At 38.0% G+C, this 57520-nt stretch overlaps 1 protein-coding gene across 2 annotated transcripts; it reads left to right on the forward strand.

Moving 5' to 3' along the window:
• The first annotated feature begins 7950 nt into the window (after positions 1-7950).
• Positions 7951-56545, forward strand: ESRP2 (epithelial splicing regulatory protein 2). 2 transcript variants are annotated; one of them, XM_072872532.1, is made up of 17 exons: positions 7951-8078; positions 9936-10088; positions 11022-11150; positions 30335-30448; positions 32427-32541; positions 33310-33408; positions 33529-33583; positions 34412-34522; positions 35363-35495; positions 35696-35738; positions 36258-36559; positions 38791-39012; positions 40323-40521; positions 41739-41931; positions 42951-43128; positions 52241-52352; positions 55308-55410. In XM_072872532.1, exons 2-16 carry the CDS (start codon positions 9954-9956, stop codon positions 52328-52330), a joined length of 2118 nt encoding a protein of 705 aa, XP_072728633.1. In that variant the 5' UTR covers positions 7951-8078; positions 9936-9953; the 3' UTR covers positions 52331-52352; positions 55308-55410. The 2 variants fall into 2 exon arrangements, with proteins under 2 accessions (XP_072728633.1, XP_072728634.1); XM_072872533.1 differs by lacking the exon at positions 52241-52352 and having other exon boundaries at positions 55308-56545.
• The last annotated feature ends 975 nt before the right edge of the window (positions 56546-57520 follow it).

The following is a 57520-nucleotide window of genomic DNA, read 5'->3' on the forward strand; positions in this document are numbered from 1 at the left end:
CTTCCCCAAAACCTTGTGTGAACTATTTAACAAAAGCACAAAGACAGGTGACATGCACTGGCTTTGCCAGCCAGCCAAGATCTTAAGATCTAGCTGTTTATGCTTTTTTACCTCCAGTTATCTCTCTGGAGTATAGGAGACTGCTCTTAAGGCTGCGCTGTGCAGGAAGTGCTAAGTATGTTCAAAAAGGTGTGGCTTAGCTCCCTAGCAATTCCATGGTAACAGGGGTGTAGTAAACTAGCCTTAAGTAAAACAAACAGGCTTTGTGGAAATCAGAAGTTGAGAATCACGCTGTTCACATCCCTTTGATTAAAGCAGCTAACCTTTGATTGACGGTGGTAGGCTCCACCTTGCTCCCCTACACCCAAAAGGTTCACAAGGGTTGGATAGATTAAGTCTTGTGCTTTCAATACCAATACAAAGGAATGCTTTTTAGTCATTTTTGCAAGATGTGTTGTGAGAAAAAGATATTAAATTTATATGTTATTTTATCACAAACATAATGTTAAATAAGGGGAAAAGCCCTGTATCATTTATTAAAAATCTCATCACCCTGTACAGAATGGCTCATCTTACACTGAGACGTACAGAGCAGAACCCATAATACTGAAAAAAATCCCCACCCTTTGTTACTGAGTCCTTTTGCCTTGTCCTCCCCAAGGGAAATTATGTGTTCTTACCAGGAGTTGACCAGCACAAGTTCAACTCTTACACAAGGTGAAGCAGATTGCTGGTACTTTCATCTGGCTAGCAAGAATTTAATTTATAGACAGTGTTTCCTTCTACACGGTAACAGGAATCTACACGGCAAAAGCACGCTTTTTTCCTACTGTAGATACACCCTCAGGCAGGGATTCCTGCATAGATAGAAAGTAATCCAGACATCTGAAGAGGCAAGAAGACCCGATCTTCACAAAGTAGGTGTGAAATCCTACCCAAGATGACTCATCTGTAACAGTGATAGCCAACCTGGCTGCCTTTAGTGACAGCTGCAGGTGTTCAGTAGTAACTAGCCATAGAAAACCTTGATGTGCCCTGAAGCCATGGATTCATGATACTGTAAAGCAGCAGTACCCTTCATGTTTTCCCACTCCCATGAGTCACGGTCTTGTTTTTTGCCAGGATAACTGTTTGTGGGACCAACTTCTACCAAAATGAGGTGACGTGGTGTTCTGTTTGGTTTCAACTGAATCAGATCCAGCTTTCTGAAACTGAATCAATATTTCAAAGCTGATTCACAGTGTAGCGCCACAAATAGTAGTGCTGAAGAATCAGAGGGGACAATGAGCCAAGGGTGGGATGAGAAGGAATAACTGAGGCTGGATGAAAAGGTATGCCTGAAATTTATATTTATGTCAAATATATTTTATTATGAAACCTACAACTTAAGAGCGCAGTTTGTCATATGTGGCAGGCCCAACGAACTCCTAACTATTCCCATTTCTTCGGTGGGGGCATGTTTGCTTATAGTGCATACTAGGATTTTATCTATCTGAAAAATAACGGAGTAGATCGGACTCCTCCGCCTCCCTGCTCACACAAAGCAAAGCACTAGAGAATGGAAAGGAGTGGTTGAAAGTTGTAAGTTAAAGTTAGGTCCTAGACATCTACTTCACCCAGAGCATTATCAGTATGTTTACTCTACTCACTGTGCAGCCACTCCCAGGATGCGCCAGGCAACTTTCTCTTGTGTATGCCCCAGGGCTCTTTTCTTCACCACCATATATTTGAGTGTAGAAAAGGCAAAATCTTAATGTATGTTAACTGTGTCACACTATGATTGAAGTAGTTGAGAAAACCAAGGAATGACTGAACGCAAGGTGACATTTCCTGTCAAACAAGGGTGTGCCACATTAGCAGAGGGCTGTGGAAAGGAGGTGTGGTAGTACTGGCACTTATAAAACAGCTCTGTCACGGTACATTATCACAACTCCAACTTATTGGGAAGGGAAAGGGCAGAACTCATTGCACCTGCTTGCCATGTGCTTAGTTATATCTGTGTTTATAAAGCAATTCTGTGGCTATTAAGTGATAAAATGCACTGAATTGCATCATACAGCATCTTAAATTTAAAATTTCTGCAGTATGCCAAAGGGAAGAATCTAGGTAGAGCTGTCTTTTTTTGTTGTTGTTATTTTTGTTTTTTACTTGAATACATTTACTGACTGTACAATATGTTTCTTTGAGAACATTTCTTCTCAGGAATTCATATCACTCTCTAGTATCAGCCAGATGTATCAGTAAGAACACTACTTCTGTCTTACTTCCACTATATATTCCACAGCATATAAAATACACCATCAGGCCAAAGGAAGAAGGGTATTTGCTCAACCATGCTCAGAAGTTAAGGTGAAGAGAGGATTTGTTGAATAGAAACAATGAAATTTATTTGAGTGAGAATCTGATGGCTCTACTGACATAACTGTAACTATATAATACAGTTTAGTGTAAACTAGAGTCTTCCATGCAAGCAATTGCATCTAGAGGTGCTGCAGAAAAAACAAGATAGTTTTGCAAAAACTGTAGTTGTCCTATCAAGTTGAAAATGGTAGAGTAGAAAATAAACTCATCTAATCTTCCTAGAAATTGGCATATTAGTTCTGCTAGAGTCTGGTAGTAACAAGTCAGACAAGACTTAACTTTTTAAAGACCATATACTTTCAGGACAAAGATGGTAAAAACAAAAACACAGAAGCTCTATCAGAGGCCTGATTCTTTGGGGAAATTGTTCCATTGTTGTAATTGGATAGAATAGGACATAGAGCATGTTTGAAATCCCCCTGTGAGATCCTAAGTATGTAATAATTGGTGGTGGAAGTGGAGTAAAATGAAAATAATCAAGATGAAAGAACAAGAAACCATTGAATGATAGGTCTCCTATCATGTCTATTTTGGATGCACATAATTGCATTCATCAGTTTATTATACAAAATACTTCGATTAAATGTTTTTAAAGCCTAAATACTTTGACAGGTGGTTAAGTTTTGCTTACATTTTGCATTTATATTTTATTTGTATTTATACTGTGGTGAGAAAAAGATGTGTATTAGCATATCTGTATGTGGAATAATTTTAATTAAATTGTAATGAAGAAACAGGTTAAATATCAGAGCAGCTAAATCAAATGGGAATGAAATATTATAGGAACACACCCTCATTTTTTATCAGGGTTTTAAAGTCAGCTGAGAGCTTGTGGTACAATCTGAATAAAAAGCCAGAGCTTAGTAATCTCTGCCAAGATAATCTAATGAGGCCAGTGTCAGCCAGTTGTCAGTAAAGCTTGAGAAAATGTAACTTGCATAAATTCATCATTAATTGTGTAATTCGTACAGTTGTTTTTCATTGAACAATTTGGACTCCCAGTATACAATCTTTTGTATACTTGATGATCAGTTCTTTCATCACTGCTATATTGCAGAATTGATTATCAACTCTCAGTAAGTGAGAGTAGTGTATAGCATGGAGATCTTTTAAGGTAGATAGTGACATTTACATTTCTTATGTTGTCTAATTGTTTTTTATGTTTGCATGCAAGGTGACTGGAGTTGGGTATCCAAAGTTCCAGATGGCTTTGGCTGTCTCACTTTCAAACATCAGTGATTTTGTGTTTCAATGAACTTCTGAGAACTTTCTAGATCTACAGTGTGAATGCATTTATGTGTGGGAATATGGTGGGCTGAATATCATCAATTCATTGAAGGAGTGAATACAAAAATTCTTTTGTAAAAAGTTAAAGGACTACTGGATTTCCTGTCTTGCTATTCCTATGACTGGAAGTCTCTGAATTGGTCTGTTAAATATAAAGTATAAAATGGCCCAAACCAAATGCTGCATGTAGACATCAGGTCATTCTCTTTTTCTGTTATGAGGAGTTAACCACTTGATCTTTTCACAAGAGGATATAAAGTTTATCCTGTTGAACTTTAAACGTGCAAAGTATTTTTAAATTTTGTTGTTTATAAATTAATAAGATTATTCTATTTAATGGCATTTAAATAGTAGTGAATTAAAGCCAGCATTTTGGCTTTTAGCTATTGCAGTGAATTGTGTTATCAATTAATGTATTTACTCTTTTTGCTAAAGTGTTATAGTGATGGTAGCAAGGATGGTGGTAGTGGTAGTTTTTTTCCTTTATAGCTGATGTAACAAACAACTCATTATATTAAACCTCATCACTAAAAAGCAAATTTTTTACTGTTGGATATGCAGTCACACTGACTAGACTTGTGAACTGTCCATCCTTTCAATGGTCAAAGAGAGGATGAGTTAGTAACAGAAGTGTTTTAATCTAAGGCTGAACATCAATTTGCTTAAAAACGTGCCACAGAAATAATATTTTCCATTGAATTTCCATTTTCATGTTATACCTGAGACTAGTAAAAAAGTGAGCAATTGCATTGCAAATTTATTTAGGCAGATTCTAGGAGCAATAAAGCTTCACACACAGTGAATTTTCAATCACAGGTAAGGTAGATTGAAAGGTTCAGGAAGTACTTGCATATTCATCTCATTAGGTAACAGAAATCATATCACATGGCTTGTCTAACTTACCGCAGCTTAAAGATCCTGTCTCAACTAGTTGCAGTGAATTATTTAAAAATTTAGCAGCAAGTTCAGATTGGCCACTAGGAAAAAGTTTCTCATCAGCAGTGTAGTGCAGCATTGGAACAGGTCATCCACGGAGGTTTGGAATCTGCCCTTGCAGGTTTTCAAGACACAGCTAGACAAAGCATTGGCTGGTTCAGTCTAGTGTTGGCAGTGGCAGTTGTGACAGTTGTCAGTCCAGCTGTGGGCACAATGTTGGACAAGAGGACTTCCAGATGTCCCCACCAGCTAACATTTCAATGATTCTAATTCCAGAAAACTTTGGTAAATTATTCGAAGGAAAGCATTATTTCCAATGAGAGAAAAATCTAAATTCACTGTGTAGTTGTTGTAAACTGTTCACTTTAATGTAAATCTATAACAATATTAATGAAAGACACTACTATGCATGCATGTTTGATCTGTCCATCAATTTGATATAAAAGTAAATACTTAGATCTTCAAAAGCCTGATACCTGTAATCTGGAGAAATTTGGCTAAACAGCATACACCTATACTCTAGTGGGAGCTGAGCATGTATAAAACCTTTGTAGGATTAAGACACCGGATTGATTGTCATCCCATAAAGGAGAGAAGCTATGTAAAATAATAGGGAAAGTAATTTCATTTTTATTTATCTAGCCTAGTCACCAATTTTATGTTGTAATTTACCTTTGAGTAAATAGAAATTAAATTCCAACTGATGCAGGATTCTAAGTGAATGCTTTCAGTATGTCTTGATGGAGTTAGTATCTGCAGGGTAACAATCCATTGGAAACCACCTTTCTGAAGCACTTTTGCATATTGCTGGGCTTTTGTGAATATCCCAATGGAAATTATTTCAAGGCTTCTACACTGCATTGTAATCATAACAGACCTGCCTGGCAGACCAAAAAATCAGATGTCTCCAAAAATCTGGACAGCAGTCAAAGAACACTGTTAAGCAGTTGTTCCCATGCCCTTTCCCACTCATTTGCTGTTAAAGAAAGGATGCCAGAAAATTCTTTATATATAGGTTTATGTTTCAGGAGTTACAGTAAGCTCCTCCTTCAGAAAATATTGCTACAGCTGCTTATAATCCCACCAGGAGCCAAGGACTGAATGGGTATGAAATCTAAATGTCTTTTCACAATTACTTCTAGATCACTTATAGCTCTTTTACTTCCTGTGCCAGTTCAATTTGGAGATGCTTAGGCACACAGAGAATTTACTACTATCCCTATTGTGCAGATAAACACAAAGGCTCCATACTTATTTAATTTAGCATCTCTGTTTCTCAGAACCACAGAATAATTTTGGAGGTCATTTAGTCCAACCTCCCTGCCCCACCAGCATGGCCAATTTTGAAGTTAGACCCAACTTCAAAGTTAGTTCACTTTTCTCAGGGCATTTCAAACTGTTTTACAAGGTTAAACATCATCATCATCATTGTCTTCCTTTTAACTGATGAGTAAAGTATTAATAAGGAAGACAAATAACTTTACAATATCATACAAGTTTGGAACAGAAGATTGACTTTTAGCTTCCCTGAAAGGTAATTGAAGTATTGCTGTAGATCTGAATGTGACCAAGATACTACTCCAGATCTCATGTCTCCAAGTTTCATACTCCTTTTATTATGCTATAACAAAAGAACTTCAGTGATCAGGACATTCAGTCCATGGGGGTTTTTAATAATAATGTAGTAAAGGTAAAAGGGGATGGCAGTGTTTTCTTTTCTGGTTTTTTTGTGTCTTTGTCTTGATTCATGAAACTGTATAGTGTGTATAGTAAGAATGAAATTGTCACTACAAGTTCTTCCATTGCAAGCACAATGCATTTAATGAGCTTCTTCAGTGTTCTCATGTGATCTAACTGTAAAACCATTCTATTTTCCAGTTTTGTTTGTTTGATTAAACAAAGAAAAAAACAAAATAATCACAATACTGAACTTGCATAACAATGAATGTCCATCTTTAAAACATTTATTTTCCACCCAGTGACATTTATGAGACATTATCCTTGTATGGAGCCTACAAACAAGAACCTCTATAAATATGCCTGCCAGGATTAAAACTAAAGGTGAGCAATAACTCTTTATTTCAGCAAGATCTTGGTTACAAATTAACTTCGCTAGTGCTCAGTGTACAAGGGCTTGTCCCACATGTTGTTTCAGGAAGTGGATCCTGTTGCTGTTCTGTGGAGACATGCGATGTCATTCCTTTAATTTTTTTAGATCAATAACATTGCAGAGACTGGTATAAGTAAAGGTTGCATGCAGAGAGATGGAGGGTTGTGGATAGAAGGTGAATGGGAAAACAATTGCATAATCTGATACTTGAAAATGTCTGAAATCCCAGGAAGGCCAGTGTTAAATTTAAATTTTTCTTCTAAACATTTTAGAACATGTTTGAAGTCAATTTAGCTAGGATAGTTTAGATAAGTTAGTAACAGCAGAAATACATGAGTCAAGATAGTCTAACAGTAGAAACCAGATGAGTTTTCTAGGAAGCAATACTACATTTTATCAGATGAGCTAATACAATTGTGAAAAGCATACAAGCTTTTGGGCTCACTAGCCTTTGATACTATGTGTAGATTTCAAATAAATTTTCAAGGGTCTTTGGCATTGATATAAGTAGGACTTCTTTAATTTGACATGTTGCTATAAGTGAATTACAATACTTTTTTCTTTCACATGAAATCCTAAAAGACAATTACATAGGTATTGGCATTCTCTGTGCCAGTTCACTGAAGCCTGTGAGCATGTATGTCAAGCTGGCCAAGAATATATCGTGTGTATGATCTTCTATAGAAATCTGCTGGTTATAATCCCATTTTGTATGAAGTAGTCACATATTAGGCCTATGAAACAGCACCCTCATGAAGGCAGCTAAACTGTAGCAAACTGGTACTTTTTTTCTGTGAACGTAGCTACAGGTAAAATCTGTGTTTACATTTATGTGTACAGACACTGCCTCCCCCCAAACACCACTATGATATATGTGTATTTGGGAGAGGAGGAATAGGTTGGGATAAGAGGAACAGTTCTCACACTTGAAGTCAATGTATTTAATGGTTCATATTACAGACTTAAGTGATAAGAATCATCCCATACACAATGAACAGGCTGTTACACTGCTTCATTACCACCACATCCAAAGGATATAACTAACCAAAAGGAATATGAATGGGTTTTCATTCTATCAAGGACTTCTAGACATGTATTGACAGAGGAAAATATAGCTGTTGCGTAAATTCAGCAATGCCAGAAAATACACTGCTGAAAACATTTTGAGTATGTAAATACATATATGTTACAGATTAAAGTTTTCATCTTGGAGTGTTTGGGAATTTGCCCTTTCTATAATGATGGTCTGTCTTCAGGACTGCTTTTCAGGCAACTGCACCTGTGAGCAGCAGAGACAACAGCTGAGAGGCATTTAACAACCATCTTGTAGTGTTCAGTGAGATACACCTGTGCACTGCAAAGTTCTCTGCATGGCCTCTGCCAGGTAAGTACTTGCAATACGTGAATCCTAAGATAATTCACATGGGACAGCATCCTTGAGCTGTAGTTTACTTTCATTGAAATAAATGGAAATGGTGATGGTGGTAGCATGTGAATTGGTGTTTGCCGAAGGAGGTCCATAATAACTGCTATAATTAACCAATTATAAAATTAGCATGTTAAAAGAAGAGAAAATGTGATGTTAATATTTAAAACCATCAGATAATCACTGTTAAATGTCCAGCTCTGCATTTGCCCATGATAGACATCAGTAGCTAAATAGCAGCACCATTTTACATTCAGTGAAAATTGTATTTCAACACAACACTAATATTGAAGTACAAACAGGAGATTTAATTAAGCAAAAGAAAAATTATGACTAGTCTAAGTTGCAGCATTTGGCCTTTAAAAATCATTAGTGATGGCAATAGGAAAAACAATAATATGGTCAAAATAGTTTAGAGGCTTTTTGATTTTCATTTTTGCTTTAAAATAAATTTGAGTTTGACAATGTCTCCAAAAATTGTCTCAGTCCCCTATGTTACAAATCTTACTACTGCTCCCATCGAGTAGGAACGCTTAGAGGAGTATTTTTGTAGTAGCTAAACTAGGTGGTGTTTTCCCATTGTAGAGTCTCACCTGTGAAACAGAAAAGAGATATAGAGAAAAACTGCCAATCTTGGACTGCAGTTAATGCCCAGGAGATAGTTCTTTATTGAGCAGTTATAGGGTAGGAAATACAGGGCTTTATATTTCTATTTTGCAAAACATCCTAGATACACCCTTTCTCAAAACAAAAATTCCTTTACTAGGACCCACCTTTACAAACCATACACAGAAGGGGGCCTAAAATGCGAAGTAGTTTCTGCCTGTAATATCCCTTAAAAATTCCTGTGTAATACTACACTTTTATTATGTATACATATACATACATATTATGTATATGTATATTATTTATGTATATCATACATTAACGTTGGCATTGGTGGCTCAATACATACACAGCAACGTGCACAAAAGGCAATTAATTAGGAGCAGGTGAAGACTTTTGTGCATTTCAAAGCTAAGTCATAGATTGTGTTTTAGCAACCGTACGTGTATATTCTTCAGATTTCAAAAAAAATGGGACTGGGTCTACTTGCACAGACCCCAAATTCCCCCCGTACGCCGGGCGAGGGGCCGCGGGCGGCCGCGTCTCTCCGCGGGCGCGCAGCCGAAGCGCGCTTTGCCCGCGCCCAGCGCCGGACGGGATCCCGCAAAACTGAAAGCAGGTAGAGGCACTTCCTGCAGGCAGAATTAAAGAGAGAGAAAGGGAGTTTTCCTCTGATCTCCCTCAAAAACCAATCAGGCCAGATCAGACAGGCGTTGATTCTCCCTCCGTCCCTCCTACACCTTTTCCAAAGGCCCAATGGCCTTGTCCCTCTGGGAGATTGACTAGAGTCACATGAGCTGCACCAAGGGCAGGTAACTCAGGAGAGGGGAAGGGGAAGGGGGAAGGAAAAAAAAAAAAAAAGAGAAAAAAAAAAAAGCTCAAGCCCAGGCTGGGCTTCTGCCATGATGTCAGAGGGAAAGAAACCCACAGCTTGCTAATTTCACCTCCCAATCAGCCCCGGGAAGAAGGAGATCACCGGGAACAGGTAGAGATGCAAGCTTTCTCCATTTTTTTGTCTCAAACACCCTTACCTACTAAATAGCTCTTTCTCTCCTCTTGATACTGTGACTCCTCGTTCGCCTCTTTCCCCCTTGATCACTTGGAGGTAGGGGGTGAGCCTTGTGGGATTTTTTTGTTCTTTGTTTGTTTGTGTGTCTCTTTTTTTCTTTTTTTTTCTCTCTTTTTTTTGACCTCTGCTTTTGATTGTAGTTGTTTCCCCCTGTGGTCATGACGGCTTCGCACAGTGACTCTTTGGTGGTGTTGTTTGGGGCAACAGCTGGTGCATATGGGGCTAAACTGGGTTCGGATGAGAGGGAACTAATTCTCTTGGTGTGGCAAGTTGTGGATCTACACAGCAAGAAGGTATGGCTTCGACACCCGGTCCGAGGGCGCGTTCCCCGGGCGCAGGGCGAGCAGGCTCGCCCGGCCGCTCGCCGCCTCCCCGGAGCCGTTTGTTCATTTCACAAATGCACCGAGGGGAGGGGAGGGAGCGGGGCCCCCGTGCCCGGGGGTCATTCACTCATCGGGTTAGTCACTCAAGAAGGTCCTTTTTGTTCCGTTTTAAGGAAAGAAGTGACTTTTAAAGAAAGTTTGGCCGCTTCCACCCCCCTGCCCCGTCCCCCGTAAAACATTTGTAGCTTCAAATTCGAAGATGTCTACGGCCTTTTGAAGCCTTGAAACAAAAAGCTGCCCTCAGTAGGCTCCAGACGTGCATGCTTTCATGGGAGCTGTCTCAGGGTAACCGTTGGACCCTTTGCGGCCTGCTGCGGGAGACTTCTTTTTTTTTTTCCGTTTTTAACCAATGTTTGGGTAACCTTTAAGAGAATATTGACTTCTTTTAATTTTTAGGCTAATCTGAAAATATGCTTTAATTTTTTTTTCCAAAAGTCTTATCATAAACAAGAACCCCCCTAGAGATGAAGGGCTTTGATAAAACAAACATGACTATCAATTTCATGAACAGATTCAGGAAACTGCCTTAACATTATTGTGTGATCTCCCATTTGCAACTAACAACTCCCGCAAAAATCGGTGCTAACTGCGGAAGGCGTCACATGAAAACCGGCTCCGATTCACCGAAGCAGAGAGCGTGGCTCTCCTGGGTGGGAGGGAAGGAAGGAAACCGAGGCGAAAGGTTTCGATTTGTGAAATCGACAAATGCTTTTGCTCATTGTGATTGTTATCGGGAACGTGACACTGCACCTTTCTGATTTTTCCGCAGTCTGAACACGTTGTTAAAAAAGAGCTAATTCGATTGTTCCTCACTCTTGCCCATCATTTCTTAAATGTTTTTAGGTAGGGACACTACACAAATCCCTGGTGAAAGCAGACAATTTGGACTTAAGTGACCAGTGTCGGGAAGTGAGTGGCTTAACACCAGAGGGACTGGGCAAAGCTGAGCCACTGGACCGGGTTCTTCAACAGGTGAGGTGCTGCTCTTGGGAGCAGGGGCTATTCAGGGTGAAACCTGGGACAAGATTCAATGGATTTGATAAAAGAAATAGCCTTCAATTCTGCTTTTCACTTCGAAATCACTAGCAAGCTTTTGTGCTTGTTTTAAAGCTAACCCAAAAGAGACCTCAACCATTTGAAATGGGAACCCCGTAATTCTGAAACAGTTATGTACATACTGGCAGATTTGAGCTGATGCTCTAGTCCTTGGAAGATCTGGCTTCTGATTATTTTGATGGGTCTACTTTTATTCCATATTTCTGTTACTGAAGCCTTAAAAAGAGTAGGCCGATAAGAGCACTATTTAATTTAGCAGTGCTAATCAAACTTTCAAAATTCAGGTGGTATGTTTTAATTTACAGGTTCACTGCTATAATGTGTATTTAAAAGCTTGACCTTTTCTCATTTGTTATTCTTAAAGTTAGTTGAAATCTTAAAGTTAGTTGAAAACTATACTTACCTAAAACATCATCTGTGCTTGTTGTGTATCACTCTTTTCCAGATGAGCTTAATTAGTTTAGTGGATTATAAAGTGAGTGGGCTTTTTTTCTACAATTTCTGTATTTTGCTCTTTGGCTCACTTAATATCACACTAAGACAGTAAATCTGTAAATTTGTATGATCCTTGCAGTTCAAGAGGCCCTAAGTTACCTAAAAAATTTTAATGCAAGTAGTGTATACATATACAGTTCCTGAAAGCTTGCTTGCTTTCACTGTCTTTTCTAGATACGAAATGTGCTTGAATGGAAAAATACAATAGTGCATTTTTGTGTAACATATAAAACTGGCTTTCCACACCTTGTCTGAATCATTCGTAGGTGTGTTTCAGCAAGAAACTTGCTTAGGCAGTAAAACAGGTTCATGTTGCTGTAACTTCTAGTGACACAGATAACTTGGCAGACTAGGTCCTAACCCTCTTTGATACTCAATGGTTAACACTTCACTCTGGAGTGAGTATCTTTGAGAATAGAAATGTGTAACTTTTATGTGTCTTAAAATCTGTCAACATCAGCTGCAGATGGCACTTATTCTACTTGCACTAGTTTTGCTAGAGTCCAAGCCCAAGAGGTGTTTTTTTTTTTTTTAAAGCTTCAAAATAACCCCTGAGAAAATGTGCAGCTGCAGGTTTGATCTTGTCCCAGATCTTGCACTAAAGACATCTGGAACAGCTTAGCCTAGTACACTCTGTTTACCTTTATAACAGACACACTTTAATTATACCCAATACCTTATGAGAGATTGTATCTTATTGCCGTAAACTGCACTGTAGGTGGGTCTGCTTTAGCAAATAAAAGGAAATGCTACCTTTGTGTGTAGGTGGGTAGAGACTCTTGAAAAACAACAATTTTTTTCCTTTTTGGTTGGCATACCTATGCAACTAAATAATGATTTTGCTGTTAATTGTTGGATGCCAGTTGTGATGTGGCCAGTTCCGTCATAAGTCTTCTGGAACACACTTTACCTAAGCTTGTCTCCCTTCCCCTCCATGTGTTCAGACTCCGCGGGAGTTAGGAGAGAATTAATTCATCCTCCCACGTGCAATGGTGGCAAAAAGCAGAATTCCGTATTCTTTAATAGTAGATCCTTCTCTGCATGTTTGAAGATAAGTCCATTAAATATTTTAATTGCATCATGTATTTTAAGGATGTGTCAGGTATTTGTCAACACATACAGATTTATTTTTTTTTCTCAGTTAAGTGTTTTGATTAGCAAAAGCACGGGTGGGTGACGTGGTTATCTGAAAAGGAGGAGGAAAAGGAAGTAGACTTGTACCTTGATTTGAGATAATGTTATAGAGTATGTGAAACTAGCTTTCCACACCCTGCTTGGATCGTGGTATAAAATTTGATGATGCAGCTGAAAATCGCTCACTTTAGCACACATCTCAACCACGTAAATGAAAGTTTCAGTGCCTGCTTCTGGCTTTTGCTTCAGGTTCCCAGTCTCTACATGTAGAGGGAAGTGAGAATCAGTAAGCACAAATCCACTGTAACTTTTATCCGTGCTTCAGAGGTCTCTCCCAACCTCAACCATTCTGTGATTCATAACTGATAAACAGTGGATCAGCTATTGTAGGTCTGTAGTTTTTCCACTGACCACAGAAAGCCTCCTTCTATTACTATTTACTTCACTTCCCAGCAATGATTGGGTCTACCAAAAGCCTGTAATCTGTGGTTAAGTCTTTACTCTGCTTGTAACAAGGCACTTCAACAAATGATGCATCATTTCAATTTTACTTCATATTCTTACAGTGTTACATCTCACACGACTTACTACTTGGGTTTGTCTTAAGAAATATTCTGAAACAGGGTTCCCCGCCAATATATTTTTGCTGTGTAATTTTACAAAGCGAGGTTCTGAAGCACAGTGCACCCAAATAACCAAGCTGTTCGCTGCAGTGTATGTTCTGTACATTTTGCTGCAAGTTTTTAAATACTGTACTTGTCCAGGGTAACAAGCATTTGATTCCACAGATGCTAGTGTATTTATGGGATCCAGCTATATTTTCTGGTAGGTGATGTGCCACGTTTTGATACTGTGTTTTGGGTGGGGAGGGGAGATCCTGATAATGTACAAATATTAGGGAAATAGTTACCTGAGGTCATAAAATGTGCACCCTTTGGAAGCAGTCTGCTTGATGTATTTAGTTGAAAATGGCATTAATAACTTATCTCAATTGTTGGACCAGTAATGGTCAACTTACAGCTGCTGACTGCAGTGTGGTGTTGTAGTTGCAGAATGCTACCAAGTAGAAAAATGTGAGGATTTTTTTAACAAAGTAGGCGATGTCTTGTTCAAGTGTGTATTTGGAACTGTCTTGAGCCTGTGATGTCAGCCTCTAAACATGCATTACCTACACTACTTACTAAAGGGAATAGCATCCTACATTTCTTCCTGCATTACTAGGACATTCTTGCTGGGTTTCATTGTTCAGCTCTTCAAATCACAGGACTGGCTCATTTACCATGTTATTTATATTTTTCTAAATAACTGCTGGAGCTTTATGGTTTCACAGTTTCCAAGCTTTTAAGGTAGAAAATTATTTTCAGGTTGCTCTCTGAAACCTTGCAGGAATGGAAGCTTGCTTTTAAAGAGCAAAACCAAAATGAACTTTGCCTTTCGGCCCCATTACTCTGTCATCAAAAAGCTGACATCTTCATATGCTTCTCTGATTCTAGCCATGGGGGTTCTAAGTTAAAGATCGAATACTAAGTTGAAAGTGTTGTGGATTTCTTAATCCTTCCCATACAGAAAACCTGTCTGAATCAGCGTGACTTGCCTTAAGACATGTTACTTTCCTTTTGCAAGGCAATATTTGCATGTCTCCCTGACAAAGGATAAGTCTAAGAAGAGCTAATAATTTTGGAGAGCTGTCTGCAGTATTTAGCTGTAATTACCATCTTACTTTGAAGGATATACATAAAAAGGGAGAGGTTCTCATGAGAGCTGGGTCTGCTTTTGGACCTATTGAAAGCATCCAAATTTCATCTATGGATTGACATTTAAGTGTTAAAAAATTTGTTGAAAGACTGTCCTCGTCTTGCTGATCTTTCATCGCATTGTACCTTGAATCCAATACATCAATGATAGATTCGATTCATATTCTTAAACATAGAAAGACAAAGCTGGGCCTTTCCCCCCTGCCACGCTCCTAAACTATGCATAAATTGAAAATACTGAGGGGTTGCCACTTAATCAGATGATAGCAAATTACCAGTTCTCTAAAGCATGTTTGGATGCCTATTGATCATCCAGCTGAGCTGCAGGTGCAACTTGTTTTCTCACATATCAACAAATTCAGCAAGAAACAAGCTGGTTAGATGAGCATTTGGAAACAAATGGGATGGGGGGAGAGGCGGAAGAACCAGTGAATTCCTCTAACCTGATAAACCGGTTGCAACTTTTTTTTTTTTTAAAGAGAAACTTGTTCTGCAGCCGTCTTCACAAAGTGCTAGCAGAAAGTTTTCTTGGCTCGCTTGCCAGCTGTCACACCTTCATTTTGGATAAATGATTTTTTGAAAATTTTCTTTAATACACCTCTGAACCTTTAGACTGCAGAAAAAAGCCTGAAAATGCAGGGTGTGTTTTGTTTTGGTGTTTTTTGGTGGTTTTTTTTTTTTTTGGTGTGTGTCTCGTGGTTGGTCTTCCCTCAGTAAAACTCCTAACAGAGTCTGTATTTTGGAATATTTGCTGGGTCTGAGTTCTGAATTTTTGGAGCAGGTGTCTGGCAAACCTTTGGCAAGTGTTACTGAGCTGGCTGTTATCTCCACAACGAATACTTAGGGTGTAGTTTCACAAGATTTGGCTTCAGCAGCAAAGCCAGCTTCTTTCTTGCCCCTGCACCATACTTTGCCATCTTTTTGTTGTGTCAGTAAAACTCTTTGTGAAGCTGTGCTGTAAACAGGATCACTGAAATGAGCAGGTAGGGTGGGAACTCCTAAGCTGCTTTGCTGTCCAAGCTCACGTCCCATGAAACTACACCCTTTGGTTGTATTTTCATGATCCAACATGTTTGATGGCGATACCAGCTTAAGGTATTTCTGCCCCCGCGTCACGTTCTCAAGCTGCAGTTGTATGAAAACTTTTTAGTGGCACCTTTCACTTAAGTAGGTGCTGCTAGATGGACCTCTCTCACCTGCATTCTGCCAATACAAAAGTTTTTGGGGCTGCATATTAAACTGGAGCAGGGCACTGTTCCAAGTTACAAATAGTTCTGGTTTGGAGCAGTTCTGTCTGATACACAGTGTGGCAGATTAGGTAGTTTTTCTGAGGGCAGCCATAGCACCATGTGTGGACAAGCAGTGCGGGTGAAAGGAAAGAAATGTTTTAAGACAGGTTGGCCACCAAGCAGTTTGTATTGCGAAACTGTGGCCTTGGTTTGGTATCAGCAGTGAGTGATGAGGATTTCCTGACAGACACAAGGTGGCCTTCAGGTTGTCAGGGCAGGTAAGCGATAAACTGCTGCTCTTACAGGAGGGCTGAGTGTACTGTGTGCGTGTAGCCTTATGCAGGGTTCTTGCTAAGTATTAGCATCTAATAGCTCCCTATTTCCATTGAAGAACTTAGATGAGCATTGGTTTAAATTATTGATACCTAATATTGGAATATCATCAGTCTTTATTGTGGGGAAATAAGGATGCACTAATGCTTCCTGTAGCTGCAGGCTGTTACAGCGTGGAATTTTTTTTCTTTAGCAATGAAAATGGATGGCTAACTCTTGTTTCAGAACCCTAGTTGTAATTCTGTTGTTGATGGTATAGGTAAACTATTTTTCCCTTTACAAATCCTCTGTGCTACCCAGCTCCCACTACATTATTATTGAAACACTCAAATCTGTTCTCTCAAAAACAGAGAAGAGTTAATAGCAGAAACAGTTCCTCTGTTATATACATAATATATGTATGTATACCTGAATATACATATGTAGGTCATGTGAATGCATTTGTTATTGGCAGCATTTCTGTTCTGTTAGGTTTTGTGGAAAAGCAATAACCTTAGCTTCTCTGAAGGCTGCAATACTTTCATCTGAATTCCTTGAGTATTCCCTTAAACCTTGCTTTGTTCCTGTATGTAGGTGTATTTCACTTCAGAATGAGCAGAGAATTAAATAAAGGAATTTGTCTGAAGCTGCATATTCTGCTCTTTGCAAGCACAAAAATGTGGTAATCTTGGCTAGCTGGGCTGTGTTCTTCTCTTAAAATTAGAAGTGCCAATATTCATTAGAAGTGAATCATTTGGCCTAGTGGTTTGAGGATGAGCCTGAGTAGACTTTTTATGATAGCAGATGCTGCTGCTTGTTCTGGTGAAGTTAAACAGCAACATTAAATCTCTTACCAAGTCTGGGTGGATTAGCATATATAGAAAAATAAGCTTTGCTATGACTTGTCCAGGATAGCTTGAAACGCCTGTCTTCACACAGTGTGATGTCGTGCAGTGTTTGAAAACTGTGTCACTAGCACATTTGGATGTTCTCGCAGCTATAATATTGTATCTGAATACTTGAATTTCTCTTGAAATTTTACTTGCAGCTTTTTAAAAAGTCATTTGAAGACTGTAAAACACAGGGTAGAAGCCTTTTAATACAAAGATTGCTGGATTACATGATCCTCAAAGACTCTGAACTTCTTTAACTCGCTGTAAGTAGCTACTGAAAAAGTCACTGGAAATGTGTTAATGAACTGTTGTCAGGGTTTTCAAAAGTGGCCAGGGAATAATAAATGAGGAATAAAGGATTTGTAGTCTACCATTTTGACAATAAGTATACATGCAGTGCTTCTACCGGTTCTTACATGTTAACAAGGAAGCAGCTCAGAAAACTTCGTGTGGATACTCTGGATTGTGTGCAAACCTCCACTGTTTCCCTCTTCCTCTGGTAGCATTTTATCTAGTTCTTGTCACAGCTTTTGAAAGGGTTGCACAGTTCTTGCATCTGTGTGTTGGTTTACTTGGAATTTTTTTTTTTCCTTTCTAAAAAAACCCCACCTTTAAGTTATGCAGAAGGTCTTAGGTAGCTAAGTGCTGCCAAACGAGGGCAACATCTCTGTCAACGTGTTGCAGCACTTCTTTGCTGAACAGTTAGGTTTAAGAGTGACGCATAGATACTGGAATTGATATTGCTAGCAGAGCAGTGTTGTGGCCAAAACTAAAAATGCTGATTGGAGATTAATTTTTTTTTTTAGCAACGTAATGTCAGCCCTGTTTTATTTTATAATTTCTATGGTTAAAATTGGAACTTTTTAATTAGAAGCATAAACAGTAATTCTCCCTCTTCCTCACATTCATGTCTTTGCCATCTCCTGTCTGCTCTGGAAAAGCTTTTTTTCTTCATAATAGTGGCTGCTTTGCATAAAAACTGCAGAGATATCATGTTGTTGTTTTCCTTCATGATCAATTTCTGTTAGCTACAACCTTATTTCAAGAAAGGAGGAAAATATTGATACTGTGAAAGGCAACTTCATGTGTTTGTCCTAAGAATGTACTGAATCAGAAGTCATGTTTGCTCTACAAACCATTTTTCAGTGCTTTGCTCTGATAAATCTGTGTTGATTTTCTTTAAACTGTTCACAGCTTACTCCAGTATACTTCTATACAGTAGCCTCTGTTCTTGCCTTTTTTATAAACAGCTGCTTTACTAATCTGTCCCTCATTCATTAAGTCTGCATGCTGTGAAGGTAGATGTGATTTATAAGATAAATATTACACAAAAGGTATTGGGAATTGAAATTTAAATGCTCACCACTTGTGATGAGTGACAAAACAAAACAAAAAAACAACCCTGCCACTTCTCCCAAACTTTCATTTAAAACTATTTTAGTTTTTCTTTCCCCCTGCTACTTTTCTTTGTGGAGCTGCAGTGGGCAGAGAGGGGCAAAAAGTGTTGAGAAATGGATATTGTGTGAGCGCTAAAATATTGGAAAGAAACTTAATTTTAAGATTAAGAAACAGTTGTACTCTCTTTTGCGAAAACTTGGCTCGTGATGATTTTGGACACCTGTTACCTTAAAAGAAAAGGTTCTATTACTAGAGCTCTAGGACAGTCTCTGAATTGTGTTATCATTCTTACTGAATTGAAATAAAAACTTAGTGGTGTTTCCATTCTCTGGCTCTAATTCTAGAGAAATTTAAGCATGTGCTTTAACATTATAATGAATTGTGTAGATGTTGGCAGTGTGTGAAGTTAAACGTCTTTACAGAAATTATGGCAGAATTACTTTCCTGATAAGTAATTCTGTTGCAGTGAATTGCACTAAGAATAAAGTAGAGCTATGGTATGCAACTTGGAAAATAAAAGTACAAAAACCACTGTGGAGGTTTTGCTTTGTAAGTCGATCTTATTGTAGCTGTGTACCTGAAAGTTAATTTAGGAGTCCTTTGCAGCGGAAGAGAGACACAAAACAGTGTATAACACATCAAACATCTTTAATCAAATAACTATTGGATTAGAGGGGGATGCATGAGATTGAGAACTGGAAAATACATAGCAGTCACAAGAACATTACTATGACAGAGTTTCGGAGTTTCCTTGATTGATTACTCGAGTGTATTAGCCAGTGTTATTTCTTACAGCAGAATTAAATTTACAGGATGAACTTTTGCTTATTGTAAAGCATGTGAAATGGCACAATGTAAATATTAAGTGCAGCAGAAGAAAACTCCTGCTCTTGTGGTATGTTTAAAGAAACAAAAGAAAATATAAATCAACCCCTTCTTCCTATAAACCTCAGACACTGAGAATTGATCACAAGAAGCTGTGTGACTTGCTTCGTATTCCAGACAACTCATATAAAGTCTTTTCAGTCATAATGAACTCACTTTGGAAACAAGAAGCTACCTGAAAGAGTGGATGTAGCTCTATAAGAGGAAGCAATGTCTAAATAATGTCACCATTATAATATCCTTGTTCTGTATTGGGCAGGTCTGAATTCCTTGGAAGGCCAAGTGTAAGTTCTGATCTTACTCAGTTATGAAAGGCTAAAATCTCAGAGATAATAACTTCTTACTCTCACTTTTCCTTTTATCAAACATAATCAATTCCTGATGCATGGGGTTGCTGCCCTGATCTGTGACTTTAAAATTTCAGACATTAAAGGCAAGCTGACTTAGGGATCTACTTCCACTTCTTTATGTTTTTGTGAAAGCCTGTTGAACAAGAAAGGGAAAACTCCCCGTTTCTGAGGCAGAGTAGAGACAGTTTATAAAAGTTTTACTCTCTTGCTGATATTTGTAAGGGTTTGAGCAAGAATCGCTTGTATTCTTATATAAGCAAAGATAGTTCATGGATCTGAAGGCTGTTATTCAGGGAGTCCATGCCTGTGATATTCTTACGGTGTAAGTTTAAAGGAGAGGCAGGAGTATGAGAGAATCTTGAAGGAAACTGAATTGTGCATAATAGGTATATCTTCTTTCTTTTTATGTCTCCTCTTCTTTTTACTTTCCCTGGATATTACTACAAAAACAACCTGAAAAACAACCCAATAGAAAAACATTCTTTAATTTTGCAGGTATTGGCTATTCTACAACTGGTTAAGCTTGCACTACAAACAATGAGGTAGTGTTGAGTAAATAGAGCAGTACCATGCATAACAGTCAATAGAGCCAGTGCTAAAGATCACATTGCTAATGAAAGTTTGTCCTTGAAACAGAGGTAAGTGGGAGTGGGGGAGGTATAGAACACTGTGAGAGAGAGTTTGGGCTTAAGTCAAGACTCTAGGAAATATTGCAGTCACAGCATTAATTAAAACCTAGAGTTTGGAAAGTATGTTCAACCTTGTCTTTCAGGCTGTAATGACTTGCTCTGTGAGTTGAGCTGATAGCGAGCAGCCTGTGAGGAGTGTGAGGCACCATTGTAATCCTGCTTGAAATGTAGGTAAAAGGTTGACAGAGTATGGATTTTTTGCATTACTAATATTCAGAGTTTCCTTTTGCTTGAAGACAGACTCATGAATAATCTATGCTAACAAATGCTAAGGTGTTCTGCAAGATATGCATCTTTTTTGCATTACTTTGTTGTTTGATATCTAGTGGCCTCTTTCATACAGATTAATTTGAAGCTGAAACTTTATTTTATCTCAGTAAGTGTTTCCTTATTTAGCAGTTTCCTGACACATAATATAGCAGTAAAGTAAGTCCAGAAACTGTGAAATTCTTATGTTGCTGGACTGGGGTGCTTTATCTTACACAAGGCTAACTTCAAGTAGCTTATTTGTGGAGTACTCTGTGTATTTCAGCACTCTATTATTAAAACAGATTGTGCTTTTGGAGATAAAAGCTGTGACCTGATTGCTGTGACATTTAGATGGTTTGAACCATGGTCTTGCCTTTTATGTTTAATGCATTACCTGAATTAGATGCTGTAGATACCATAGCTGGAAAGCATGCAAATAATCTGGTGTTGCAAACTTCCATCTAAGAAATAATTAATCAAAAATGGTCATAAAATGCTCAAGTGGCATGGGTTGGACAGATCTTTGTCTTGGCAGAAAGTTAGATTTTTGCTTTCTTTCTTAGGAAGAATTAAAACTTTTAGTTAGCTATTGTTTACTTTGTCGCACAAAGACCCAGGCCCAATTAAAATGAGCCAAAGAAATAAATAATGTGGAAGTTTCACCCTTAAGACAGTTTATCACAGTCCTGAGTCACAATGATCTGTTTTCTATGCTCTACAAACTGTCACTGGACAGACAAAGCATGACAACTGTTGCTCCATTTCTGTATTTCATAATCTACCTGTTGCTGAACCATGCTAAACAAACCTATTTTTATGCAGAAAATTAGCTGGAGGCTACCCTCATCTAAGCTAAAATTTGCAGTCCCTCTATGTAATTCTGAAGGAGTATGACGAATTTTAAAGTACTTTTCTATGTTTTGTTGAATGGAAGGATGTGACAAACTTGGAGTACCTTCCATTTTTCTCCCTTGAACTCTTGCAGTCATAAGAGGTATATGTAGACTGTGTGCCTTCCTGACTTCAGAACTCTGTGGTGACCGGTGTGATGATGACAAGGAGGACGACAGGGTGGTATTACTTCCTGGAACTTCAGCTTCCCAACAAAGTAAAAAATAAAGGTGGATATCTTAAACAGCTTTAAAAATATAATTCTGTATTTTTTTAACTACTTCTTTTGAAGATTTGTGATGTTTGGAATTTTATGGCAGAACCCCAAGCATAGGATAGTTGAGACCTTAACCCTGTTACCTTCGTTAGCTCATGCCATGGGTGGAAAAGAATTATTTTTTTTTCTATGAAAAAGGCAACAATATGAGTTTATGTCTATACAGACACACAGTGTAGATGAAACTGTTTCAGAACAGCAGCAGAAGCAGCAGGATGTGTGGTACCTGGTTTGCTGTTGTTGGACCCCTATTGGGGAAAGAATGCAAAATTACAACAAGATTAGTAGGCAGTAAAAACCAACGTAATATACTTGAGGAGAAGACAGTCTACAGTGCTTGAAGCTCAGTGCTACATCTCCTTGAGACTGAGGAGAGCAAACTTGCTCTTACACTTGCAAATTCCAAAGCTGGATGGAAACTCTGACTGTTTTTGGGTAATATGTACATATGTCTCTCTCCTGAGTACATTTATGGTGGCCATTGTGACTGATTAGTCACTCAGTTATTTAATACAGTTTATAGTACCTCAAGAGGCATAAGGTGATATGTAACTTGACTAGTCATATTGAGCACAGTTATATTGTCTGTGGCATGCTGGAAATGAAAACCATGCTTTTGTCCAGGCTAGACTTCAGTCACTAAATCTTGGGCATTAGTGTTCAGTAGAGCAAAAAATTGCTTTCCTCTTAATAGGAGAAATCAAACTGGCAATATTGGTTTTGAACATTTCTAGTGAGTGGACCTGGGCTGCCTCTGTCATTTTCTGCAAGTTTCCCCTGCAAAGAAATAAAACCAAGGGGCAATTTCTTTTTCATGTTTGTGTCTTGCTGTATTTAGTTACTATTCACTTTTCCTATTTTGCTAGAAGGGGAAAAAAAAGTTAGTTGCAGCTTGTGGCTGCACTGTGGCTTACACTTCTTTTTTTTCTTTTTTTTCCATACAGCAATTTCAGTACAAGGTCACCATGTATCCATTATCAGCCATGTGGCAGTTAACACATGAACAAAGGCAAGGCCTTACCATAGGATTCTCTGTTTAAAAAGTTACCTAGCACAATAAAGGGTTATCATGCTTGTAAATACTGCTGAAATGCAGTCTGTGCACCTCCCAGTAGTATTGACATGCTTTAAATTCCTCCATTGCATGGATAAGGCTGACATTATCACCAGGGTTTGAAGAGTGAAGGAGCAGAAAACTGCCCATAGAGAGTATTGTAAATAAATGTGAAACCCTCATGGGTGTAGGGTCTGAGGCACAAAGTCCAAGTGAAAATATTTCCCAAAGTTGACATGTCATGGTATGTTGCGTGTGTTCAAGCTTTGTATACCAAACCCATGGCTTGTTACTGTTGAAATTTCTCATGCTATATTAGAGCCTTTAAGTCTTAAGGGAGACTTCAGGGTTGCTGGATGTTTGTTTTTTTCAGTGGTGCTCCAATCTAGCTTATGTTTTGGTGGCAGAAAAGTTCTGTTAATCAAATTTGGCTGCATCTCACCTCTTGATTTCTTCCCGTTCCCCCCCACCCCAGACATGTCCTTCCCCAAACACCCCCCCCCACACACACACATGTATACGCTATGGTGGCGTTGATGTAATGATCTCTAGTGTAGCTGCAGAGTAGGCAAAACGGAGTCCAAAGAGATCAGAGAGATCAGAGGATCTGAGATCAGACAATAGCTGAGGTTGGAAGGGACCTATAGATGTCTAGTCCAACCCCTGAAAGCAAGGTCAGCTAGAGCAGGCTGCCAAGGACCATATCCAGTTGGGTCTTGAATATCTCCAAGGATGGAGACTCTGCAACTTCTCTGGGCAGCCTGTTTCAGTGTTCAAGCACTGGAGATCTCCTTTCAGGAACCACACCTACAACTATATAATTGGTTTTGGGTGTTCGCTGGCAATAAATTGTAGAGGACTTTCTGTAAAATCAGGCTTTGAGGCAAGAACTGCAATGTCTTTGCCTGTTGAAGCAGAGCTTGGAGTAGAGAATCTTCAGAGACACCTTTTTGGAGACTGTAATTTCTTTTCCATGCTTCTCTTACCTGAAAGAAGACAAATCATTGTTATATGCTCTATGCTACAAGCAAAGAATGACCCACACCAAAGGCCTAAAAGACAGTCTAAAGCTCTAATGTAGTGAATTACAGTAATGTCTAATAAGTAATGATGATTTTTTTTTTTTTAACACAGGTAAGACTGGATATCATACATGGTTATAAACAGCATGGCTTTAGTCAAAGCACATGTGATGTTTATTGCAAAGTGGTAGTATATATGATGTTAATATGTGAAGTATGTGGTCTCATTGCTAGGAGAGCTGCAATTAGAAAAGTTTAACATCTCTTTTTCAATTGACAGTTCATATATGGCGAAGCAAGAGAGTGAACTCTGATATTTCTGGACTGAAAAGGAAGTGCTTTATGTGGTTGCTACTTAAGTTGTTTCTGCAACATAAAACTGCTATATATGTATAAGTCTGTATAGGTCTTATAGTATTATTGATTTGTTTTGGTAAATTCTATTTGATAATCTGTCTGACAGACTATGAGCTGTAGTTCTCAAACTTCATTATACTAATAAAATGTAACAAATTTCAGGACTTAAAGAAAATGTTGAGAAATATAGTGAATTGAAATTTAGAAATAATTTTTATAAATTTAGAAAGTCTGAATTGTTAGACGTGCAAACATGAAAATTCAGCTGTTCTGATGAGATTTTTAATATTATAATTCATGTTACTATATATAATGCTATACATAAACATATGCATGAGTACACAGAGATACACGTATCTGTATATTAGAGCTGCCTGCCTGTAATGGTTTCTATGCTGCCCTCCACTTTTTTTTGTAGTAATTATTTACTGGAGGAAGTCTCTTATGTAGGTAAAATAATTTGTGAAGGAGATCTAAAGTAGATCTCTAGCTTCTGCTTCGCAAGGAGATGCGTGCTGGTCAGAGTGGAAATTTATTATTGATTTCTTGAAATGCATATGGGAAAAAAAAGAACAGGTAGCTGATTTTCCAGGTTTGAGCAAAAGAGATATAAGCAGTTCACGTTTATGTGTCTCAGCTAAAACCTTTAAAAAACCAGATAAAACAGTGTATTTTACAGATCTGTGGCGTATATTTTCACTTTCTCTGGGACAGTTACATATAAGTAATATGAGTTCTTTAAGCTCAAGGGAATATATTGGAAGATATGAGCCTAGGTGAGCCGAAATAACTTTCTTCTAAGTTATTCCTGAAAGTTTTCCTTTCAATAATGACCAAAGGATGTCAGTCTTGAATAAGTTGGTTTTGGGTTTTTTTGTTTGTTTTTTTGTTTGTTTGTTTTCAAAAGACTGATCTAGAATGTTAAGCCTGTTCAGATTCTTTTGTCGGGTTTTGTCCCAAATCAAGTATCATTTGTGTCTCACGTCCTAATTTTTGGCTGGATCAGGTGTGAGTTGTCCTCCCACCTAAGTCTAAAGATGGCATAGAAGTCAAAATAAGCACATTTTGATATGCTAATTTGGCAGAAACTTGATCATGTATTTATGTGTAATCACCAAATTGTTATCTCTGGGCAATTTAGTAACATGCCTGTTGATACCACTGATTTGAAACCAGGTCCCCACACTGTGGGGGACCATCCTTAGTGCAAAGAATATAGATAAATTTAATAACTCATCTTTCTACTTGGGAATAGATGCATGTCTAGCTTAAGCATGGTCTACAAGCTAAGCTTCTTTCTGGAGTTTTGTTATGTTTTAGCATAACATACCAGACCTGGTTAAATTGCAAGGATGCCTTTAATTCTGAAGCTTTGTGAATAATTTTGTCTCTTGTCTGGTGCTGTTAGCTGTGATGGGTCAATAGGGATAAAAGAAGCAAAACAGAGAAACTTTGGGCATTGCTAAAGGAAAGGATCCCATTTTGAAGATGCACTAGGAGCTGCTGGAGGTCTGATGAATAAGCAGCAGCCAAATTTTCTGTTATTTCTTGGAGGTGAATTAAAGAGAGAATCTGCCAGAGTATCTTGGTGTTTTAGAAATGGTTCAGTTGACAGCATGGATGCATTCTGCAACTGAATTATCTCAGTATTTCATTACCATGGCAGGCACAGATACAGCACAGATGCAGTGGCCTTTCTCAAGAATGAGAGCTATTTTTAATTAGGGAAATGAGAATATCCAAATAGCCAGAGGTTTATTTCAGTGCTTTGTGCATCATAACTATAGGAAGAACTTAATGAGGAATCTTCTTGTTTCTCTAAGATCCACAGCTTTGTTCAGTTGTAGTTAAGGCAACATGAAGGGGGCTGTGTCATTTCAGCCACTTGGGATTCATTTGCAGAAAACACAGCAGCTTGTGCTGGCTTTCATCCAGCTTTGCTGCTGGCGAAACATGTCTCTCCACTCTCTTTGTACTCTTAGCTACATGACCAAAATCCTGTTTAGCCAGTTTTTCGAACTGGTGCTCAAACTCTGTCCTTCCCTCTCACCACCTTTTCTCTAAGAACTGTTGTAGGTTTCATGGAGGTAAATGTACAGAGCAGCTTGTTTGATTCTTCCTCTTCTGTCTGTTCTGTTTTTAATCTCAGTATTGAATTTTTGAACATGTTCCTTTAAATATGGTATGATTCATCAGAGCTCTACTAGAGAGACTGATCTGGTGGGATAAGCAATAAAGGGTGGAGGGTGATGCCAGTACACTGTGGTTCTTGCAGTTGAAATGAGGGCTGATTGCAAGATGCAAACAGTGGTAATTAACACTCTGTATAACTCTGTTGCTATGAAATGAGTAGATTAACAGGGGAGACACAGGGTGTGTGAGCTTGGTGGAGGAAGTCTTAAGGTGGGGCAGCTTTGCATGCTAAAGTGGGGGAGTGCTATGGAGGGCAGCATGAGGATGAATGACAGGAGGTAAATAGCTGAGAGAGTTTTTATTAGTGGAGTGAAGGAGATGTGGATGGAATTTACGAAATGACAGAGTTGTGGACAGGTTGCTCAACATGTGAGACAGAAAAATGTAATGTAAATCTGGCACTGGTCTTAACTTGTCCTTAGCTTGCTACATTTGGGTGTATGCTGGTTCGAGGTTGTTTTGAGATGCTGCCTGAAATTTGTAGCGTGAAAAAGGAGGCTGAAGATGGCTTTTCCTCAGGAGCTCTGAATTGCTTAACTTATATTTCAGTGTGGCTTTCTAAACACATCTGCACTAATTGCTTTAACTCCTTCTGATACATGTGATAGGCTGTATCTATTGCCTGAAAGACTTAAGGGTCCAGTGTACTCTATAGTAATGAGAGCTGGTCCACAGCTATGCTTTTTGTACTTAACCTTTCCAGAATTTGGAGACATCTCATGTAGATGAAAGAAGCTAGTTCAGGCTAATCTCAAGTATCTGTCATTCCTCTGTGGCAGTGTTATGCTTGCTGTTTTGCCCCATGCTCTTCTCCTAGGTGAATCTTCCCATTCAGAAGATTCAGAATTCAGAAGCATTCAGAAGCAACAGAGTTATACATTCTGCTACCTCATTCCTCTCCTCAGGTAACCCATGTGATAGCTAAGCTGTTTTGCATAGGAAGGATTGCTTATGTCTCCTGACTGTTCTTCCCACACTCCTTTTGCCCTCTTCTGGAGCACTACACCCCAAAGTTTGAAAAAGGCTGTTTTTAAAATAGAAGTTTCTAAATAAGCACTCAGCAAGGCCTGTGGCATTTTACCTAAGGCACTTAAAGCTGCTAGCCTCTAGTAAGAAAAGTAGAGGATTGTTTTGACATGTCGATTGTCCCACTGGAAAGGAGTTTGCAATGTTGAATGTTATCACTGACATTTAATAAATATGCAGTGCAAATATGTAGGCTCAGTTAAAAATAAAAACAAATGCTGCCTCTCATGCCTTCTTTAAACCTTAGTATACTTGGCGTATTGGGCTTATTGGTGTCCTTATGCACTATTTCACTCTTCTTGATATCTTCTGACCAGGGCCTTCTGAAAATAGCTGTGTTGTGTATCTGTCTTTTCAGCTGTACGTTGTGTGGGAAACACCATCTATAAAAAAATGTGAATATTTCAGTGCAACAGTCTTGATTTTTACCAACTTGAGTTACACCATTTGGCCTGAGCGTTTCCTCCCTTGTCCAAACATTTTTCTCCTTTTGTTTTCTAACTTGGTGAAGACTTTTTGAACTACAGTTCTTACGTTTTATTTGTAAAGCAGGAGGCTGCGTACATTTGCTGCTTGCCTGAAATTGTGTGTGCTGACTTCTTCTTGTATCTGATCAAAATAGCTCCCTAATTGCCCTCTTTATATGGGCTCTTGTGCATCTTCAGAAGCACAGGGTACAAAGTTGAAGGTTTGGGGAGTGTTTTATTACTGTTCATCAGTAAGACTCGTCTTCCTTTTGGCAAGAATTCCTGTACACCTTCTGGAGGCTAATTCCTATCACCATTTCCAATCCCTTTTTACAAATATTTGCTCTTTACTGTGCCCAGAAGTTAAAACAGAAAGTAGTAAGGTGCTGCATTTAGCAAGAAGGCAGTTCTCCTCACGTCTGTTATTGTAGTGAGAATATTTGTTGCTGGCCTGTGACTGTGGCAGTCCCCAGAACTGCATTTCTGAAGTGGTTCCTTTTGAATCCTCTGGAATTTTCTTCTTTTTCTGGTGTTTACACATCAGCTGAGGTATTTTGAGCACTCTCAGATCTCAATTTTTCTGACTTTATATCATCCTTAAACAATGATTTGCTTTATAGCCTCAGGTTCTTCAAGACTTCAACTTGTGGTAGGAATGCAACCTGAACTAGCCATCAGGAGGAAACTGGCTTTCTGAATCTGCAAGAATTTGGGTTGATTTTTTTTTTTTTTGGAGGGGGGAGGTGTGTTTGGTTTTGTGTGTTTTGGTAGTGTGCAAAGAACTGCATTGTAAAGGGTTTTGGGGGGGATATTTCACCCTTCTTAAAGTTTCAAATATTTTATGTTTGATATTAAATAACTTCATTTTATAGATATACCTATATCTGTATGTATATCTGCAAATTAAGCAACTTACACAAGATGCTGATGTAAGTGCCTCTCCTTACTCACCTCTGCCCCTCAGTTCTCTGTCTTGATATGTAGTAGCTGCTACATATCGAGTCGTGGCTACTACTCGATATGTAGTAGCCACTACTACAGCATTGCTGAACTCAAAATGGTAGTGGAATGCTGGTTAGCTGTCGAAGCCTAGAAAAGGGCCTGAACTGGATTTGAGAAGTTATTCTGAAATAAAGCCTGGGAATCATGTCTCTTCTCCTACTACATTGTGTTCAATACATGATTTCTCCCTTGTGGAGCCTTACCTTTGGGACACAGATGCTGCAACATTTGTTCACACGATGAATACTCTGTAGCTGTGGGTTCAGATCATTAGGACACAATCTTTCCTGAGCAGAGACTGTAACTATGTAAAGTGTCACGTGTTGATGATAAAACAAACCAATCCTCTTTTCCCCCCATACCCAGGTAAAAAGACAGCATAAAGATATTGTCTTGAGTTTCAAGTCAACTTGTAATTTGCTTTTGGGGGTAGTTGTTTTGGAGTTGTAAGCTATTGCTGAGAGCAGTGGGTGGCTGCTGCATCCTGATGTTAATTATTGCTTCGTTTGTGATGTGATGCTTTCCTGGGAGGGAGTAGCATCAAGAAGGAAGCTTAGAATAATTATAGTTGTCCCATGAAAGTTAGCTAACAAGCTACTACTTACTGATTTGATACATGTAGGTACTATAAGGCGTTAGTTGACTATTATGAGCAAGGAATTTAACACTGATATGGAGTAATAAAAGGCTAGAAACTGTTGTATAAGGATGGAAAATGATGTTGAACAAGACACAGATGGAGCCCTTTCCTTCTGAGAATTAACCTGTTGGGGGCTATCCATCCTATAGGTAGGGAAAAATTTTGTTTTATCTAGTGTTTGTACCTCTACCAGGAACTTTCATTGGCTTGGATCTGACTTGATTATAATTTCTCTTTTGAAGGTATTAGACCACAATTTGTTGGCTCTTCCATAGCATATAACTTTTGAAACATTAGTAAATCCTGATGGGTAGCTTTTTTCTTTTTGAAGTTCAAATAAAAAAAATATTAAGGGCATAACTGAAGTCAAAGGTGCCATAGGTGAAGAAAGGCTATTGCAAAATCTGTATTGTGGTTGATCTTGAAAGGGTTTTTTCTTTCAAATATTTCATAGCTTTTATAATAATTAGTTCAGATTTTGAACATTACCATTATAATACTATGACCTTTCATATGAACTCATAATTCTGCCGTATTGTCCGAATTGTTCTTTTTACCATGCTGCTGGTGTTCTTATTTTCTAATCTGCAAATGCATATAGTTTCTTTGCCTACCTTTATCAGGAGCCCATGTCTGTTCTCCATCATGTTTTTTCAAAAGCTGTTACAAAGTGCTGAATTATTTTATCTTAAAAAAAAAAAAAGTTTTGATAATGGTAACTGCTTGTTTTATGGAATTATCTGTATCAGTCAGTACAATGACATTTATCACTTTATTTTTCAGTTTAGTCAGCTGGTATCCAGTGATTTGAAAGTACTTGGAAGGAGCTCTTACACACTCTGCAGTGATGGCCAGTTACTCATTCGACAAGTCCTCCACCCAGAAACATCTAAGAAGGTATGAGATCAGAACTGATTCTGAAGGGCGGTACTATGTTTTAAGGACATAAAAAAAAAAAAAGCTTATGTGAGATTGAGATGAGCAACACAATTCAACCCTGAGAACTATAATGTTCTGAGAATATTTAAGATGATCCCCTCCCTGTCTCAACCCTGTGTAGCAGAGAAGTAGTTCTTGGCACTTGCTCTTGGCATTCAGCTACAGTACTTGAGGACTCCCAGATGAGAGTAATGAAGAAAAAAGTTAGGAAAGACAGGATAGAGAAAGGAACAGTAGAAGTACTTTGAATTCTGTGTCTTAAGAAATGGAAGCAAAGGTACAGGTCTAACCTCAGCAGAGGTGATGGAGAACTATTGCTTTGTTTAGGCTTGAGTTAAACCACAGGTTCTGTGCAGAGCCATGGGTTTCTACCAAGATCTGAAATTGGTAGGAGCCATGTGTCAATGTCCTGTAGAGAGCAAACACACAGGCAGTGACTGGCTCTGGAGAATGGCAGTGGTTCCCCATCCACATTTATTCAGCGGGAAGTGGTGCTACAGCTTATTTGCTACTCCCACATGAAGCAGCAGTTTCCACTCCAAGTTCCTGCAAGGTCTTCGAGCCTTGCACAGGGAGAAGAATCTTGCCTTTGTGCAGGGTGGTGGCTCTTGAGTTAGCCTGCTTGGCAGGGTCTGCAGGAACCCCACAGGAGTGGGAGCTGCTGACATGGAAGGAGTTGACTGATCAGTTGTTTGGGGGTTTTTTTGTGGTTTTTTTTTCCCCATCTACATAAGGGTATTGGCTCATGGTGAGTTTCTACAAATACTCATTTGGCATTTGTGTTATTAAAACATGAGACTGTGACTTTTTATGAAAATCACATGTTTATGTAGGGATGAAGCAAGTAAGAAAACAGGAATGATATTTGACATTCAAGCATGGTAGTTGGTTGGGGTTTTTTTTAATTATTATTATTTTTTGGTTGTTTTTGGTGTGTGGGTTGGTTTTTTTTTTTTAAATTTCATGCCATCCTGTAATATGGATTGTGGGTAATTCTTTGTACTTCCCTCTTGAAACAAATTGACTAAAACAAAACAAACACTGTAATGTTGTGTAAGAAATAATTGTCCACACCAGATCAAGGAATGGATCTGATCAGCAGTTGAGTCTCTTAATACTGCATTTCTTTCTCTTTTTTTTCTTTTTTTGTTCTTCATTACTTTTTCATTTGTGAAAGTTTATTTCTCCTTGCACATTAAATCTTAGTAAGCCTCAGACCTTAGCTCTTACTATTCCTACCATTCTAAGAAGCATTGACTTGTGACTTTTCTTAACTCTTTATTTACAAAGGTGAGTGCTGTTTGGTTAGACCAAAGTCAAACTTTTATATAGTGAAACACTTGGAGAGTGTGAGAGAGAAAATAGTGAATTAGACCAGAATTATTTGTTTTATTCTTTGAAAAAATAAGCTAATGTCTGAGTGAAGGGGTGCTTAAACATTTGTTTAATAATGTTATATAATTGAAATTCTTATCCAATACACAACAGTAATGAATAAATGTCTTTAAGTTGCTGGAAGATATCTTGTACACTGTAACAATATTTATTTAAACTTTGTTATCATGTTTTGGTACAATATTGCTTTTCAGTGTAGCCACAAAAGATAAAATACGGTATCCTAAATGGGAATATTTATAAAACAGCAAAACCTACTTTTTTTTTTTTTTTTTTCCCCTTCCCTAGCTGTCTTCTCTAGCTGTTTTGCACAGGTCTGCCTCTCAGGAGTTATTTGGGTTTGCTCATCTAGAGATCTAATCCAGTAAGGCTATGGAATTTGAACTGTGTTACAAAGGAACTAAACTGGTCTATCATAGACAAGCTGATGACATGCAACTATGTGATTTTTTTTTTTGAGACTGCCTCATTCAGTCCAAAAATATTAATCAGAATTTAAAGGAATGGTGTGTACAAAACAAACTTTTTGCCTTCCTTGTAGAACTTCCTGCTGTCAGACTGCTTCTATTCCTTTTATGATCTGCGCAAAGAATTTCACACTTGCTACCCTAGTTCAGCCGCCGTGAAAGATCAAACTATCAAGACCATGGCAGAATGTATCCTTTTGCTGCAGCTTTTACACCAGAATAAATTATGTTTCTTTAGGTTTTATCTCTGTAATCATTACCGGTTTTATTCTTCTAAACTAAGATGTGGGTTTTAAAAACTCAGAGGTAAAGAAGGAATGTTTGGTTAAGTGTGTGCTGGGGGGGTAGCTCTGCTTGTGATTTTTTTTTTTTTATTATTTCAATTTGAGTCTAACAATGAGTTCTAAACCGTATTTAGTAAATCCACTAAAGAAAAACATCACTTGCATTGATACTTGATCTTAAAGGAAAGGCTGAGCTATCAGTGGGCCTTTTCAGCACCAGCTGGCCTGCAAGCTTCTACTGTTTGCAGATAGTAACAGTTCTCTTGTATGATCCTGACAGAACTGAGTTTAAAACAAAAACTAATTAAAAAAACAAAAACAAAACAAAAACCCCAACGCCCTACATCTACATTTTAGGAAGATTTTTGTGGCCCAACTGAATGTGTTTAAAGTTCAATTATGTTTAAAGCGATAGGAACTTATTCCGCTGTTGTTTTTTTTTTTTAAAACTGTTAACACTGAAATGATGTAAGCTATCAATAGTTTTCAGACTGTTGACCTTTAAAGTGAATATTAACCAGTTTATGAGCAGAGTAACAAATGTCTAATGGTCATGTGTCCCTGCTAAGACCAGTAAATTTGATTACCAGTTCTGTGTTAATATCAGGAAAGCCCTATGACTTGTTTACAAATGATTGTGCAAGTCTGTTATTTTCTATAATCACATGTTTAGATCTAGGCTTAGGGACAGATGAAACAGAGGAGGACTTTGGCGTGTGGCAAGTGAAAACCATGGTGGCTATCATCTTCAGCATGCTCTCTGAAAGTTGTAGTAAGTGACCTATTTATACAGAATGCTGAAATCTTTCTTTCCCTAAGAATTGGCAGCGATACTGTCATCCTTAAGTAATCTCTGACCCTGGTTATATTTAAACTTCCTGTTTTGTTGCAGATCACATATTTACTGAGCCTGAAACTGTGAAATACAAGTACGAAACAGGTCCTTGGTAAGTGCCCTTGTCATGGTTGTTTACAACCAAAGATGAATCTTGTCTACAGCAAGGAAAGCTTGTGAACATTTCCCCATGGTCACTGTGAAAGTACGTTGGTACCTGAGAACAGTGACAGTGTATTCAGTAGTCTAGTGTAGACAGACTATAGCTGGTATGTTGAATGCTGTACTTCAGTCTGTCTCCATTAAGTCACTGCAAGTTAAACGCTCTTTGTTCTCTAGCTTCTGTTTTGCATGGCAGCGAGGCTGACTTATCTTACCCAGCGGTGAAGAAATGTTTGTGAACTTTCCCTAAGTCAACAGGGGTAATGCCTAGTGCACCCTATATGCAGCTGAACTACATCGTGCTTCTGGAGAGTGGTCTAATATGCCGTATTGCATATTTGGTTTAGGGAGAGAAGAAACAGAATTGTTCTTTGTTTTCAAATACATTGCAGTAACTGGAGAATGAAACATCTTCAGCATGAGTAATATGTATTCATATTTAGGACTGCCTTGTAACCATCTATGTTGGATTGTTACATCTTTCAAATAAAATTAATCCAGTTCCTTATTACTTCACTTTGAGACAGTCGTCTTTTTTTTTTTAAGGAACTGCAATGTGGTGACAACATAGTGCATCTTAGGCATTGTCTGTATAAAAGGATTATCCCAGTTATCTTTCTTTTTCTTTATTGAAATGAGTAACAGAATTAGAAGAGTCTCAACAGCAGATGTACTCCTCATCTACAAGTTAAATTAGTTGCAAACTGAAATTTGGTAAGATAATGGAAAACCTAGATTAAAGCTTACTTTGGCTTTTTTTTTTTTTCTTTCTGTGCAGTAGTAAATCTGAAACAGTGGACAATGATACAGTAATACGTGCCAGAGGTTTGCCGTGGCAGTCTTCAGACCAAGATATTGCTCGGTTTTTCAAAGGACTCAACATTGCCAAGTAAGATAATAAGAATTTGTCTTGCTTTATCACTTTGTCTTTAATAGCAAGTTCTTTTAATATGTTTAACACACATCTCCCACACCCCCCACTAGACTCCTCGCTTCTACTATCTTTCCACACCCAGGCCCCTTCCCACCCCATGGTCATGATAACTGAACAGGTTTACCAGTTTTAGGTGCACAAGAAAGAGTTTTGAAGTGTGTGAAGAAGAAAAGAGACTTGACCAATTGAAAACCAACAAATGTTCATTTATTGCTAGTACCTAAAGGGAGAAACTCCTACTGCATTCATCAAGGCAGAGTCCAATATATAATAGAAGCTTTAATTTTCTGCCAACTCTTCAGTATTCTGCTATACCTCCTAAACAGGCCAGATTCAGAAACCTCCAAGTGCTGTTTGGAAGAAATTTTCATATAACTGATGTGTACACACCTCTGTGTATATGTGTGTATTTCTATAGAGAGTGAGTTTAATTTAGCATACCTGTCACTTAATATCTATTACAGATTCTCAACACTGAGAATTTTTTTGTTTGTTGGAGGTATGAGGAAATTCAAATCTGCATCTCTGAGATGATAGGAAGGGCTTGCAAATTTACGTCTGCATGGAAGTTGAGAAAGCGGTGAACAGCATGAGATCCAAGATCTCGCTGAAGTGGATCCTGCAATATAATTGTGTTACATTTAAAAATGAAATTAAATTGTAGATAGTAGCAATTTCTTTTTCAGTCTGTAAACTCCGTGTTAAAGTCTGATTTCTCTACTATTCTTACACAATTGTTTATTAAATGTATTAAAGATTCAAACTAAGTTTATTTTTGTTGGTTTCACCTTCCAGAGGTGGTGTGGCACTCTGTCTGAACGCTCAAGGAAGAAGAAATGGAGAGGCATTAGTTCGGTTTGTCAATTCTGAACAGAGAGATCTTGCACTGGAAAGACATAAGCATCACATGGGTAGCAGATACATTGAGGTAAAAAGTAGTGACTTGAAACAAATCTTTGGAGAGCAATCTAAATATTTTAGACTACAGTTTTAAATGAGAAAAAACTGCACTTCTGTTTTGCTCAAAGTACCAAAATACAATTCTCTCACATGTGGAAGAGGACGTGTGTTTTAGAGTTGAATATTGTAATTTTCATGTGTGGCTTTTTTTTTCTTTTTCTCTTTAAGGTTTACAAAGCAACTGGGGAAGAATTCTTAAAAATTGCAGGAGGTAAGTGATCCAGGAGTTCAGTGTAATTACTGAAGTTCATAGGAGTGTTGTTCTAGTTCTGAGACTTTTTTTTTTTTCTTGACTGAGGACACAAATGGATAATGAAGTAGATTTTCCTGTTTTACCTTCCAAGAATACCTGACCCTGTCAAGTTCTGGCTTCACATGGTTGAATTTGAGCTGTGAGCATTTGGGTTGTGATGTTCACAGGCAGGTTTTGCTGTTTGGGAGGAAGATGAGCCTTTGCAGTGGAAGCATCTGTGTACCTTGTATAAATTTGCACTAATCTCACCTTTGTTCCAATTTTATTAAAATATGAAACACTTTCAGGGTAAGGGAGTTTCACTTCAAAATAGATTACTGGGAGTTAGTAGTGTCTCGGGTCTTCTGTGGGTTTGTTGCTAGCTACTTACCTCCTATAATGCTCCTTAATGCTTTGCCACTCCTGCGTCCTATGGAATTGACTGACCAGTATGACCATATGTTGTTGGCTGACCATATGTTGTCATCTTTCTACCAGGCACCTCCAATGAAGTGGCCCAGTTCTTATCTAAGGAGAATCAAGTTATCATCCGGATGAGAGGCCTTCCATTCACTGCTACTCAGGAGGATGTCTTGGGGTTCCTGGGGCCAGAGTGCCCAGTCACAGGAGGGAAAGAGGGACTTCTCTTTGTCAAGTACCCCGATGGCAGGCCCACAGGAGATGCATTTGTGTTATTTTCCTGTGAAGAATATGCACAGAATGCACTTAAAAAGCACAAAGAAATACTTGGAAAACGTTACATTGAACTCTTCAGGAGCACAGCAGCAGAAGTCCAACAGGTTGTAACTATTGGCTGTGAGACTCAAAACTTAACAATTAAAACATTTCTTCTAACACTTGCAGGCAAATCCGTTGTAGCAACCATGAGAGTCTTTTATATTAAATATGTCAAGTTCTAGGAAGCAATATGTGCTTCCTGATTGGCATGGAAAATCGTGCAGCATTGTTTTTTGTTTTTTACTGCCACCGTTTGGTTTTTGTGTGGTTTTTTGGTGTGGTTTATTTTTTTTAACATTCCTCAGATTGTAAAGTAAAAATCATTGGATAATTTTCTTCTACTTAAAGGTTGACTGAAATAACAAAAATAACTTTTAAAATATACTAGATTGATAGTATTGTAGTAACGCTTCTTGGAAATCTGCACTATTGTCTTTAAAGTCTGGTCTCAATGTACAGAATTTTTGACATTAAATCCAAATCTGGATGCATTAAAACAGCTTTTCCTAGAACTGCTTTGTTGGAAACTAAGAATTACCAGGATGTATCTGGTTTTTGGTGAAACAAAGTGAAATATTTGTTTTCCTAAGATAATATATTTCACTTTTTTTTCCCCCCTATCCATCACCAGTTCCTATTATCACCTTCTTAAACTGGTAAAACCATTTTATTTTGTCACCAGCAACTCAAGTCTGTGAAAAACATCGCATGTTGCATTTTTCTGACACAAAATATTTCTAGACTGGTAATGCCAAAGGGAACCATTATAAGATTTGATCTGGTCTTTGCATAACCACTGGCTATAAAAACTTAATACAGTTACTGTTTCAACCTATGTGACATGAGAAGTCTTTTTCATAGAAGTGATGGGGCAAGGGAAAGGATGTCCACACTTGTAGACCTGCCATTTACCCTTAGTACTGTGATATGGAGATTAGAACAGCCAAGAATCTGATATGTGTGTTGTGAAGACTAAGTGAAATGGTATGGTGAGATTATTTTTTTTTAATTTTTATTTTTTTGGGGTTTTTTCCCCTCCCTTCCTCCTCAGTTCTGCTCCTTAGAGGGCTTAGCTTCATTCCCTCTAAGGAACAAAACCACTCTGTCACAGTGACCAAGTCTTTGCTTTCATTTTTGTTAGGGAGACCTGAATAAAATTTCTGTAACTTATATTCTATTAATATGTCATTATTTCTTCCTCTGTGACAGCTGTCTAGGGTAACACCCTAATTTTTTTGCTGCTTGAGCCAAGAGGTTATTTTTTTAGGGTATTACAGGCTCCTTGGTTGAGTAATTACAAGAGGTAAAGTCAGCTCTCATCTATTTAGTGTTAAGACAAAGTAATTGCAATATTCTATACACAACTGAGGGAGATTTCTGACCTGAAAGGTGCTACAAGTAGATTCTTGAAGAAAGGCTTCTGTTGAGACAAACTCCCTAGGCTGAATCATTATTGACAAAACTAAAGCTTTGTAACCTCTTTTTTGGTACCTCTTTCAGAGGAATGTATTTCTTTATTTCTGATAATCATTGCTAAATATGTTTTTCAGCAGTAGGCCCCAACAGCAAGTTATGTTCCCTTTGTTATTTGAGAATGAGTGAAGAGAAAATAAAACATTAAGATCAAGGTCTCCTGTAGTTCTTATCCTGTTTTTTTTTTTCCTTCTCTGTTTTTTTTTTCCTTCTCTGTTTTTTTTTTCCTTCTCTGTTTTTTTTTTCCTTCTCTGTTTTTTTTTTTTCTTCTCCCCCCGCCCCCTTCCAGAAACCTTGTACTTGGAGATGAGCACTCAGGTTAACACCCTAACTTAACACCTTCACTTAAACAATCAGGTTTTATGCAGGAATTAGAGCGAGTGTTTTTACTTATTAGTTATTTCAGATCTCAGTTCTTTTAAAATGGCTGTCTTTAATTTACCCTAATTTAATTAAGAATTGTATGTGACAATACTAGTTTATTAGCACAAATGTGGTTTTCAGATGTTCCTTTTTGGGATATTCTAAAATGAACTGTAATCTATTTTTAACATTTAATAATGAGATTAGAAAGGTCTGTTATTAGGGTCTAGCAAATTAAATTTGTAAGACTTCCTCTCTCCCCCTCTGAGTTTGAAACTTTCAAATGCCCAACAGGAAACTATCCATGGCAATTTGGTTTAAGAAGGTTTGGGTTTTTTTTTTTCCTCTGATGTTGGAAGTGGATTTATTTAAATGTGTGAAATAGTATTGTGAGAATTGATTTGTGCTCAACCAGATGATGTGTAAATATCTCTCAATGTGCTTTTTCTGCCAACAGGTACTTAATCGATATATGTCAACACCTCTTATTCCCACTCTCCCAACTCCCATCATTCCTGTCATACCCCCACCATATACCATTGCCACGGGTAGCATACGTGACTGTGTCCGGCTCAGAGGCCTTCCTTACACTGCTGGCATTGATGACATCCTGGAATTTATGGGAGACGCCACAGGTGATATCAAGCCCCATGGAGTGCACATGGTCCTTAATCAACAGGTAACAGCATTTTGTATGGGAGGGCTAACTTTCCAGTTATTGAACAGGGTTAGAAGTCAGGGTAGCTTACCTGTTCTTGGCTGTGCTTCAGGTCTTCTATGACCTTGAGAAAATACTACGTTCTGTTTGCCTGTCTTTTCGTTCCTTCCTTCTCCTCATTTCTCCTCCCCTCTTACATACACACTTGTTTTTCTTTCTATATATGTGTGCATAAGACGGGAGGATGAAGCTTGTTCTTTTAATGATAGCTTTATCCTGGAGGATGTCTTAAATAGTCCCTTGTGTTTCAGTCAAGTGCTGGAAATACACAAGATGGAAATGTCTCATGTTAGACAGCATAGCTGCTCTGTCAGCTTCAGGGTTTCTGCTCAATGGTAGCTGTGTTGTTTGAGTGGTATTTATGGACAAATTAGGTTTTCCGGACTTCTAACTCGATTAGAGACTTCTCAGGCTTTAAAGGAAGTTGATAATTAAAAATCATGTTTTGGATATATTTTAATGACATAATCATAGGGACATTTTTTCCTTGTTGTTTTGTGTTAAAAATAAACTCTATTAGCCACAGAAATATTGAGGTATTAAAGAAAACAAATGAGAGATATCTACTATATTTGTTCTGCTTTTTTGTTAAGAAAGTTTTTAATATTTTATATGTACAGCAATGTCTGTCAGGTTGCAGAAAATCAGACCTGGAAATCAATTTCTAATGTAGCTATGGACTTTACTAAAGCATGTCTGGAGCTTTATACTGTTGTACTATTATCTAAAAAGTAGTTAGAGGGAAGGCAAAGCCCAACTCTTCCTAGAGCTTCACAGCAAAAGAATAAGACACAATGTTAATAAACTGCATCAAGGAAAATTCCAATTGGGTGAAAAGGGGAAAAAAAAAATCACAATGAGAAATTATTTAAGCACCTGAACAGGTTCACAGAGATGCTGTGGAATCTCCACCCTTGGAGATGCTTGGAATTCAAGTGGAGAAGGCCATGAATGGCCTGATGTAACTTGAGAGGTAGCCCTGCTTTGAACAGCGTTTGGATTAGAGACCTCCAAACTTTGTTTCTGTGCTAAATTATTCTCTATTTCTTTCTGCAGAAGACAGAAGTAGTGTTGTGTTAACTGGGCACTGGTTACATGAGTCTTACCTTTCTGCTCCTAAAAATAATTGTTGAGTTATTAGTCATTGGTGCCAGACGAGGAAGAACAATACAGACTTTCAGTAGACATTTGATCTTAGTATTTTCTGCATTTCTTGTGCTCCGGGTGTTTTAATAACAGATTGACTTATGATTATTTACCCTCTCCCCCAGGGACGACCATCAGGTGATGCTTTTATCCAAATGAAATCTGCTGACAAAGCCTTTATGGTGGCTCAAAAATGTCACAAAAAAATGATGAAGGACCGTTATGTGGAAGTATTCCAGTGTTCAGGAGAGGAGATGAACTTTGTTTTAATGGGTGGCACTTTAAATCGTAGTGGCTTATCCCCACCGCCATGTAAGTTACCATGTAAGTCTGCAATTCTTCTGCTCTCTGCTGCTAAAGGCTGATATGTGGTAGGTGCTGAAGCTTTGTGGCCTTTCACCTTTTGACTTGGATTTTGCCATGATCGATAATAATCCATCTGTACACATGCTGAGATTGGAATTGTTCCCTTTGGGCAATAATGGGACTGATCAGAGGCATTTTTATTGTATTTTCGGTGGTGAGTAGAGGGCAGCAAGGCCTTGCCAGTGAAATTGTTGCACACTTTGCTTTTTATGGGTGCACTGTTCTTCTGAGCTCTGCAGTAGACTTCTCTGTAATGAAACCTACTTGGAATTAGAGGGATTTTTTAAAAAGGGGAGAAATTCTGTATTCTAGCTGCCAATGAGTGCTCTTGCTATCTTGCCTTAGAGCATTGAGAAGGTACTCTTTGGGCTTATTTTTGAAGGAAAACACCCACTGGGATGATATCCTAACAGACCAGTTAGATGGATTTTTATATTTTTATTTTATTTAAGATTACAGTGAACCTTATTGTGAAACTATAATGGAACTTTACTGTACCATTCTAATCAGTCTCACTACCAACTCACCAAGCAGATACCAATGTGTATTTGCAAAATAGTAAAAAGCTGCTGAATATAGTATTTAAAACCAGTTTGACTGCACACCAAGCCAAGCTTTATGTTCCTATACAAATCCAATATTTGTTCATCAAAATGCATCAGACTAGTGTTCTAGTGAGGTTTTCTTTCTTCCATTTACTATATCCGAAAAATACTTTTTGAAGTTGCAGGAGGCTTATACATGAAGGCTCATGGTCAGCAGTTGTGGATACCCATGTGTAACTAATATTATGGTACTTTTGTCCCACAGAGTACAACTTCTGTTAGAAAGAACAGAGGGTGTGTTGGTGTGCACACCTGCTTTCTCTATGCACAGGGCTTTATGCTTTCTTTGAATAACTCTGAAGTTCCCTAATTTCCATTTGCATATGGATAAGGCTGCTCAGCTCTAGGAGTTGTGAACTCTTAGGAATTGCTCATTTCAAATGCCCCAGTTGTCATTCATGGTGATGTAGCAGGGGTCTCCAGGGGATAGACTAGAAAGCAGTCTTTGCACAAGTGTTCATTAATCATGCCCAGATGGTATTAATCACATTGGGATGAATAATTCTTTTCCTATAGCAGAGATCTCCATTCTGATTGTTTTTTTGTTGCTGTGTCCTGGTTCATTTTTAGGTCTTTCTCCACCAGCTTATGCTGCTTTCCAAACAGCAGCTGTGATCCCAGCAGAGGCAGCGCTTTACCAGCCACAAGCCCTCTTGCCAACCACTAGGACTCCTCAGGTCTCCACGGCTGCTCCTCCAACTGTTACCTACTACCCAGCTCAGGCTGCTCAGCTTTATATGAATTACACAGCTTACTATCCCAGGTAACCCCTAGACTTAGCTGCTTCTCTTGACATTTCATCTCAGTGGAGCAGGCAACTGTGTGGTCACCTGTGAACAGCTCTTAAATTTGTACTTCTGGTGTAGATAATCCTGGAAACTTGATGTTCATCAGTAGAGGCAGTAGCCATTTTAACTGATTCTCTATGGCCTTGTAATGAAGTCCAGCTTTTCTGTAGGTTCTGTTTGAATCTCATGATAATATTGGTCTAATATTTAACAGTGTTTTTGGCACAGGGGCAATGTCATCAAGGCGGTTCTATTTCTTGGCCAAACGAGAAGCTGTGTCAATACATGCCTCTATCCTCATCCCTTATTTTGTTCTTGTACTTATGATACTGTTTCCATACTGAAAGACTCATCACAGGTGTACTAGGTTTGATTTCTTATATCAGTGAGACCAAAGAACGCTTTACATGTGTAAGCAAAGCAGATGATCTCCACCTTTTCCCTTCCCACACATGGTATCAACATGGCTCACTGAAGTCTGGTACTTGGGTCCATGGGGAAATAGCTTGTTCATTGATAGTTCCTAGGCTTGTGACACTTACTAGCCCGAGTATCTGGTAAATTGCTAGATGGGCACTGACCAGAGATGCTACTTTACTCACTGTTTTGTGGCTCAGTACCAGATTTGGGTCCTTGCCTGCGTTTCATACTATGATTCCCCTCCTGCTTTTTTTCTTTATGGTTTATTAACGATCATAGAACAAGTCATCTGCAGCTACTATTTTTCTCTTCCCTGTGAAATAACAAGTGCCACTCTTTATGTCTTCAACTACAGATGTTAACTATTTTCCTTTCCCTCCCTTCTCTAAAAATAAATTATCAGATGCTAAAGAGAAATGAAGAAAGTCCACAAAGCAGTCCACATCAGGGCAGCTTGTCTTCCTGTGGTTTTTGGGCTTATTCTCAAATTTAAATTTTCAGTTTCATCTTTGCCTATTGAGTCCTAAAAGAGTTATTAGTTTTCATAACAACTTTGCTCCTCTTTGTCTTTCAGTCCTCCAGTATCCCCTACCACAGTGGGGTATATTGCAGCTCCTCCAGGAGCTGTAGCCGCTGCTGCCACTGCCACCCACACTCCGATTCTGCCCCAGCCTGGAGCATTAGTCCGTATGCAGGGCTTGCCATATAACACAGGAATGAAGGAGATACTCAGTTTCTTCCAGGGGTACCAGGTTAGTATGCAGTCCCTCTCCTTGATATTGTATTTGGACCTCTGAGTAATGATCAGTGGGGATCAAAGTGAGCAAGTGAGTGCTTTTGGAAATTGCTGAACAAGTGTGCAAGCTCAATGTTGTATATTTAACTGGCAGACTGAGTGTAATATACAATTTGCCTTATTTCTTATATAGCAAACATATCCTAATTTGAAAGCAGTGATTTCGTGCCTAAGGTTAGGGTTTGAGTTTGGAGAGGGAGAAAGCTCAGAGCCCCAGTGTGAGTGGGGCTATGAAGGGGCTGCCAGAGGAAGGTGAGAGCTGACAAAAGCTTTCAGTCCTGGCCACTTTTTGGTGGGAGCCCTAGGTAGGGCCAGTGTTTGACCTTCAAGACTTAAGTGTTAAAGTCTACTGAGAGCAAATTTGTAGTACGAAAGGCTGTGACTTAGGCGTGGTGACTTGCTTGCAAAAGGAGAGAGACCAGACGCCTCTGTCAGACACCCTTTCAAGGACTAATTATTTTGGTTACAGGCAGGAACATTTTCCATTAAAACTGCATTACATTGCGACCTAAAGGAAAACTGTATTCTCCAAACCATTTTGTACTGATAGCAAATATTCTACGTGCTATAGGTACCTTCAGTCAGTATGTACTGATTCAATGCTCTATCAGTGAGCAAATACATTGAAACTTATCTTCTTGAGGAACATTTAAAAAAAAAAAAAAGCACCATGTACAAACTTCTTTTCCAGCAGCACTTATTTGAATTCATGGAATGGGTCTTTCCATGTCTTCTGCCTTTCATCTCAGAGGATATTGTATCTATATCCGTGTTTTGTCACCACATGCTTGCTAAAAGGAAAGATAATTCAATATGGTATATTCTGGTGAGTATTTAACTTCTGTGGATAACAGCACTTACACAAATACCAAATCTGCCTTTTTGGTACTACTCAGAAGCCCTGACTTAAAATCCTCTTGGTGGGTCTCAAACCACTGTTCAAGTGATATGTGTGAAAAGATGACAATTTTTGTATGTTTGTCCTTCAAAATTCTGTAAGTTGGATAACAGTGATATTGCTAAAGGGTAAGATGCAGATGGATTCTTTTTAATGCATAGTGGCAGTTAATATGAAACATTCAGGCATGGTTTTTTTCTTTTTTTTTTCTTTAAGATTCTTAAAGAACAATGGGCTTTAATTTGTAGAGACAGATGTCTGCTATGTAAATGAATGTAGACGGAGAACAGATGCTTAATTGTATATGTTCCAGGTTTTGAGTATTTGAAAGATACTGCTCTACCTGTTGTCGCTTCTTTTCGAATGTTACACTTATGTTTGAAAGTAGTTTTGCATACTTGGTTTTTCAGTGGAAAAATTCGAAGGTTAGCTTATAAAAGTGTGATGAATTTTGAAAAACATTAAAAAGAAACTAAATGTCACTGTATTTTAGGGCTTTTTCTTCAACAGATATTTCCAGAGTTCAAAACAAATTCAATTACTTGTGGCTTTCATGATTTCCAGACAAACAGTAGTAATCATTCATCTGTTGCTTAGCCATTCATATTTTAACTTTTGTTTTTTTCAACTGACTGGGGTTTTTGGTGGATGGATGGTGGGTATATTAAAACCTTAAGTGCAGAAGCCCATTTTCTAAACTGAAATTCAGGTAGAAGTGTAAGTGCACTGTTGAAAAATGTGACCTGAACCTGTCTGTGCATGGAACAGGTCAGTGACAATGTCTGATAGCTCTGTCTTCCACTAAATCTTCAGTTTAGTGAATCTGGACTTTGGATCTGGTGCTGAATTTGCCCTTTTCCTTGTTTCTGCGTTTGGAGAGCAGTTCATAGTGTTTGTACTGCACAATTAAATGTTTCAAATAAATAGAAATTTTGTCACAAGGTGAAAACTATATTCTTCTGCTGCAACCTCCTGTCATCATCAGTTACTGTTATTAAATTGGTCACCTCTTTGATTTCTTTAGAAGATGTTGTCCAAATGAGATCGGGTTCAATATCTTATAAAGGAGCCAAGGAATTATTTTGAATTGTTCTTGGAATCCCACATGTGGTAATGCTAGTTTTATACTCGCTCATTCCTTTAGGGGAAAAAAGAGGTGGTGTACTGTATTGGGACAATATTACGTCTCTGGAGCAATAACTAATATTTTTTTCTTTTTTCCTCCCCTTTCCTCTCTCCTCACACTATTTTTTCATTTTCTGCTGCTGCCCAAGGATTTATTGCACGATGCTTCTGCTCGTTTATAAAGTGAGCCCCTAATAATTGTCAGTGGTTTGGGCATGGTTTTAATCTCTGTATAATTAATTGATGTTGGTATTCAGTGGGCTTCAATGTTGGTATTCTGGGAACCAGATCGGAGATGCTGAGATTGAGGGGTGATTTTTGTCTTTGTATGTCCTTGTCTGAAAGGAACAGGCTTTAAGTTTTAGTTCTTGCTTTATTCTCTTCTGTTTTCTTCCTTCGGTCTTCATGGGCTCTGTATGTTGCATGTATGTATATGTTGCTACTTAAGTGAAAGCACCTTTCATACCAGACCTGCCTCTTAAGAGATAGACTTTGCTTATCATGGGCTTTAACAAGCTGGTCTCAACATCGGTACATGCTTCTAATAAGAAATAATGTAAAATTCTGCAGATCAGCATTTTAATTTTCAGTTAATTTTATCAGCACTAGCCTCTCAGTTAGTGGTTCAGCAGCTTGATTTCTTCTTGTAGTTCTGCTTTCTTGTTTTTTATTGTTGAAAATTCCTTCCAGCTTGCATGTGTTTAATGTATCTTGCATTAAACAATCTTGAAAAACCTGTGAAGAATTTTAATAGTAAATCTTGGAGAGGGTAATTTTCCCCATCACCTTTCTGTATAATATTGTAGTGTATTGTAATCTTTGAAGGAGCTAATATTAGTACTCTCTGATTCAGTAAGTCATGTTAAACTGCATTTTAGTTGTACTGTAATGCAACAGGGCTATTGATTTGACTATGGATACATAGCTAAAGGATACTTAAAAAAGCAACAACAACCAAAACCACAACAAACAACAACCCCACCATACAATTCAGATAGGACAGTGGGATGACAGTAGTTGCTCTGACAGGTGCTAAAACACCAGCTGCTCAGCAGCTCCTGGTCTTTAGGCATTATGTCGAAGTAAGGGATCTATGGATGTTTACAGGAAACTTCCCTTATAATTTGAAAAATATGTGATTGTGAAGAGACCCTTCTAGAATTAAGAAAAATAATTCGTATTTCAGATCCTATGGGGAAAAATTTGAGGAAGAAGTGGTGCAAAAATAGTAATTACATGCAACAGACTTTCCAGTGTTACTTTAGGCCATCACTCTGTACAGTTGTAGAAGCAGTGAGAGAAATCAAGTAAATAAGGAAGAAACAGGTGTAGTAGTTGGGTGATCAACTTACCTGAAGTTGTTTGTGCATATCAGAACAAAATTTTTCACTAAAAAGTATTTTTCTGTATTTACTGGCTAAATCCTCTATGGGTTTTACTCTTTAGCTACTAAATGAATCAATAAGAAATATTTCTAGACTCCAAATTATGACTTTTTTTCCTTCTTCTTCTTATGAGAATGCAGGTTTATTGCTAACACTGACAGAGTTAGTATTCTGACAAGAACTGTTAGGTTTATGTATCAGTAGATGCAATTTAACTGTGCCCATGGTCTTAGCCCACCAAAAGCTAGTTCACAACTGTTGTCTCAGCTAGGATTCAGCTTGCATTTTGTAGTAATTGCCCAGTTTCTTGGAGGTTGGCATGAATGTAAAGTGAACTCCATGTCCGCCTGAAAAAGACTGTGTGGATTAGTTCTTAGAAAGCAGACTTGCTATTTAGGTGTATGTTTAATTCAGGACTAGTAAAAAATAAACTAGGAGAAGACTAAGATTTAGGGGCCATGGTTACCATCTGAGCTTTATTTAAAGCTTCTTGAATTTGCTGAAAAAGGCTAGCATGGAAATGTAGGGACTTCTTTGTGTAAATGTTTTTATGTAGGAGAAGCTTAAAATAAATACTATTCTTTAAACCTGTACTGAGCTTAGGTGCCTTTTATCTGTAGCTAAAAAGAGCTTGTGCAGCATATTAATCCTCCAGGTCTTCAGAGACCCAGAATTCGAGGCTCATTGTTGGAGGGATAGGAGGGTGGCTTGTTCTTAAAACAGTAATAAGGAAGTGAAGGGAAGTGGATGGATGGCTAAATTCCAAGGGCATTAACAACATTTCTCTCTTGTATCAGGACAGCAGGCTTCATTGTTACTGACTTTTTAGGGATTAGGTTTTTTTCTCTGAAATGCATGCTTGAACAAAGAAGTATTCTCTATTTCCTATGGGTTCCTTTTGAAATCTGACGCTTCGTAGTCTGAGAGGGATACCCCATCATCTGTGTGCCAATTCTAGGCATAGCACCCTCTGTCTAGGGAAGGGAAGGGAAAGGAGGATGTGGTAGAGGAAGAATTCCCACTTACTGGTATTTGAAGTCATCTGGCAATATAGACATTATTATATTCTCACCCCATGCACTCGGAATAAAGTATGCTGTTTGTTTTGCTTTATTCCTAAATTTATCTTCCACCTGGAAATGTTGCCTGTGTGGAGAAAGCATCTGTGAGATTGGGTCTAGTAAATTAGTGGTTAATCTTTCTGTCTGTTGCCTCCCATGCTTGAAGCAAGAGACTTAAGTGGCACTATCTTCATGGTGTATTTTTGGGAACTGGCATTACATATTTCACTATCTGTTCCACAAAACATTCAGGTAGTATCTGTTCCACAGAGCATTCAGGTGGTTGCCAATGCTTGTATCTGCACTCCTAAGGTACAATTGATATACTTCAGTGGCAAAGCCAGTTTTGGGTATTTCTCTTGACTCTTGTGCCAAAGGTTAGTTACCTAGTCATTAAATCAGATTCTACGTTCCAGACTTACTGTATCTAGACTTTTTTCCGAAGTCTGAGAGATGGATTTCTTCCCTTTGGGAACTGTTCTGTGAGATAGTTTATTGGTAGTTTAGGCTAGAATTGCAGCTGCAATCCTGAAGAGACCATTTTGGCTATGATGTTTTCCTTTCCAGGTGGGAACTATTTTTAGCTTTCATTTTCCCTTGGTTTTTTTCCCAGTTGAGACATGTCTAAGTATACTTTCCAATTTTAATTTTGTTTTTAGCAATGGATTTTTTTTCCGTAGATTGCTTTGCATATGCTGTTTTAGACTGAGTTTGAATGTCCACTGTAGGAACTGCAAAAATGAAATGGAAATCAATGTCTCACTGGTGACCTGGTTAAATCTGTGCACAGTCTGGGAGGGGACAAGAACAGTCCTATATTCTTCTCAATGTAGCAGGTATTCCTGAAAGAAATAAAATAGCTTGGAAAAAAAAACACAAACCAACAAACATGTACAAGGAGAGTGTGTAGTACACTACTTCTTTATTAACCTAACTGATTCCTATAATCTTAAAAAGTTTTGCACTGCAGTAAGCATAGCAGATAGTCTGTCTGGGAGATGTACCATACTGGAGGTAATTGTTGGTCAGAAACGGTAATCTCCTTTAGGAGAGAGGAGTTAGTGTTATTTAATATACATCTGTCACATTATTATTATATAGTCTATTGTAATATGTTATCTAATATTATAATAAGTGTTTTTTAATATACATGAGTTTAAGTATCTCTGCCATTTCAATTGTTAATACCTGGAAAGGTATTTACCTTGCGATTGTAAGGTAAACCACTGATTCTGTAAAGAAGCAACATGTCCTTCAGAAAACATCATTTTGCCATTATTAATAGATGTGTCTTAAGCTAAAAAAATCCCCGCTGTCACAGGGGAGATAACAAGAAGAATGTAGGGAACAGGAAACACCATTCTTGACTCTGCAGTGTAATCTCTGTTCCAGTCAGCTGCGTTTTTTTTCCCCAGTATGTGTGCATATTCTCCCTGCCATCTTGCAGCCTGCTGTAGAGCTAATCGTTGATCCCAGAATCTTATTTAGTAACCACTTGCAAAGGTTCTCTTTTGCTTCCTTCTCCCAGGTTAAGTTCTAAATGCAAACCTCATCCCATACCTAGTTTCCATATTTAGTTTCCATCTTTCTTGATCCTAACTCCCATCTCTGATCACTGGAAGAAGTCAGTATAGCACCAGAGCGTATGCTGAGAACCATATCTTGATGTCCTTAACTCTGAGGCTGACTTTTCTAATGGAGTTCTCAATTTAACAATGGTATTCTGTGCAATCTTCCTTACTAGACTAAGCTAGGCTTCTCGATGGCTACTTCAAGACGGAAAGAGAAATTGCTTTATTGTCTGAATTTATTTCTGCATTCTCCTTCAGTCATTCTAGGAAATAGGTTTTCCCTGTTCATCATCTATGAGCATGTGAGAGTATCCAATTTAAGAGGATGAAATGAAGGAAAACTTTGATAGAGATTGTATTTCATAGATTAAGTAATGGCTTAAAAAGCAAGATTTGCTACCGCGTCCTTCCAGTAGACCACTATATTTTTAATGTTACTGTTGACGTACTGAGAGTAAGTGGAAACCCCTGGGTGAGAAGGAATCACAGAATCTTTTAGGTCGGAAGGGAAGTCCAACCCCCCCCCAAGAGCTATGAGCTCAAAGGGAGGAGGGAAGAAAGCAGCAGCTCTGAGGAAAGGGGCTGTGTTTCTGTTCAGAGAAGCAAGGAAGGTGGGAATGAGATGATAGTGGAGTAAGAGGAGGGTAGTGAAGGCACTAACAGTGAGGTCTGCTTTTAATTTTGTTTCTCTTAAATTTAAGGGCAACATTTGCAGTATTTGGTAACTTCTTAACAGTTACTTGTGTGTTAAGGGTAGGATTTGAAAATATAATGTGAAGTTTCATATTGTGTCTGTATTGTCATACTATCTCAGATCTCAATAGCATTTATACAGGAAACAAACTGCTAGAATCTAGTTCAGTGAACTTGCAACTGGTTATACTGGGGGGGTTAAATCACTAGGTGGTATTTTTCAAATCTAAATGGAAGCAGAATTTGGCCTACTGCATTGCAGGTGAAGCTAGCAAAACTGTATTTCCATTTTGAACAATGAGTTCATAGGTCCACCCTTGGCTTTACACTGTTTATCCTGCGTGATTGGATGTTTTCATTATGAGTTTCTGAAATGCAGACAGAATCAGAAGTATTCATGATCATGTACTTCCTCAGGCAAGTCAGGGTAGTTTCCATTTCATTCACAGGGAATAAGAATTTCCCCACTTTATTTCCTAGCTTGGTTTGTAGTACTACTTTTTGAAATCTGTAAGTTTGAAGAATTTACTGTTGCACAACTTCAGTTTTAATTAACTGCAGTCTCTTACCTATCTTTCTTGTGATTAGAAGTTGCTTCTATTGCTAGGTATTTTGATCTCTCTCTCAGCGTAGGCCTAAGCTCTGACAACTTTGACATTTCTGTGCAGGGTAGTTTTCCCACTTTCATGTTTTCCTCATTGTTTATGCATTTCAAGTGTAACCTTTTAAACACTGTCCCTCACAAGAGACTATAGACCTTTACCTACTGTACATCTACTGATAATCTAAAGTATGTACTATCTTGAGACATTCCTTCCAAAGAGTAAACTTACATTTTGTAGATTTGTTTCAAGGGCAGGTCTGGGAACTGATAAATCTAATGTTTGCACGGTCTGGTTGCCCTGGCAGGAACTATCTAGAAAATACTTCTTATATTTGTCTTTTACTTAATGGCATGGGTCTAGATGTGAAGGTGGCTAGAATTCAGTAGTAAAAATTGTGGGAGGTTCTTTTCTTTTACATTTTCTGGGCTCTTGGTTATCGTTCTCTGTGGAAGGTGTATACTGTGATGGGTTTGGGTTGGTTTTTTTTTTTTTTCTTTTCAACTTCACTTTGGATGGATACAATGTGTCCCATATGCCCAAATATAATACCTTTTTCTCCCTAAGCTGGCAGGAGACTCTGTATTATAGGAATATCAAAGGAAGGCAGCATAGTATGTCTACATTGTGTGCATTTGGCAATCCTCTAAAATGTTAGTGCAAAACAGCCATTTTGGGGGAGACAGGAAACTCTTCTTGCCACTGAAAGGCTATTCTATAACTTGGCTTGTGCTAAACACTTTGTATTTTGGATTACAGGAGCCACTCCGGTAGTCTCTGTAGCATGTGCAAGTATGCTCAGTCCCTCTCCAGGATATGTAATTTTGGAAAGATTATGAGATAGATACAAAACAGTGTTTCATATTCCCCAAGATCTATTTCCTGACTATAGATTTCATATTTGTACCAGGCCCTCCAATAGTATGCATGATTACTGTTCAGATTGAGGATCTCAAATATTTCTTAGATCTGCTCCACATGTGGGTTTTTTTGTTTTAATTTATTGGTGTGACTCTACTGTACAGTCACTAGTTTTGTTTTAATATTCTTCTACTACAAACCTATCACGATGCAGTTACACTGTAGAGTTTATTTCTCTTTCCTATATGGAAATATACTATACTAGTATAAATGCTATTTTATCTTCTAAGTGCATTCATGCTGGGACATAGTTTTTCTTTAACTACACTAGTGTAGTCTATGTAAGTCTAGTATATGCAGCTGAAGTGCTTATCACTCAGCCCTGGAGAAGCTGCAGTTTATTTCCATGACTCCATAAAAGACCTAAATGAGATCTGTATGCTTCTTCTAATCCCCCACTTCAGTATGCATGCTGGAAGATGCTCACCTGTCCCAGTGAGAGTCATTACTGGAAGCATGATTATGCAAACTTAAGAGTTTTGTTATCTGATGCTGCCATCTCATGAGTAGAAGGAAAAAAGGAGCACTTCATGGTCTAAACTATTTCCCTTCCTTGATAAGGAACAGTTCAGATACTGAGTTTAGAATATTCCCCACATGCGTTTACTTTAAATCTATTTCTACGACCGGTAATTCAGTTGATGTATTTCTTTTTTTTATCTTGCATAAAAATAGTATCTGTCAAATTCACTGTCTCCTGCCAGTTATTAGTTGATGCTCTTAATTATGGTTGCAAATGATCGTCTGTGTGGCTTGCTGTACCAGAACTGTTCCTCTCTTGCTGATTATCATATATCACACTTGTACTGTAGTATGCACCTGATGACTACAATGGCCTTATTCAGCTGAGCGATCAAGCAAGGAGTGTGTTACAAGCACCGAAAGAGTGGGTCTGTTTGTAACTCTTTGTAACTTCTGAAAAAGGTAAGCTGCGACTGGCAGAAACTGGGTCTCCAGTGGTGAATGGGAAGGGAAAGAAGGGCTTGGTGATACAGAATTTTTTGCTTATGGCCTTTCCCCCTTCTTAGCTTGCGTTGGGATCCTTGCTTTAACCTTTGTGCTTTTGTCCTATTAAAAAATCAACTAACCTAAAGAAATAGGCCAATTGTGATCTGTAGTTGATGGGATAGCAGTGGTGGAGGTAGTGTGATTGCCTGGTTCTGCTCTGATGGTGTGTTAAACTTCCAGTAGGATTTATTAGTGTTTGTTTCTCATGTGAAGCTTTCAGTCCAATATTTTATTTTTAGCATAGCAGTAGAAGATGATTTTTTTTTCTTGATATGGCTACAAAGCGCACACCAATGTATATGGAAAAAAAACCCCAAATCTCTAGTTTTCTCTTTCCTGTATCACATAGCTGTCTAGAGATAATTTCTCTGTTTCTTGATCTCCCTAATGCAATGTGAACTATTACTTTCTTTTTTTTTTTTTTGAAGAGTTTTCTTTGGTATAGTGGCTTTCTAATGCAACTAACTAAATTTGCTAAAGGTAAACTTGCACACATTTTTGGCACTAACACATAATTCTTAAGGAAATTTTGTGGTGACCTATGTGGAGTTTATGACTTCCTCATATTATTGTATTCCATTCAAAAGGCTACTGATTAGTTACTATGGGTTTTTTCTCCTTAGAAAAAAACCCACAAAACTTTCAATACAAAAAATGGCAAATATTGTGCCTTGATAGAAGCACCTTCATAGATAAAGCTACCCTCATATAATTACTATCAACTCAGTTTTCAAATTAGTTGGTTTCTCATGGTACTTTTAGATCTGCTAAGGAGAAGATAGATTAGAGGCTGCATAGAAGAACACCCATTATTATTCTGAACATTTCCATGTTTTTGTGACCTTGGACAATCTGTTTGGCTCTCTTGTTTTACCCAGATTAACTGGAAAACAAGTTCAGCAATAGGGTTCTACTATGTATGAGACGGAAACAGTCTTTGACTAGAAAATAATTCATGGAGTAGGTAATCCAGAATTCTAAGCAATCCAAAGTAGTATCATACAGATACCACTCTTCTTAGAATAAAACATCCAGAAAAAAAAATTGTACTGATTTTGAATCTGTATTTTAAAAAATATATGTATGTAAAGAAAATCTGTTTCTATCTATATATCTATATAAATAAGAACCTAAAACTAGTGTATCTTAAAATGAAACTGAAGGCTTTTATTTAACCCTTTTATGTTGCTTGCAGAATGTGTAGACGTCTCTGCTAACTTTCTATGAAACTCTTATAACATGAATTTCCAGATCCTTACCCTGGTATTACACCAAGGCTGCTATTTAAACTACTTTTTGAAGCTCTCCTCTGTGCTCAGAGGTCTAACTGTGCTTCTATATATGTTTTCAGCTGACTGAACGGCAATATTAAACTTACATTCAGGACTGATGTGCTAAATTACTTGATCCCATATGGATTAACAGCAAAGAGCTGGTTTAGAGCAGACCATCTTTTAGCTCCGATTTGCAGCTCAACCCAAACTGTGCACAACTTTCTCTTTGAGCATAGTGTTATTCTGAAATAAACCAAGATTACTTCCAAACCTGAACTGGGCTTCAGACATGACATTTTATTTGTCTTTTTGAATTTCTTTCTGCATGCTATTTCTTGACTAACTTTAGTTCTGTGAGAAGAAATGATATGAAGTCTGTACTGACTGTCTTATACATGCTTTTGGTTTCTAAAGTGTACTGTTGCTTGTAACTTAAGAATACTTTTACTACCTGCTAAGTGTTTGGGTGAGTAAAGCTCTGGCATGTGCTAGCTTTATTTTCATATGTTTGAATGTAAAGCTGATCAGAAACTGCTTCTGGTAATAACTGAGAAGTCTGATATTTCTTGCAGTATACCAGGCACACACAAATTCTACAAAAAGTGAAACTCTTAAATATTTTAACTTTTAATAAAATCACGAGGACATATGTCATGTGAACTTAACTTGAATTGGGTTAATACTCATAAAACTGGTTGGTTTTCCAGCATAGACCATATGTTTTGTCTGGCACTGATTTCTCCAACAAACTAATCTTGTATACTGAGCTTTTGATCCTTCAACCTTTGGTTTTGAAACTTCTCTGAGATCCATTTCTATCCAACAAATAGGGCTTCTGAACTTTAGCTTGGAAGGACTTCCAGCATGTTGTGAGAAATGGCTGGGGTACCATAGGGCAGACAGAGATGTCTGCTTTAAACTCAGCATTTTGAAACTGCCTTTTAAGAATTCACAAGGGCAAATGCACTCCAAAGTAAATCAATTCCACCGACTAAATCTCATTTGTCATCCTGCTTTTTTCTTAGCCTTGTTAAAATTACAATAAGGGTTTCTTTTAATTCAGTTGTTTTACCAAACAATCTGTCTTGCATTGTATACCTGTGTTAAATTCAGCTCATCCTCCCAACATGGAACTCACATACAGCTCTATCTTTTTCTTTTTTTTTTTTTTTTAAACTTTGTGTGTGAGTATTCATGTGCCTTATAGCCTTTGTTACTTGGCCAGTAGTCCACATAGTACAAGAATTATTCACTGAATGCCTGGACTTTCGTGCTCCGTTTACTGTTTATTAACAAGTAAGTCTTTCTTTTCTTGTCAACCTTTAATCTGAATTATGTCTCTAGCAAAATCTTTGCATGGAATTATGTCTACATCATTCTGTTCAGTACAACAGCAGAATAAGAGCTGCTGCTGTTCTCCAAGCCAAACTTTTAATCTTTGGTCCCTTCTCCTCCTTCCTGTTCTAACATCCAGAATCTTTTTGCCACAGACGCAGGAGTGGAGTAAACCAGATGCACAGCATTAAAAACTGCATTTCCAGGTGTGGTCTCTGGTCTTCACAGTTCTTCTTTCTTTTGTCTTCTTGTACCGTTGCAGCTCCACGCAGATTCCATCCTCATGCTTTACAACTTTAGTGGCCAGCCCAGTGGAGAGGCATTGGTGACTTTTCCAAGCCTGGATCTAGCTAAGAAAGCAGTGGCTGAGAAAAACGGACAGCTCCTGGGAAGCCGCTATGTAGAACTGTACCTGGTCTAACTAAACACTCTTTGGGGGATGGGGAAAGAACGTGGCACTAAACACCATGCCTTTTGCAAAATAAGAAGTCTTCCCTTGCCACCCCGGCAGCAGCAAATGTGCCTTTTCAGCATAATATGTTGGAATGTAGAGTGGTACATGTCCTGTATTTAATTTGAAAAATGGCATATCCTATGCCAAAGATAAAGTGAAACCAAAAATTATGCAGTTAATTTACTTAATTTCTAATGTACTTGTTTAAAAATAAGCAAACCTGCTCCTGGCATCTAGTTAATTCTGAAGACAATCTAATAGCACTTCAGCTATCGCAGCCATGGGAGAAACCTGTTCAGTAGCATTTGAAGTGGAAAGCGAAGCTTGAGTCATTCGGATTCTTCTGTGCTTAGTTTTTAAAAGTTTACACTTGACAAAGTGTCTGGTTTTTGTAGAGTTTAAATGTCTTTAGAAAGGTCTTTTGGAATGCATAGCTTTCCCCGTTCAAAGTGTAGATCATATTGATTTGTTTTGTTTTGTTCTTGACTGGAAAATACCAGGATACTAGACCCCAAATGCAATTGTGCTTTCTCATGTTTTCATTATACATTGTTTTGCAAAAGCCATATTTGTCTTACCAATGTACTGCTGCCAACGCGTAAAGCAAAAAAAAAAAATAAAAACAATGGCAAAACCAGAAAAATCCTCCCTGCCCACCTATAACTCCCTGCTCCCAGCCCCAAACTTTTAATCTCTACAGGACAAAAATGGCACATAAACCTGAGTACTAATAAGTTATATTTTTTTATTTAAGCATAATAGCTTTCAGATACTGTATTAAAGATTTTGCTCTAGTTTATGTGCATGCAATTTGTTTACATCTTTAAACTACTTTATTTGTATATTATGAAACAACAAGATATGTTGAAATCTAAATCCTCTAGTGCATGCTTTTTTCTTTTTCCCTGTGTGTGTATATACATAAGCTAGAAGAAGTACTTTTACGTCATGTAGCATGTGTTTAAAAAAAGACATCTGCTGTAGAAGCACTAAATGACTTTGTTTTTACTGTGCCTTACTTCAAAACCATTCCAAGTGCAATATCAGCAGAGCAAAATGTAATGAATCCTGTTGTGACATGTTCATGGGTGTCTGAATTGATCTTTTTTGTTGGTGTACAATTTGAGTTGTACTTAAAAGAACTGAATGATGTATGCTTCTTTATATTACAACAAATAAAAGAAATGCTTACGATGTGTATTGGCTTTAGAAAGTAATTTATGCTTTGTTTTAATGTATTTTCATGAGGCATCATTCTCTGATAAATAACCTTTTACTCATTTTTCTCCTGGATTTAGGTAAGCTCACCTTGCGAGCGTGGTGAGATTTTTCTTTTTTTCTTTTTGCATGTGCTGGTAAGCCAGAAATATGCATGATATGTATTTCTCTTGTAGTGGAACACTTTTTAGGCAATGTGATGTCACTGTTTACATGCTTAGTTCTCTCCTTCTGGTGCCAGAGGAAACAAAGCATTGACCTTGTAATTGTGTTCATGTTCGGATTTAATTGGCCTAATGGGTCACTCCTTTTTCTGTGCAATGCAAAATGCTACGTTTATGTCATGATGGAGCCAGACAACCTTTCTGTAGTAAAAATGGAGAGGGGAAAAAATCATATTAAAAATAATATTTGTTTCTTTCTAGTCAGAAGCATCCCATGCCAGATGCCATTTCATCATTAAAACCTCCCATATGAAGTTTTATTACAATCAGGTGGGACTGGAGAGAAAGCTTTTTCATTTTTTTAAAGTGGGACTGTTTAAATTAATCTGTTTCCAAGATTTGTCATGGTGAAGTCTACCAAAAATCTTACTTTCAAAGTAATACTAGAGGGGACTGCACCATTATAATTAATGTTCTCATGGTGCCTTTGAGGAGAACGCTTCTCTCCCTTAAAATTTTTGGGAGTCTCTGTCCTGAGCAACACAGTAGCTATGCTGTGCAGCTACCGGCCCACCCTGTTACATTCTGCCACGGTCCAGCTGGTCACCTCTAGGTTATGGCTTTGCAATCAGTTGAAAC

The sequence above is a fragment of the Ciconia boyciana genome, chromosome 9 (assembly GCF_034638445.1).
Source record: "Ciconia boyciana chromosome 9, ASM3463844v1, whole genome shotgun sequence".
NCBI classification, from domain to species: Eukaryota; Metazoa; Chordata; class Aves; order Ciconiiformes; family Ciconiidae; genus Ciconia; species Ciconia boyciana.

What these genes read in the sequence shown, in the direction of transcription:
- ESRP2 (XM_072872533.1), top strand. Translation starts at nt 9,954, where the DNA reads ATGACGGCTTCGCACAGTGACTCTTTGGTGGTGTTGTTTGGGGCAACA. An exon ending in TGGATCTACACAGCAAGAAG is followed by an intron (nt 10,089 to 11,021) that starts GTATGGCTTCGA and finishes AAATGTTTTTAG; the next exon opens with GTAGGGACACTACACAAATC. An exon ending in CAGCAGCAGAAGTCCAACAG is followed by an intron (nt 36,560 to 38,790) that starts GTTGTAACTATT and finishes TTCTGCCAACAG; the next exon opens with GTACTTAATCGATATATGTC.